A 72,089-nucleotide genomic window follows, 5' to 3' on the forward strand; every position below is an offset into this window, starting at 1 on the left:
AAAACTTAAAAAAATAAAATAAAATAGCAAAGAGCTAACAAAATAATGAAAAATCACTAGGCCTAAAATGAAAGAACATGCTAAATCAGAAAGGAACTCTAGAACTCAAAGTTGCCTTTGTTTTGGAAGTGTTTTCTAATCTGGAAAAATATATCTACAAAATTAAATTGTGGTTTTGGCTGCCTCATGAAGTTAGATGAAAAATGTAGGGTGTAGAACTCATCAAATTTAGGGAAGTTGATAAACCATTCTTAGTATTAGCTAGATCAAAAAGAGTTATACCCTCAGGATACGGGTGAACCAGTAGGAACTCTGGGCTCTCAGGAGCTTACAACCTGACTTCAAGTCATCGACGTAATCCATGGAGCTTGAAGCAGTAGACTTGAGTTATGATGGTCCTAGACTGATAACACACAATATAGCAAATGCAGGTTCTTTCTGGAAAAGATCACAATATGCTAGGACTCAAATTATTCCTACAAATAAATGTAAATTGTACCAAATGCAATACCTTTATATAGTCAAGATAGCCAGGCAGACAAGAAATTAAGACACCATGAGTAAGAATATGACAAGACAAAAGACAACAAAAACAGAGCCCAAAAGACCGCAAAGAGTGGAATATCAGATAAGCATGCATAGTATTTTCAAAGAAATAAAGTTAAGCTTGAATTCCAAGTCCATTCAATGGCAAAAAGGAACATCTCTTTAATAGATGGTGCTGGCACAGTGGGACATCCACATTCAAAATAAATAAATAGATAAATAAAGTTGGACTCCCTACCTCATACCACACACAAATCAAAATGAACCAAAGGCCTAAATATAAGACCAAACCAAAACACTCTTAGAAGAAAAAAGAGGTATATTTTCGTGACTTTGTTCAGAAATAGATTCTTAGATATGACACTAAGATAACAAGCAACAAAAGAAACAATATACAAAATGGACTTGATTAAAATTAAGAACATTTGTGTAAAGGGCACTATCAAGAAATTGAAAGACTAAATATAGAATGGGAGATATTTTCCAATCATATGTCTGAGAAGAAATCAATATCCAGAATATATAAAGAACTCCTACAACTCAACAACAAAAAGACAAAAACCCAACTTAAAAATGATCACAGGACTTCAAAAGACATCTGTCCAAATAAGATGTACAGATGACCAGTAAGCATATGAAAAGATGCTCAATACTAGTAGTCATTAGTGAAATGTAAATCAAAACCAGAAGATATCACTTCATACCTACTAGGATGACCATATATTTTTTTCAAATAGGCAAAGAACAAGTGTTGATGAGGAGATAGAAAAATTGGAACTCTCATACATTGCTAGTGGGAACTTAAAAAGGTACAGTCACTGTGGAAAATGGCAGGATGGCTCCTCAAAAAACTAAACACCCAGAATTACCATCTGACCCAGCAATTCTACCCTCAGGCATGTGGCCAACAAAATTCAAAGCCAGTACTTGAATAAAGACTTGTATGCCACTGTTCACGGCAGCATTATTCATGACAGCTAAAACACTGAAACAACCCAAGTGTCCATCTTTAGACGAATGGATAAACAAAGTGTTGTATATACCTACAGTGAAGTGTTACTCATCCATAAAAAGGAATGAAGTTCTGATATATGCTGCAACACAGACACACCTTGAAAACATACACTATGTGAAATAAGCCATATATAAAAGGACAAATAGTGTACAATGCTACTTATATGAAATATCTAGAATAGGGGAATTCATAGAGGCAAAAAAAAAAGTACATGGTCATCACCAGGGGCTGAGGGAACAGGGAATGGAGAGTTATTGCCTAATAGTTACAGAGTTTCTGTTTGGGATGACAAAACATTTTGGGAATAGATCATGGTAATAGTTGTAGAGCATATAAATATAATTAATACCACTGACTTGTATACTTAAAATGGTTAAAATGAAAAATTTCATATTATATATATATAAATAACAGTATAAATAACAGAAATAAATATCATTTAATGAATTTTTTCATTTTACCCATTTAAGTATACATATATTTAAGTGTACATATATATCTCTCTCTCCACAATTTTTAAAAATTATATATCTATTTATCTACCTATATATCCACAATGTAAAAAGAAAAAAAGAATCCAGATAGAACCCAGCACCTTTTTCTTATATTCTTCACCATTTGGCAGGGATGAAAACACCCCCACAATGAACCAAGATATATGAGGTGGATTTAAAATTGAAAGGAAAAGTAACCCAGCATACATCTTAGGGGCAATAAAAATTCAGTGCAGGGTCCAGTCTCCACATTTCTGGTGCTTTAAAATTATGATTCAAATTCAAAATGGTGCCCCTGCCATCTTTCTAGATCTTCATCCCATTGGAAGCCCAGAGGGGTGGCGAGTACAAAAAGCATGCATGAGAGCAGGAGACGATGGCAAATGACAGCCATAACTAGTGCATAGAAGCTTCAGGAGTGACAGGGTCACTTTGGAACAGTTTCGTGTGGAACACAAGATTAAGCCAGAGCCAAAGCTCAGGCAGGTAGGGGCAGCTGAAGGTATGAACCAGAGGGTGAGACTGTTCTGGGGCTGGCTATGGTGAACCAAGAAAGGACAGAATCAGAGCAAAACCAGAGCAGGGCACAGGATCTGAAGACAAAGGAAGGTAAAAACAGGATCAGAATCCAGGAAAAGGTGTCAGGGCAGAGTGGTCAGGAATCTACCATGACAGCTGCTTACATGTCAACCTGTGAGACACACTCTCAGAGGATCCATTGCCCCATGCTTCAGATCTCTACCAAGATCATTAAAAATTCAGGTAGCAGGGCCCAATTCCAACTCAGTGAATCAGCATCTCTGGGGGGTAGACCCAAGTAAATGCATTTTAACATACTCTCAGATAGGTCTTAGGCCATCTAAAGTATGAGAACCCAGATCAGGGGACACACGTGCAGCTCCTGAGGTAGACCAGAAGTCTACAAGTTCAACATTCCAGTTCTGCAAGTGCACCATATGTATCCTCAGTGTGGAACTCTGCAGATCCTGCCAGCATCTTCCAGTTAACATAGACTTATAACTCTACACTGACTAGGGCTGTGGACCTGAGCTAACAACAGTGCCTTCTAGTCATAGAGTTGTACCAAGCACTGGGCCAACTGCTTTTCTGGTATTGCTATGTAAGGACACTCCCATGACTATCCCATATTTACAAATGATCAAGCTGAGGCTGAGAGATGGCAAGCAACTTGTCCTGGGCCACCCGCTGGGCAAGAGCAGCTTTGGGCTCTAGCCCATTTAACTCCAAGACCTGTGCTCTTTCCGCACACCTACACATTGCAAAATTTTCAACAATTCTTTTTAAAAAAAAGCAACGCAAAAAAGCAGGGGGCTGGCGGTGGAGGTTATAGCATTAATTGACGGTGAGTCTTAGGTTAATTAAAAAACTTTTCTCACTACAGCATACCCAGGGCACGGTGGTGAAGCAAGACTCTGCTGTCTTTTCTAATCATCTTGATCCCCAAGCCAGAAGGTATTGTCAGGTAATGTAATCTTGTTCTGGCCTTTTCTTCATCTAAGTGAAGAAGGGGCTGAGATTAAGTTTGGGAAGAGATTGAAAAGCAAAGCTCAGAGGAACAGATTAAAATGATGCTGAGGCATCCTGAAGCAGAAGAAAAAAAAAAAAATGATAGGACTTTATTGATGGAGCTGCTGAAGGGAGATAAGACACATCTCAGAGGAACCAGAGAAGGGAAGGAAAGAAGCTGAGGAGGGAACAGAGATAAACAGGGTAGAGAGAAAAGATAAGAGGCAGCATGAGGGTGAGGCAGGGAAGAGGAAGACAGGATCAGGGGCTCTGCGGGAGAGTGGGACCCAGGCCCTCTGCTTTCTCTTTTCTCAGGTACATTTTTAAAGGGCGAGGGAGCCACACTCATGGAATAAGTTAAGTGCCAGATCCTGATTAATCTCTGAGCCCAAATAGGCCCATTTAAGTAAGGCTAAACTTGAGTCTCTTCAAGAATGTGAGACCCTCTGGCTTTGTGCCCTTCACACTCCCCCATCCATTTCCAGGTTGGCCCAATCAGACAGATTTAGAAAGGGAAGACCCTGAACCTAAGATCCCCAGTGCAATCCTGTCTACCTCACAAGGGAGTAGAGTCATGAAGAGCTCACTAAGGCCCTTCATACACCTGGAAGGTCCAGAGTGCCGGGGTCGAGGACGTGGGCTTTGAAGGGTTTGCTCCAGGGTTTGAACCCCAGTGCAGCAGCGGACTACCTACTTTATGAATCTGAACTTCCATTTCCTCAGCCGTCAAACAAGGATAAAACTGGCAACCCCCTCATAGAGAGATTCTTACGATTCTATAAAAATCATGCCTGTAAAGGGCTTAGGGTAGAGTCTGACATCCAGAAAGGGCTCAAGTAATATTAGGGATGACTTCTAGTGCTGTTATTAGGCTCAGGCACAAAACTACATACACACAGTGGGCACCCCATGAAAATACCTCATTGGATTGAGGGGAAATCAGGACATTTGCTTTTAGTCCTGTCTCACTCACCATGGTGGGAACACAGGCTGTGAATTTACTTCTCTGAGCTTCCATTTTTCTCCCCTATCAAATAGGGATGTGCTCTTGCTCTGACAGTATTGTGGGTTTGGAAACTTTTAGAAAAGTAGGAAAGCACGTAGAAATACAGCAGAGGTTATTTCCCTTACTCTATCATTGCACTTTTACTCCTAGCTGCCTACTCTCTGACAGACTTACAAAGTTTCACCATAGCTAAGAATTTTTGTCACAATTTTCTTCACTGACCTGGGATGAATATATCTGCCTCACTCTTCTACTGATGCCTGACATCTGCATGAGAGGTTCAGTTTCCCGGCTTCAAGAAGGTGTGTGTGTGGAATTTCTAAGCTTTTTATCCTGTTTATATCCCTCCATTCTTTTTGCTACTCAGGTACATTAAAAATGATCCAAACATTTGGAATCACCAAATGCATATTACAGATGGAAGTGGTTCCGTAGATTGTAAGCCGTCAGAGAAGAGGGACTAGGTCTGTCCCGATCATTTATCTGCCCCAGCACCCAACAGGGCCCTTTGGCACACAGGAGACACCCAGGATACTTCCATTGGATGAATGTGTCAGAAATCAAGGTCCTTGACCCAACAACCATTCCCAGTTTCTCCCTTGCTGATTGATTGTAAGTTTTGGCTAAATGGCTATGTGTACATCCTGGGGCTGAGTCATGATTCGTGTAAATTAGGCCCAGATATCTCATTCGCCTTGGCCAAAGGGTAGGCATGTGGTCCAGTGAAGTATATGGCCGATGAAACATACGAGAGGGTTTTCTGGTAACTTCTACAGCAGATTTCCAATTTTGATAAAGGGTAAGAGTCATATTAGGGGAAAAGTCCTATTCCTTTCCATATCCTTCCTTCCTGTTTGGGATCCTTTTGTGTGAGGGCACATCAGAGTTGTGACAGCCATCTTGCAACCACGGGGAAGGAGCCAAAAGAAGTCACAGAGACTCTTAATATCTCATTTCCATGAAGCTGCTGAGCCAACCCTCAAACCGACTATATCCAGATTTCTAGTTAGATGAAATAATTAAGTCTTTAAGTCACCACTTTTTAGTATTCTCTTACTTGCGGCTGAATACAATCTTTCTAAGACAAGGAATAACTGTGCCCTGAGAGGGGTCTCCCATTATTTTTAGATATAAGAGGGCAGAGAGTTGCCTATTTCCAAGTTCTTTACTCTGCAACGAAGGTTTCCACTTAACCAGTCTTCCATGTTTCTCTTATAATCTTAGCATCATCCCATTACCCCTCTGATGTCTCTGAAAGATTAATAGCACCACCTTGACCCCCAGACATTCTCTCTCCGTTTATCTTTTCTGTTTTCTCATTATCACTTTCCACAAACCAAATATTATATCTTGGTTTTTAATACTTTAATGGGCCTCATCCATAGTAATTGGGACATTTAGGTCATTATCATGTCTCCTCAGATCTTCTTGAACAATTTTATTGATCATCTCTTTGAGCAAAATCATGTGAGGGTACTAGACCCACATAAATTTGTAACTTAGGCCAAAAGTTATCCTGATTAATTAGCAACATTTCCTTCTGGCGCAAAGCTGCCCTCCCTTTAGAATCGTGGTTCACAGTCATTGCTGCGTATTGAGGTGACCTAAAAACTCCCCTGATAGCCAGGTCTCCCCCATGCCCATTAAAATCAGGATCTCAGAGGGGAGTCAAACATCATTATATTTTGTTACTGAAATCCCCATATGATTTCCATGTACAGTTGACTTTGAAAATCAATCAATGCTTTAGGCCAGTTCTCAGTCTTTAATGCTCATACGAATAACATGGAAACCTCGTTAAAATGCAGATTCTAACTCCAGTCTCTAGGGTGGAGACTGACACTCTGCACTGCTAACAAGCTCACAGGTGATGACCATGATATGGTCTGAACCCCATGTTTTGATTAACAAGGGTCTAGCATCTAGATTTAATAGTCTATTTTAAGACTGGACCATAGCAGAGAAAAAATGATCACCGCAAGAGAGTCAGGAACTCAGGGTGGTTGTTTCCATGTCTGGTTTAGTTACAGACTTCAGTGGACAAATCATCCCAGTTTGCCTGGATTTGTAAACATGCTATAGTCATTAGGGGTTCCTGAAGGGGTTCCCAGCAGGTGGGACTTGAGTTTTAAAATGAGAGAAGTGGGGCACCTGGGTGGCTCAGTCGTTGGGCATCTGTGTTCGGCTTGGGTCATGATCCTGGGGTCCTGGGATCAGGCCCCACATCAGGCTCCCTTCTTGGTGGTAGGCCTTCTTCTCCCTCTCCCACTCCCCCTGCTTGTGTTCCCTCTCTTGCTGTGTCTCTCTCTGTCAGGAGTATGGATGGAATCTTTAAAAAAAAGGGGGGGGACAAGTTGGTCACCCTCATTACAGGGTGTTCTTCAAAAAGGAACAGAACAGCCAACCTTCACAGTTACACATTCTCCTTCCTCTTTCTGGGTACGGCAGTCCACCACAGGGTCAAGGGTGTTCTGGGAAAGATGGTTCAAGGGAAAGAAACACTGAGTTGGCATGCACCAGGAACTTAATGTGACCTCAAAAGGGTAAACAATCAGGTAGATCCAGGTTGACCTAGAAAAATCCAAGAACAGTTTTATGACATGGCCACACAGAGAAGTCCAGGAGTCGTGGTTTAGGTCTGCCCTCTGGCTCTGTGTAGCCTGGGGTAACTCAGTCCCCTCATCTGGGCCTCAGTTTCATCAGGTAAAACATGAGAGTTGAATTGCTGGATGTGTCGGGATCTTTCCTGGACACACTCCCAGCCCCCAATCCCCACGCAGCACCGATAAAGCACACAACTGCAGAACAGCACCTTTCCAACTCAGATGGAAAATAAACGCATCTTCTGTTTCACAAGCAGCTAGCTCCAGCACGCCCCGAGACCCTCATAACAATACCAGCATTCATCCTACTCCAGCATCCTTCTCTTTGCTGTCCTTTGATGTTCAGAGAGCTGAGAAATTCACGATGCCTTTTTTTTTTTTTTTAATGGTGATAACATGTTGACAAATCCAAATGAAATTCTATTTTGAGACCCAGCCTTTTGGTTACAAGTGGCTTCCTCCTTCTGATCTTGCCTTCACCCAGGGAGCTCACTTCTCAACTTTTTGTTTTCTTTGGAGAGACAAAGAGTCTCCCCAGCCACCCATTGCTGGATTCCTGTTAACCTTTCATTAAGCCCCTGACAGCTGGCTCCAACTCTTCATGAGTTAGTTCAACACATTCCCATTTAAATGTGTCCCACCTGGCTTCATTAAGGTTCCTGCCAGGTTCTCCACTTGCGGCTTCCTCTGCAAATGCAAATAAGATTCTGAGTAAATAATATGGAGACAAGGGAAGATTGAGCTATAAAGGGGTTAGGATGGGGTTGGGATAGGAGAACCATCAAAACACTCAGGTCGCCCTGGATTTGAGCAAACTGAAATCCATTTGGGACCCACGCAGGCCAATACTGCAGTTCTGTATGCACTGAATGTTAAACTAAGGCCCCAGTTGTGAAGTACAGGATAGTGGTTAAGAGCGTGGGGTCCTTCCAGCCTGGTTCAAGGCTCTGCTCTGTCATAGGGGGTTGGTCCATGCGACCTTAGGCAAGTTCCTTCACCTCTCTCTGCTTTTGTTTTCTCAACTCCAAAAGCAGGAGTAATATATCTTTTTGCTGGGTTGCTGTGAGGATTCAGTGAGAAATGGCCTTGAAACAGTCAAGTACCTAGACCATAGCAAATGCTGCTTAAGGATTGGATATTATCTCTGATTTAACCTAGAAAGACCAAGGTCAAGGTTGCAGAATTAGTTTGTCATAAATCCTCAAGGTTGGATTGTGGACCCACCATGTAAAAATCAACTATAAGAACCACATCTCCATCAAAGTCCTTCCTTGTGCAAAAGGCAAATCAACACTGATTCCATTCTGTTGCATTTCCCATGTATGTTTTATCTCATTTAAATGTTTAAGCTCTTTAAGGGAAGCGATCCTCTCTCCTGGGCCCTAGATACTAGGAAGTTATTGTAGGTGGCTACCAATTCATCCTGATTGCATGGAGAGGGAAAGAGGAACTACTAGACCAACAGTCTCCTCTGACCAGGGAGTCTCAGCTTAAAGATTTATGTATCTTAATTCTTCATTTGGTAAAACCCACACCCTGCCTCCTAGACTTTGGAGTCTCAGACTAGTTTCCTTGTTCTAGCCTGTCATCCTGGGTTGCCCAGGACATTACTCTGACTAAGTTGGAGTGGTAAGTCCGTCCAATGGACACAGACGCTTTCCACTCTGAACAGCACCGGCACTTCCCTAGCCTCACTCATCTGTAGTAGCTGCTTGGCCTCAGGCAGAGCCCAGGGGCTTCTTCCACACCATGGCTAGAAGTCAGGAGATAGGACTCTCTGATCTGCATTTAGAAAAGGAGATTTCTGCCATGGCATGGAGAACAAATTGGAGGGGGGAGGACTGAAGACAGAAAGTCCAACCACGCCAGCTTAAATGAGGGCTCTGACACCCACTTCCACCTGGACCTTTACCTCCTGCTGTAGGAAACTCTTGACTCTGTGCCACCACACCTGTCCCCAGAGAGCCCTGGTTAAGGGAGAACCTTTTCTCAAAAAAGAAAATGTGAGCCGAAATGATGGTGAAGTTCTATATTGCTTCTGGCATTACTGATGAGACCCAGACCCAGGGTTGCTCCGACCATCCCTGGAGGGGGGCATGCACTCCAAAAGTTGGGCATAAACAGAGAGATACAAATGCATAGGAGGCAAGGGCAACTAGGGTTAAAAAGGAACCCAAAATTGTGTCCCAGACGCAAGGCAATTTGGAGAGACATGAGGTCCTTCTTCCTATATCCGGATAGCTGCCAGAGAGAAGAGAGATTACACATGTTCTGTGTAAACACAATGAATCTAGCTATGACCCATAAGCAGATGTTATCTGGAGACAGACTTTGTTTTAAATATTTCTAAGTCTCAGAACTGTCCTGAGATGGGATGATCTCCTTTAGATGTGGTAGTGAGCTCACCATCACCAAAGCTAATCAAGCACAGTCTGGACGATCACTTAGCATGATGCTACCTGGGAGATTAAAACACCTGGGAGAGAAGGTGCTAAAGGTCTCTAAAGTACTTCCATTTGTGAAATTAAAGCAAGACTGGACCATGACACCAGTGGAATCAACAGGGCTTTAAAAACAAAACAACACATTCTAAGACTTCTTTTGAAGATTCCCACATCATGTCCCCGTTCTCCATCCTGAGAAAAGGTGGCGTATTAGAGCGTGAAAAGACCGTCTTCATCTTCTCTTCCATGCCGCATGTCACCAAAGTTGTTCTTACATTCTCCAACATTGTCTAGCCTGCAAGGAGAAAGGGGAGTGTGAGAATGGAAAACGCAATGACTGGAAAGAAATGGCCGTTGCTCACCCACAACATAACTAACCACGGTTGTCAGAGTTTTGAAAAGGGCTCAGACTCCTCCCATCTAAGCCTCTTCACTCACACATGGGAAAACCCATACTGTAGGAGATAAAGGGCTTTTCCCAGTCTATTCCAATAAGGGAATTAAACGTTTCTATATTAACAGAATATAAAATCAATATCACAATGTGTGTATGACTTTGGAAAGCTGCCTTGTTGAGTCTCAGTTTCCCTACTTGTTAATATTTATTTGGTAACAGATAATTTAGTATTGATGCAATTAAGGGAAGGCTACGGTCTTCAAGAGTTTACACCGCTTCTTTTCATTTCTTTCCCCAAAAGCTATAGAACAGGACAGATGTCCAAAAATCTCTTTCCAGAGATGCTTCAAACTATTTAAAACAAAACAAAACTGTTCTGATGGTCTAATATTGGGCAGAGGAACCAAACCCCAAGAATGATATTCTTTTCACTTTCCACAGTGCCAACTCTCTTTCCCCATAAACTCCTGTTTAATAATGTCCTTTTAAAAATGAATTGCCCAGAGTGGAACAATTCTGAGCACAGAGGACAGAGGCATATCACTTTCTTTCTTTTGCATGCCGTGCTTCTATTAATGCAACCTGCCTTTGTTTTTATATTTAAGAGAAATATAACAGTGTTAATCAAGGCAAAGGTTAATGTGAGTTAAATCCCACATCTTTTTCACCTCTAATACCACACTTCTTTAACCCTTAATTTAAACAGAACACAAGCACAAGTCATTAAACCACTGAGTAGTATCTAATCATTTGTAACAGCTTGTGCAGTCATTACAACAATCAGTCATGCAAGATGAATTACCTTGTGTGTTTCGAGAAACAACTGGCTTTCATGACTTTCCCTGAAAAGACAAGGCCATGGGTAAGCAGGGTAGCCGTGCTAGAACATGTGAAATTCTGGGAAAGCCCAAAGCTGCCTTACCAAGAGCAGAGTTGGGCCAAAGGTGAGAATTTAGGGGCTGGTTTTGGCAGACGAAGCCATTCCTTTTACTTCTTCGGGCCCCAAGGCAGTGCCCATCGGTTACGCATCTGTTCCCGTATTGTTGGCAATAAAGTTAAGCTGCTTCATTCTTACATCTTTGGCCACGCAGAGCTGAAGCACTCACTTGAGTTTTAAAACACTTCCTTAGGAGACATACTCACAAATTCCAAAACTGTATGAGGACCAGTGGCCTCTGCCTTTACGAAGGGCTTTGCAGGAAGGCTAATGGCAGGCTTCCTACTGAGATCAGAATTTCCTTTGTCCGTGTTCACGGAACAGGTATTGAAACATGCAAGTTTCACTACTGTTGCGTGAAAGGGCCAAGATGGTTAGCAGTTCTATTTCCTCATTTACCACCTCAAAACAGTTTCTGTTAATGACTACAGAACAATTTCCCCCCATTTTACAACAGAACCAGATGTCACATACCTCTACTTTGCATGACAACTATAAACCCTGTTCCATGACTCCTTTTTACAGTGTGTTAAAACTATTTTTTTGAAGAGGTGTGTGGTGGGGTGGGGAGGTGTAAGGTCACAGACAGGTGGGGAATCTAATATGACTGTGGGTCCCACCCCCTGAGAAGTGCAGATCGGAGCATGCAAGTACCTTTGCACGGGATTCCAAGGGAATCCTTTTCCGCTGAGGTCTGTCTGTGGAGCCCAGGTTAACAAAGCTTGCTTTAAGGCAAGAAGAAGCCCGAGGTCATTCATGGCTTTCTTCCTGGGGCAGTCCTAGCCAGAGCAGCAGGCTGGACCAGGGTTTCCTCTACCCTAAGACTATGATAATAATAGCATTTTTCACTTAAGGCAGTCATGAGGAGGAAAGGAGTTAGACACATCAGGAAAATAACAGCAGGACTGTCAGTGATTGAGTTTCCAGAAAAGTTCTTGCTTTTCTTTTCCAAAATATAAACTTCATCAGGAAGATGATACATGAAGGCTTTAGCATCCGAGGGAGAATAAGTTTCCCTGTTACGGCCCTGAACAGGATGGAGTCAGTGATGGAAATGGGACTCTGGGGGAAGGACACAGGGACAGGAAGTGGAATGAGGCCACGCCCACATCCTCCTGGATGCTCCCCAGTTCCCAAGGGCACCGTCCCACCTGGGCCTGCCCTCCTTACCTTGAAGGAAAAGTGCCACAAGCAATGCCAACAGTACGAATCCCAGGGAGGGAGCAATGATCATCAGCCAGTCGGAGTTGATCATTTTTACCTGGTGAGACACAGGGATGGCGATTGGGCTAGTCCTTTCTGAACATTCCCCCCCCATGATTTTCCTGTTCCAATCACACCCTCCACTCGCCAGCAGCTTCACTGCTTCCCCCCCCACCCCCAACTTTGCCCGATAGGGCTCAAGATCGAGGCAAAGCACCCTTGCAAATCCAAATTTTTTAAGAAATCTTTGCAAATCTGGAATATTTACCCAGACCACCCAATTCTCCCCTCTATGACATCAGGCATATGGGCTGTGGGGTTCAGGGTTCTGAAGGTAGGAAATCTTCTGCCCAGTCCTGGGCAGCTCTCCTCACAGCTGATTTAGACCTCCGGAGGCAATAAGATTCAAGAAAAAAAGGAACTCATTTCTAATTTTCTACAGCACTGGTTCTCAAAGTGCAGCCAGGGGACCCATGAGATCAAAATGATTTTCACGAACATTATTTGCCATTTTCACTGTCATTCTCATAAGATGGACAGTGAGGTCTTCCCCGGGGTGGCTTGACCAGTGATGTGCTGAGGTCATCCTTCCAATACTAGAATATGTAAGCAGATGCGACATTCTTTCTGCTTCCCATGCAGCCAGAAAGTCGAGAGTTTTGCAGAAACGTAAAACAATGCCACTAAGGCCATTTTTCTAATATGGTTCATTGGGGAAAATATAGTTGTATTTCATGTTATTCATGTTCACATGTCATGGATTTGTTTTGTTATTCTTGCTTTTAAATGAATTCATCAACATCATTTTCAATTTCCGTTTTAATGTTTGTAAGTCTAAAGGGGTCCTGACACCAAATCGTTTGAAAAGGGCTGTTCTTCAGGCAGCTCGTAGTTCTGGGGGGGGCCATGTCACCCCTGCTGCCTAGCCACATCCATTTCCTCACCTGCCTGGCCCTTTCTCGGACACAGCAGCAAGGAGAGCCAGCAATCTCCCTCTCAGGAGGGAGAAGGGAAGGAAGAAAGAAGGAATGCGGGGGGCCTTCCCTTTTTGCTTGTAGGTGTCAATTCTGCCTGCCGTTTTTACTTACAGCAGCTTGAATCACTTTGGTGACAATAAAAATTAATGAAGGGTACACTCAGCGACTAAGAAGGATGCTGGTGGCAAGTGTCGGTCCTGCAGGATGTCACTAATCCTGGGCCACACACAAGGCACACAGGATGATTTTTCTATGTTTTTGTATTTTTTATTTCTTTTTGTTTTTCAAAACATCTGCACGTAGAGAGGTAACGATAGGAACATGATTTCTTCCAGGAACACAAGGCATCAGCCTACAAATTGCTTAACTATTTCCCCTACCTACAGTTGCTGCTCAGATGTATCTGCCTCCCCAGTTCATTTCTGCAAACCTCTATTGTGGCTAAAAATCAAAGTCCTATGCTTCCAATACTTCTCAAAAATTTTACCTGTTCTGATTCAACTCCATTTTGCACAGGCATTTCTGTCTCCATTGCTGGGAAGGAAGAAGATTGGGGGAGAAATGTTTATATTTCCTCTGGGAGAATAAAATACCACATCCTGCAACAGGCATTTCAAAGCTCTTCTGGAATTTCAGTTGACATGTTTAATCTTTTAATCCCATCTTTCCTTTTTCATATAATTTATTTACAACACATTTGTTTTAAGATGGTTTTATCTGAAGCTCACCAACTATTCAACATTATCCTCCAGGAATATCTCCATTTTATAGATGGGTAGGACGGGGCATTGGGCCAGTAGACGACTAGGGTCTAAATTTTCAGCTGGTGCCAGCAATGTGTCTGGGGTTTTTAATCCAGCAAGAAAATGGTCCGTCTATCAGTTAACAAATACTTATTAAGCATTTATCTGCTAGCTATACTATCACCCTTATTGACAAAACTTACAAGTTAATGCAGAAAACCAAATTTAAGCAAATAAGGTGAATAGCTGAAAAAATGTTATAATTGTGCAACGTTCTGGGAATAAAGAGTACAACGGTGCAATGTTCTAGGAATCAATAGTACAATAATAGTACAATAAATAGATATGTTTAGGGACATACCACAAGGATGGCTGAATGGCTGACCTGTTCTGGAGGAACAAAGGTAAATGTCCTTGAGAATGTAAATTTTAAGCTGAGACATAGACTCATTTATTTATAACTGATAGCTGAGTTTAAGCAAAACATACTCTGCTAAGCACTGTTCCAGGCACTAAGAATACTAAGATGAATTCAGCCCCTCCCCCCAACCATGAAATTCACAGTACTTTAGAGAAGGCAGACCAGAAGGTCATTGCAGCCTCACAGGCCACTGGTGGTGATGGGGTATGCAAGGTTGCCAGGGAGCACAGGAGGAGGGAGAGGCACATAGCCCAACATCGTAGCTCAGTGAGAGCTGTTAGAATCAAACTCCTTGAGGACAATGTCCCTCTCTGCTTCCTCAACAGAGGGACCCTAACACTGCCTGGCACACACTCGGTGCTCAATAAGTGTTTGCTGAATGACTACCATCTGAGCTGAATTAAGATTGTGTTAGAATTAGCAAAGAAAGATGGTAAAGGCCTTTTAGGTAGGGCAGCATCAGCAAAGCCATGGAAGTGTGAACCAGAGTGGTTCCGTGTGGAATGGCAGGCAGCTGTGAAGGCAGAAGATGAGTGGGAGGGGGAATGGCCAGGATGACCACAGAGATGGGCAGGAACCAGTCAGGGAAGGCCTTTGTTTCATGCTGGTAAGTCTCCGTTTAATTCTGTAAGCAGTGGGAAACCGCAAAAAAACATTTTAAGCGTGCTATGGTCCAGTTAAGAGGATAAGGAAATAGCCAAGATGAGAAGATCAATTATCCTCTGATGCCAGGTCTGAAATTCAGAGTTGACAGAAATGAAGGGAGAGAGGAGGATTCTAGAAATGCTTGGAAGGGAGATCAAGAGGATATGGACACTGAACATGGGGGTGAGGAAGAACCAAGTCTTAGATAACTCACAGATTCTTGCTTGAGACTCTGGACCATCGCCCCACTGTCCACCAAGACTGGCACAGCAGAAGCAGAAGGGTCCGTCCCGGGGAGACAGACGCCAAGCTCAAATTCACAGTCATGGCATAAGGTGCCTGAGAGACACACACAAACGCCAGTCGCCTCACTCGCAGTTGATGGATTTGAATTTGAATCAAACTCTAGGGAAGGTTGCAGTTGCAGATACTGATTCGGGAGTCATCAGTCTCCAGGGAGCAGTTAAAATCTTCTGAATGTATAAGAAATCCAAGGGTCACGTGTTCAGAGAAAGAAGAGCGGGGATCCTAAGAAACCCCAGCTCCTGAAAGGTAGACAGAGAAGGCGGGGAAAAGAGAGAAACAAACAGCAGAGAGCAGCAAGTAAAACCAGGGTCACATAAGCCAGGACAGGAGAAAATGCCTAGAAAGGACACGGAATCATATGGACAAGAAAACCTGCCTAAAGAAACAGAACCTAAAGCCACACGTATTCGAGGCCTGAGTAAAATAAAAATCAAGGTGAATAATTACTGAAATTGATCATTGTTTCTCTCAAGCTTCTTTGCACTCCAGGTGTAAGAAAAATGTGATGGGTTTTCTAAAGCTCATAATTTGGTACAAGAGAGCTTATTTGTTCGACAGGGAAAGTGACTTGTTGAATGCCTATGAGCCTAAAACTCTGAGGGGAAAATTCAGCGTGTTTTCATATCCTACAACTCAGTTATTGTTGTTTTTCTCTCCGCTATTATTCCCTAGAGCTGGAAATTACAGGTAAGAATTCAAAACTCCTACCTCTGTTCTGTCAAAATCCTGTAGTATTACAATCATTTGTGATAGATAAGACCGAAATTGAAACCATCAAAGAGAAAAGCCAGCCTAGGTCAGTTTTGTCAGAGCTAATCTGTATTTTAAATTGGAATTGTCTAGTAGGAGAGACATTTTGCAAACACAAACACTGCCAAGGAATACCGAACACTATTTCCTCTCCCTGCTCCCTTCCTCCTCCTCTTTCCTCTTCCTCCTCTTCCTCCTCCTCCTCTTCCTCTTCTTCTGAAAATGCCAAAAGCCCGAGTGGGAGGCGCTCCACAGCGATAGTGTTAGACACAGAAGAGCAGCAAGGAACACGAGTGGATGGTGATGTTTGATCCTTGGGAAACAGCAATGCTAGCAGCTGGGGGGTGGGGTAGACAAGCGAAGACTACTCGTTTCCTGGTCTTCTGTGCTATCTTGGCCCTGACATTCTTAAGACCCTGAACCCTTAAAAAAGCACATCCAGGCAAAGGCAGGACTTCCCCATACCCCAAACTTGCACAAAAAGCAGTTCTGGGAGAGGGGGACTATGGTAGGTTGAATAGTGTCCTCCTCAAATGTATGAGCACTCAGAAGCCCCGACTGCGGACTTTTAGAAATAGGGCATCTTTGCAGCTGTAATTAGTTTGAGGATATTGAGATGAAACCATCCTAGATTTAGGATAGGTCCTAAATCCAATGGCAGGTGTCCTTATAAGGTGAGAAGACGCAGAGAGACACACACACAAAGAAGGCCACAGAAAGACGGGCAGAGATCGAAGGGACATGGCCTCAAGGCAGGGAATTCTGGGGGCACTAGAATCTGGAAGAGGCAAGAAAGTCTCTTCCCTTAGAGCCTTTAGAGAGAACATGGGCCCCCTGACACCTCAACTTTAGGGTTTCTGACCTCCAAAATTGTGAGATAATACATTTGCGTTGTTTTGCACCACTACATTCTGGTAAATATTTACAGCATCCCTGGGAACGTCATACAGAGACACAGACCCTGTACAGGCTCATGGTCATTAAAATCTTCCATGGGACCCTCAGCCTTGGGGATGGGCACATGAGGGGAAGTTTGACCTTTCATTTAAATGTTTTTTTGTACACTTTGTACCTTCACCATATATATGTCTTCTATCTAAAAGAAATTAATTAACATTAATAACAATAAATAATCTTCAACTTAATTATACTTTTCCCAGGTCTATGGACTCACCAATACTTCTGATTAATATCAGATTTGCCTACAGGGTGAGAACGTATTTACATTTAAAAAATTACCCAAATATGGACTCTCTAGGTAGAGTTCTCATTGTAAATTAGTAAATTGGCTTTCTGGTTTAATTTTAGGTTCTTGATTGAATTCTTGATAGGCATGGGTACTCCAGCAAAATGGAATTCCTACAAAACTTAACCCCAGACCTTGAGCACTATGAGGCTGCCCCTGGGCCTCCCCTACCCTTCACTGTCACTGAGTATCTGTATGCTCCACATTCTCGGCTGGGTGACCTCGGGCATGACATTTCCTCTCTCTGAGCCACAGTTTATTCATCTGAAAATGATGGTATTGCACAACTGATCTCCTATGTCCCTTTTATCCTTTATATTTATGGATGCCTTTTTACAAAAAATTTGAATGACCCAAGAAAATGATCATTTCACAGTAATTTTTTTAAAAGGATTTGAAGCTATACTTAGTATAGGAAATGAATATGTAAATATTTAAGAAACACATGCATCCCTCTTCTTCCACAAAGAAAATTTAAAATACTGAAAGACTAAATATATCTGACTTTGAGTGGAAATATTATAGGCAATTAAAATTTTTATCAGTACTCCTGTATACTTTCTAAATCTTCTCAAATGAGAAAACTTTAACTGTAGAATATATACCACGTGTTTAATCACTGAAACTTGGCAAGATGCCTGAGTCAAGAGCCAACTCATGTAGCATTTCTCTGAAACAACTCCACAGTGACCGTCTAAGTGAAACTTTGAAGACTGCTGTTAGAAACCCATTAACTCACAACTAAAGAAGAGCTAGGTGATGCTATTGGTAAAAGATATACCCCTAGGTATAAGAGTCTGGCATACAAAGATGTTCACGATATGTATATACTTTTTTAAAGATTATTTATTTAGTTAGTTGACAGAGAGAGATATCACAAGTAGGCAGAGAGGCAGCCCAGGGGTGGTGGGGGGAGCAGGCCCCCTGTTGAGCAGAGAGCCCGATGCCAGGACCCTGAGATCATGACCTGAGCTGAAGGCAGAGGCTTAACCCACTGAGCCACACAGGTGCTCCTGTATATATTTTTTTTACTTTTTTATTTGGTTGGTTTTAAAGAATGAATGCATGTAAAAACTGGGGAAATCCAAGTAGAGTTTGTAGATTTGTTAATTGTATGGTGCCAATGTCAATTTCCTACTTTAACCATGTGCTATAGTTAGGTAAGATGTTGGGGGGAAGCTGGAGGAATGTAAAGATTTCTCTGTACTATTTTTGCAAGTTTGCGTTGAGTCTAAAATTGTCTCAAAACAAAAAGCTTTTAAAAAGTGGTTTAAATACCCACATTTCATATGGTTCAATCTAATATATGCATGACACACAGTGCTTTACAATAAAGATTTGTTAAACAAAAATTGGTGAATAAATGTTAAAGCAAATTTCAAAATGATTTTGTAAAAAATTTTTAAATTTTTGTAAAAAATAATGATAGATGTTACTATGTTATTAGAAAAAGAAAATGATCCAGAGCTCCTGGGTGGCTCAGTCGGTTAAGCATCAGGCTCTTGGTTTCAGCTCAGGTCATGATCTCAGGGTCCTGGAATTCAGCCTCACATTGGACTCTAAGCTATGCCTGGAGCCTGCTTTGGATTCTCTCTCTCCCTCTGCACCTCCCTCGCTCTCTCTCTCTCTCTAAAAATAAATATTTTTTAAAAAAAGAAAAAGAAAATTATCTGAAAGGATATAGACCATACTGTTAGAGCAATTATTTCTTCTTCTGGGTCATTTGGGGTGAGTAGTTGGGGAGAATGTTTGCAATGCAAGGAAATTCACTTTCTACTGTTTTGCTGTTTTCTTTTACAAGAGCATGTACTTATTTTATAATATAAAAAAATTAAGGGTAAATATGAAAACAATAACATAAAAACACTCGCTTTACCTTTAAAGAACTTACAATCCAGTAGGGTAGGAAGCAGTTTTCAGTGCCTGTGCTAGATGAGCCCGTTGAAATAGACTCAATACTGCCCTTTCTAAAGAATGTTTCATATGTCTGGGTGGTGTAGATCAAGGGTTGGCAAACTATGGCCTGAAGGTCAAATCCACTCTGATGCCCATTTTTGTACAGCCTGAGAGCTAAGAATCATTTCTATATTTTTTAGTGATTGAGAATAAAACAAAATACGACTAACTCCTAACACATGTAAACTACAGGCAATTCATATTTCCACACCCATCAATGAAGTTTTGTTGGAGCAAGGCAGTATCCATCTGTTTACTTTACCTTGGGCTGGTTTTGCACAAAAGGGCCATTCTGAATAGTTAAGACCAACAGCATGGCTTGTAAGGCCTAAAACAGGTACCATCTCACCCTTTATAGGAAAAGTTTGCTGAGTTCTGGTGTAGTTATCAGAGCATAATTTTAATCTTAAAACCTTCAGACCCTCAGGCCCTAAGATCATGAGACTTCCCCTTCAAGGTGATTATGCCTAAGTTAGGAGACCTGAACCTACCCACTGAAATAAAACTATGTGCTCTGTGCAGATCTGGAATGGCACTGAATTTTTAGATAAGAGAATCTTTTAAAATCCACTTTGAATATCACCACTGTTCCATCCACTGGGCAGAAATTGGTTTCAAAATTACTTGGTACTCCCTTCAACATCAATTTATTGAGCCTTTATTAAGTCAGTGTGCCTGACATAGTGATAAGCACTTTAGGTAAATGATCTCATTTTATGCTTATACTATCCATTCTGCAGATGTATAAACTGAGGCTGAAAGAGTTTAAATCACTCACTTAAAGTAACACACACAATAAAAGGAAATTTGAACCCAACTCTGAATGACTCAAAAAATCATGATGATAGCCACTCCGAGAGAAAAGGTAAAGAGCATATTAAAATCCTGTTTGAAAATACAGACTCTCTGGCCTGTGCCAGAAATCAACTGGAAATAAAAGCACTCTATCTTCTTTGTGGGTACATTTATTACATATTTTGATTCATCATTAAATTAATAGACACAAGGACTTTACTTGTGTCTCTCTACTTTTAAACAAATTTAGTTTTGATATAAGTCAATCCAATGATACAATCTTAACATAATCATGGAATTTTTAAAAGTGACAACCTGAGGCCTTCAGTTCTTTCATCTCAGGATCTGGCTTATGCTGCTCCTCTCTGGACAACTGGTGGTATGGTCTTAAATAATCCAAAGGAAAGAAAAAAGATGCCCAAATCTGTTGGAGTATTTTAGACTTGAAAAGAATTAGAAATTATCTCCTCTGATACCCCCCCCCCTTTTTTATCATCACCAAGAGAAAAATTAAAATCTAGAGACAGTTTCATTTACTCAAGATTTCACACCAATGAGTAACAAAGGAAATGACTAGAACCCATATTTTCTGAACTTGCCTGGCAGCACTCACACAGATCTGAAATTTCCAAATGTCTTTTGAAAATAGAAACACACATTTATTGACTTCACAAACTTCCCTTAAATTTCAGAGACCACTGAATGTTTTTAATATGAGCAATGATCAAAAAGAGTACTATGTACTTAAATAGATCAATCATTAGCTCTGAGAGTCAGATGTTCTTTAGCACCAGGGGCAAAATTGAGTGAGGACCTTTTTTTTTTTTTCCAATTCTGGAAGGGAACAGAGACCAAAATGTTTTGGCACCCAATGTAGTTCCCAAAGCAGAAGGAATGGTAAGATGACTTCACTTTTTATGCTGATGAGATAATAGAAGGAAACCAGGGACTGTAGAACACCATTATCTAAGACTCACTGATCCTGGGTGGCTCAGTGGGTTGGGCCTCTGCCTTAGGCTGGGGTCATGGTCCCAGGGTCCTGGGATCCTGGGATCAAGGCCCACATTGGGCTTTCTGCTCTCTGCCTGCCTCTCTGCCTCCTTGTGATCTCTTTCTTTCTGTTGAGTGAATAGATTAAAAAAAAAAAAAAAAAAAAGACAGAGTTTCAAACTTGGCCTCAAGATTCCACTGCCTCTAAGGATTCCCCACCAACAAAAACATCATCATTGTGAGAACCTAGAGCTCTCACCTCAGACTTCTGCTCTTACGTGCCAATATCTGAGGGTCTCACTGAGGCATAGATAAGACCCCATCCCTAATCCTTCCCCCACAGAATCCTCTCTGAAGGGCAATGTCTGTAAGGCTCTTCCTACACCCAGATGATCAATAAATCTTGACTGAGGGAGATCTCAAAGTCCTCATTTTACCAAGAAACCTCAAAAGTATTAACAACAACAAGAACAATAATAATAAACAGACACCATATACCAAGCACTAAACCATACTACATGCCAGGCATAATGAGAAGGACTTCCATGTTTGATCTCAAAAAATGCTCTGCAGGAAATTCCATTATTGTGCTTACTGCACAGTGAGAATCCTGTGGCCTAGAGATGTCAGGTGACTTGCTCAAGTCACATAGCTAGGAAAGGAAAGAGCAAATCTCAGAGCCAAGGTTATCTACCTGCAGAGCCCAAGCTCTTATCCTCTGAGCTTTACAGCCTTTGGAAAACATGGCAAGCGCTCACACACACGTGCTATGGAAAGATCAGTACTGGAGAGTGAATATCTTGCTACTTGGTAGCAATCCATTTGGAACAGAAACCTCATCTTTGGCTGCTTTGGTGGGTGCAGTTTCTGGAAAGGAGATTCTAACTATTATTATTGGTGGTGATGATAATGAGCACGAGGTAAGCGTCTCGAAGTACACAAAACACTTTCATGCTTATTATTACTTTTGAACTTCAAAATAATCTACTGATGCTGCCCTCGGGTGGTTCAGTGGGTTAAGCCTCTGCCTTCAGCTCAGGTCATTATCTCAGGGTCCTGGAATCGAGCCCCGCATCGGGCTCCCTGCTCAGTGGGGAACCTGCTTCCCCCTCTCTCTGCTATTCCTCCTGTTCATGCTTTCTCTCTCTTTCTCTCTCTCAAATAAATAAATGAAGTCTTTTTTAAAAGTATTTTTTAAAAAATAAATCTGCAGAGGTAAGTAAATTTGGACAGAATTATTGTAAGGGGAGGAACCTGAAACTCAGGTCCCACATCTTGCCCAAGCCTGCATAGCTAGTAACAATTGCTAATAAATGGTAAAGCTCTGTTGAGTGGTCGCGTCATAACCAGCCAGGTTTACCTGAGGCATGGTTATTGTTGATTGAAAACTTTTCCCAGTTATATCTGCTTCCACACTCCACATCTGCCCCCTCGCACCTCCCCCGCCCCCCCACCCCACACCCCGCCTGCGCTGTGCTTCTGAGCATCCCAGGGTTCAAGAGGCTGCCAGGGCTGGGACTCTTGTCAAGCCAATGACTTGATCACAGTGGGAGAACAGATGCTTCACCTCCTCCTAGAACTTGCCAAGGTGCGTCGTTTATCCTCCCCACTGGGAGACCAGAGATCTCTCCGGTGCCTAGCTCCATGTCAGAGGAACATTCTGGTCTGCAGAGTGTCATCCAGCTCACTTGGTTTTCCAGTAACGAGGACCCATCTTAGGGCCGACTCCGGGTTCTGTTTCAGTGGCTGGCACCTTCTTTCTATTTCACTCTGTTTGCTTTCCACGGCCATACCTCTCTTAAACCTTGGCAACCCTCTTTGTTCTTATTTGGTTGACCTTTCTGAAGGTGAGCAGTTAGATGTTAGAATTACACAGATTCAATCCCAACTTTATTAATGAAAAAATATCATTTGTACAGCTGGTAGAATAGAAATACTATTGCGAGAAGAACCATGAGAACCCACTCTTTGTCCTTTGCCTTTATCCCCAGACCACCCGCCTACCAGCTGATTCGAGCCTGTGAACAGCGTGGCCGTGAGAGATAAAACAAACCGGCTAATGCCTCGCAAAAAATGTTGACTTTGAAATCAACTGCATCCAATTTCTTTGCTCCTAACAACGGCATTTGTGAGTGAAAATGAGCTTTGCTTCACTCCCCTGCCTTCCTCTGTGCCTTCTGCTGAACTTGGACTGAAAATGGTAATCCCCCTACAATTTCTTTGTGTCCTTGACCAATTGAGGACCCAGAAAAATGTCAAGTTTTGACACGGTTCGATTTTGTCTTTAATAAAATAGCACAGTGTTGGGGAAAGAGCTCTGCTTTGAGAGCCAGAAAAGAGTCCTACCTGAGGCCTCGTTCCCACTTCTCTTTGAACTTTTTTCAATGCCTTTCTGCCTCAGTTTCCTTCTATGTAGAACAAGGAGTATGCACTACACCAGCAAATCCTGAATGCCTTCTTGGGGCCAGGGATGGGCTGGCTTCAAAACAGTCTCCTGAAGAAGTTTGTTAAGCAAACAATTTCTTGGATTCACACCCAGAGGTCCTAATTCTGCAAGTCTTGGGTAGACTAGAGCAATCCATATTTTTACTAAGCACCCTGTGTTTCCAGGCCAAGGCCAAGTCTAGTAAACATGGACTGGATGACCAAAAGAGTTGAAGGTCTCGGTTCCTCAGTGTTCTCCTGTTCCCCTGGGAAGTCAACACGAGATCAGATGGTTCCATACCTTCATTTATTCTAGCCTCATTCCCTTTTCTCTTCCCTCCATTTCTAGACCAAACCCTACCTCCCTCATGTTTGACTGATCCCCTTCTCCTACACCAGGACCACCCTTGCTCTATTCACTCTCCCCTTTTCTAAATTATTCATCCTCAGACCCCTTGAGAGAACACCTAACACTCATTTCTTAACAGTGTGGACTTATTCTTTAACATCTTGGACTTTAGTAACTCTACCCATAGAGCTAAGGCTGTTCTCTTAACGGTCCCCCTGTCACAGTTCACAGCCACCTACGTGCTCATCCTATTGGACTGCCATTCTGAATTTCCTAACATTGGACTACTCCCTCCATTACCTTTGTCAGCCCAGCCCTCTCTGCACTCCTGCTCTCCTGGATCCTTTCCTGGTTTTGTTGTCTCCCTCTCCACCTCCTCTCCCAGGGTGGTTCTTCGTCTCCCTCTTCATCTCACACAGTATCTTTAGGTGATTTCACAGGAGCTTTAGTTACTCCTGTGCTAATGAGACAATATAATAAAGTGCTTAAGAGCTCAGTTTCAAGAACCAAGAGACCCAGGTTCAAATTCTGGAAAAAAATTTTTAAAGCTTATTTTATTTATTTGGGGGATTAGAAGAGGGACAGAGGGCAAGGGAGAGAACCAGACTCCCCAATGAGCGAGCGTGGAGCCTGACCAGGGTTTGATTCCAGGACCCTGAGATCAGGACCTGAGAGGAAATCAAGAGTCGGACACTTAACTGACTGAGCCACCCGGGCTCCCCCTGGCAAATTTCTTAACGTCTCCGAACTTGAGTCACTTTCCTTTATAATGGACATAATAATAGAATTTTTCTCACAGATCCAGACAATGCCTCACAATAAGACAATGTACTCAGGCTTGGTATATAATGAGCACTCAGTAAGTATCATTTACTATCAATGTTTCCCCAAATTATATCTATAGCCCTGAACTGTCCCTTATGAGATAATGTGTATTAAAGTATTGGTTAAGTAGCAAGTTCCTGTTCAGCAATTATGTGAATCACGGGAATTATTATTTGATCAGAGGTAAGTGCCAATCATCAAAGACCCCCATCCCCACCCCATCTGTAAGTCAACCCAGCCCCACATTTCCAAGGGGCCTTTGAACTCCAGCTCTCCCAAACAGATTTCACTCTTCCTCCTGGAGTTCCTTACTAGTTAACCTGTCACATCGATCTAATCTCCCAGGTACAGAGAATCCATCATCCTTCATTCTTACTTTGGTGATCAAAACCTCTTGATCTCAACTCCGAAGTGGCTCTGACTCTGTCACCTCTCGTAGTTACTGCTGCCATCATTCTAGTCTAGACACTCATCCCTGGACTGAATTATTGCAGGAGCCTCCTGAGTAGCCTCTCTGCCCCCAGGATGGCTCTCACTCATACAACTTCCACACTCCAACTAGAGCAATGTCTCCTAAAACAGAACTGAAAATGTCATTCCCTACCCAGAAAGCATGAATTGTTCCTTATCATCCTGGAATAAAAATCTAAATTCTTCAGCCTATCAATCAAGTCCTTTAAAAACCTAGACCATACCTTGCTTCCTGTCTCCACTAGATTAAACTAAACTATTAGACAATCTCTAAAGATTTCCTACTCTCAACAAGTCCCCGTCTCTTTGCTCATGCCATTCTACCTGCCTGTTCACCCTTCCCTGCACTAAGAAATGTTCTCATCCAAGGAGGAAAACTTTCCATACTTCTATCCCCAAACAAAACCCACTGGGTGATTGTTTGCTATGCACAGCCTGTCCCTCCCACTAAAGTGTGACCCCTATGGAGCAGATGTCACAACTCTTTTATTCCTGTGCCATGTATAGAGAGGCCGCTCAGTCAGCCATGCTTCATTAGTGACAGATTTGAAAGGCTTTTACCAAAAATCACGTTACCTATTTCCATGTATCCAAACCAAATGCCAAGATAAAGACAGAAAATCTCATGTCCAACCACTTTGTCCTCTGAGAACCCTCTGACTCCATGGAAAGGTCAGTTTGCCCTGGAGCATGAAGCTTGGGATGACTTTGTAAAATGGAAAGGTACAGTAATAGAACAGATCTTTCTAAAAGCATTGTTTCCCCATTGTCTCACCATCCTACCCTGGGACAAAAAAAAAAAAAAAAAACTACTATAAAACTCTTAAGAGGGGGAAAATATTATCACCAAAGCATGTTCATGGGGTGCCTGGGTGGCTCAGTTGTTAAGCATCTGCCTTCAGCTCAGGTCATGATCCCAGGGTCCTGGGATCAAGCCACACATCAGGCTCCTTGCTCAGTGGGAAGCCTGCTTCTCCCTCCCCCACTCCCCCTGCTTGCATCCCCTACCTCCCTCTTTCTCTGTCAAATACATTTTAAAAATCTTTAAAAAAAAAAAAAAAGCATGTTCTTTTATTTTCTAATTTTATTGGATTGATAGCAAAGTCCTCATGCATATATAGGTGCCTTACATTTGAAACCTTTCTGCAGCTTTGACTTCATGCTGGTGATAGGTAAAATGCTCCATCTAGGGGCTGAGAGGAAGTGAATCCTAATACTTTAGGAGCAAAAATGAAATCTCCTTTTGGGAAAGCTTCATTGAGAGACAGTGGCTGCTAATCCTCGAACAAAGGCCAATTATTCATGGAATCAGGAGAACTGGCCTCTGGTCTCATCTCTCTTCCCAAGTCACTGCACAGCCTCTCAACTCACAAGCCTTTCCTAGGTCTTCGTTTCCCATCTTCTCAGTTTTCGGTTTTCCACAGAAAACACCCCTCCCCCAGGAATTCATGAACACAAGTTTAAAGCTCCTGAAACCTGGGTGTGAGCCTCAGCTCTTCCCCTGTCTAGCTGTGTGATCTTGGGCAAGTCATTCCACATCTCTGAGCATCATTTCTAGGCAGCCTTAGAGTGGACATGAGGATTTGCCAGCCTGGGTAGGGCCTCTTCTAATGATGTCTGCAGTGAATGCCTTAAAAGTGGAGGGGGCACTGAAGCAGGAGTTACATCCCTGTAGTTGTCTTATAAATGGTATAACATGAATCTGGATACTCTCCTATGACTCACTCAACTACAGCTCTTTTTCCAGCATGACTCGGTTTTCAAGCCTACATTATAGAGTGGAACCTCTCTAGAATGAGCAATGTGAGATGGACAAAAGTCAAGGGGCAGAAGATGAACAGTGTCCAGAAGCAGGAATGAAACCAATAATTGGGAAATCTGAGGGCCCATGTAAAGGGACTCAGTGAAGAGCTTTCAGAATCTCAGATTTCCTCCATCCATGAGTAGAGAATGACTACTTTTCTAACTTCCCCAAGTTTGTAATTTTGTCACTCATTGGCTGTTTCCCTGGTATGGTTAGCATTTAAAAAAAAAAAAAAAAAATCCTTAAACCAAAAAGTGTCTGTGTACTTACAAGGAACAGCAAGCCAGCTGGGAGCTGGTGGCAGCGGCCTCTTGTCACCTGCTGGAGTGGCCTACAGATGAAGGTGTGTGAGTAGGAAAAGCAGAAGAGGTGGAGAGAAAAGAGGAAATAGGTGTCTGGCAGGATGACTGTCATTTACCAGCCACTAGTCTGTCTCATGCATTTCTTCATTGCACATTCCTATGAATTAAGCATTCCTATTATCTTCACTATACATTTTGAGGAAACTGCGATTTAGGTAAAGATAAAACAAGTAATTCACCTGAGGTTCTGGAAAACAAAAACAAAAACAAACCAAAACCCCCAAACAGCACCTCCATACACACACAAAATGGTAGAGCTGAGATAGAAGCCTGAGACTTGAGACCCTGTGGTGAGCTCTCAGTTCCCACTCAGTGCTACCTGGGAGACAGTGAGGGGGAAAGACTAGGAAGAAAGGATCAGAAATGTTACTGAGGCAGTAGAAGGACCAGAGGCATAATCAGCGGAAGACTTGATCCCAGGCTAATTGATGACAGCTTCAGGGTCCCTCCCTAGTTAGAGACTAGATCCTAATGGAACAATCTGGGACCATTTCACACATTCCTGCTGCCAAGAAACAATGAAATTAACCCTCAGGCTGGACAGAATGATTTGAGTTCCTAAGCACATGAAGGGGTCAGAGCTTATATTCCTCGAACAGATTCTCTTTAGCTGAGGGGAGACACCTATGAGTCTTTTTATTGTTGTTGTTTGTGTTTGAATTATGGCTCCAAACCATCTGGAGTTTTGCAGCATTCCTGGAGTATCTCAAGAAATGTCCTAGACTTTTCCCTCTGAAAAAAAAATGTGTGTGCAGATATACACACAGAATGATGTATATAATTTCATGGGGTTCATACCCTCTAGCCTATCCATAGACACTCCACCCAGGAGCCCATGGACATAGTTTAAAATCCCTGAGGTCTAGGTGTGATTCCCAACTCTCCCTCTCCCATCTGTGTGATCGTGGGCAAGTCACTCCACATCTCTGAACTCCATTCTAGGGAGCCCTGGAATGAGAATGAAGAATTGTTACGCTGGGCAATGTTAATTTTAGGGAATAATAATTTTGACCAGATCTTCTTGAAGGGTTTAAACCAGCCCACATTTATGGAAGGCTTGCCATCCAAAATTACATGAAGGAATGAGGAGGGGGTCAGGGATATTTAGCCAAGGGAAAAAACCCACAGAAACATGCGGGCTCCGAAATGAGTTGAAACAATTTTCATGGGGATGAAGAAGTAGGATTCATTCTGAATTATTCTGTAAGTGGCTCCAGAGGAGCAGGAAGCCTCTCAACATGGCATCAGAGTGGCATCACAGTTGAACAGACACAGGTTACACGGAGGCTGTCATTTATCATAAGTTAATAACCGTCACGGGCTCTGAAACAGAGGTGACAATGGTACCCATCTCCTAGGATTTTTGAAAAGTCAACTGAAGTAATGTGCTTAACACGCACAGTGTTAAAACAGAGACTTCAGTGGATGGCAACTTCTCTAATAATGTCTCTGACCCTCCATTTCTTTGCCTGTAAAAGGGGGATATTCTCTGTACCCGATAAGAAGGTCACTGTGAGATTTAAATCAGAAAATGCACACAAAAATACCCTACCTACAGCACCTGATACATAATTGAGTCCTCAGCAGGTGGGAAGTGCAATGATGATTATTACAAAGTTTTCGTGACAAAAATCAATGGGAAGAGAGGACGGTAACGGAAATGAATATAACCTTTTATTTCAAAATGGAAGGGGAGGCATAAATAAATAAATAAATAAATGTGTATATATATGCATGTATGTGTATATATATGTATATGTATTTATGTATGTGTGTGTGTGTGTGTGTGTGTGTATATATATACACATATATATGTATGTATGTATATGCACAGACTCAGAGCTAGACTTCCTGCATCTGCACTTCAGAGCAGTGTGGCTTGGGAAATTTGCACAAAACAGGGATATAAGCATCAGCTAAAAAGGAATTGAATGAAGTGACCCATGAGAAGAGCTTGGCTCCACACCAGCATGTAACATGCGTTCAATAAATCCTGGTCTCTTCCATAACAACTAACGGTAACACAGAGATAGACCTTCTTATAACAAGCTCCTCTTCAGCGGTGTAGGCAAGTGTTCTCTCTCCTCTGGGATTTATCAAGGAAGAGAGAAATGAAATTACCAGGGACATTACAGAAGAGTGTAAAGCATCAAGATGACCTCTTGTTCCCTTGCAATTCAGTGCAAGATAAGTCTGAGTTTAAGTGGAATGAATGGTAACATTTTGAAAAGTCCTTGCCTACCCTCCATGATTTTTCTAGTGGCTACCTTCCCTTCTGCCAGAAAATAGCCCCCCACCTTTATCCCACACCACAGAAAAAGAAGGTTTGGAACTTGGGCATCTAGCTTCTCTTCGATTCCCAACAACTAGTCCAGATTTTCTGTTTTGCTGCTGGAAAAGGTAGCACATGCCAAAGCTTTTCAACATGAGATCAGCCTTGCATTTCATCTTGACTTGTAGTCTTCCTTCAAAACGTATCCCCCCTCCACTCACTCTTGTCTGTCCCCTCTGATTGTGTCTTCTGAGCCTTTGCAAGTGATGTCCCATTGCCTCCTTCACAGAGCTAAAGAACTATCATTTTCTGGCTAGTAAGCATATAGAAAGATGCTCAAACTCTTTGTTAATCAGAACAGCAAAAGCATAAGATGACATTTTTTCCTTGGGAGATTAAAAAAAAAATTTAAAAATGGTCATATCAAGTGTAGGAAGGATGTAGGAGGGCAGACCCTCTCTGGATGGGAAAATAAATTGGCAAGGTCTTTCTGGAAGACAATTTTGCAATAGCTATTGAATTTAAAAGTGGACACTTCTTTCAGTCCAGCATTTCTCCTTCTAGTCATCACCCTAGTGATAGAAACACCAGCATAGACACTTAAGGCAACTGTCACATACAAGGATGACCCCTGCTAACTACTTATGGTAATGAGCTATTTGAACAACCTCAATGTCCCTTAGTGGGCAATGATACTATAAGTATCCATAGTATAAAATACCATACAGCAATTTAACACAATGAAGCAAATCTACATGGACTGGAAAAGAAAGTGGTCCAATATATAACGTCAAATGAATAAAACAAAATGAAGAAGGCTATGTACGCTAGGACAGAATTTTTTTTAAAAATCCACACACAAAACAAAGCTGAATTTTTTCTATATCTATACACACACATAAACAAGTAGAAAAAGATCTGAAGAATGCTCCTTTTCAACTAATAGCAATGATTATCTCAGAGTAAGTGCTGGGATTCAAGACAGGGAGTCAAAGAGAATTCTTTGCTACTCTTTTTATGTCTCCCTAACAAAAATACATTAGTGCAGTATTTGGGCAATCTACCATAAACTACTAAGTTTTTTTTTAATGAATGAATGATTTTCTGGCACTTCTACCTTCAAGACAGAAGCAGCTAAGGAAGAAGGGGAATCCCAGCAGAGGGGTTTCAGAAATAAGGCAGAGGAGGGGACGCCTGGGTGGCTCAGTGGATTAAGCCGCTGCCTTCGGCTCAGGTCATGATCTCAGGGTCCTGGGATCGAGTCCCGCATCGGTCTCTCTGCTTGGCGGGGAGCCTGCTTCCCTCTCTCTCTCTCTCTCTGCCTGCCTCTCCATCTACTTGTGATTTCTCGCTGTCAAATAAATAAATAAAATCTTTAAAAAAAAAAAAAAAAAGAAATAAGGCAGAGGAGGGAAGAAGCCAGCTCAGAAGATGTTAGCACATTTCACTTTTATCCTAGCTTGTGGGAAGACAGAGGATGTGACCACAATGGAACCAAAAGAGCTGAATCCCAAGAAAAGCAGGCATATGACAGATCAGATTGTTCCCACGGCCAAAGACAAAACCACGAAGGAGCACATCCCCTTACCTCCTGTCTGAGGAAAAGTCACTGGGTCACTCATTTCCCACATGGAGACCTGGGATGTTGACTGGAGAAACCAGGCTTCAGACTCTGAAGGAAAAAAAAAAAAAGAGAAAACAAGCTTAGTAAATACCTATCTTTTTTTATTTTTGGTGCCTCACTGTCCCCTAAACTAACTTCTGTCATAAAAAATAAAAGAAAGCCAATGTTTACTGAGCATGTAGTACATGTCAGACAGTGTTCTAAGTGATCTCCATGCATGCTCTCATTTAATCCTCAGAAAGAGACAAGGATGGGTGTTATTAGTTCCATTTTACCAATGTGGAAGCCAAGGCCCAGAGAGACAAAATAACTTTCCCAGAGTCACACAACAGATAAGAAGCAGGACTTATGCCCAGGCACTGTGACTCCAGAGTTGTGTGCTCTGTGACCGCCCCCCCCATCATACTACCTCCCTATGCTGTACTAATGTAAGAACGGATTGCTTTTTTTTTTTTTACACTCCATAGAGGTCTGCTTCCTTCCTCTTGAATATAACCCCATAAGTAATATCTTCCACTTGAGGCACTCAGCCGTGACCATTAGATGCATGAAGTTATACAACTCTCCAACTCACCTGGGAAGAAACCGAGGCCAGAGACCCCTGGCAAAAAGGAGTAAAAGAGGGAGCCAAGGCTGGGCAGTTCTCTCAGGCAGCCCCATGGATGTGAATCATGCCTTATCTTTAGGGTTGTCTCTGCCCTTGGGCCCTAGTAAATACCTAAAGAAGGCTTGAGGGATGGATGAAAGGTCACATGTATGAAAGAATTCTCCCTCTACTACCGAAAGCCAGTGAGACAAGTGAGGATATCCCTCAAAGGGATCTACAGAGATCCTTGTGCTTGGAATTAGGATGAGACAGCTAAGCACTACCTCGCCTAAACCGGAAAGGCAAATATTCCAGAGAGTGCTACCATGAAGAATTGCTGAAAAACAAATCAAAGTCGGTCCCAATCTCTCTCCCTCTCTTTATCTCTCTCTCCCTAGCCCCCTTTCTCTCAAAGCCACAAGAGTGAATGAGCCACAAATATTGTCCAGTTTGCCCTAGGTGGGGTTCATGGCAAAGTCATCTCTAATCATCTGATTCAACAATATTTTACTCTCCTCAGTGTAAGAAATGAGGAAAAGAAAAAGAAATTGTCCACGTACCTTTGGATGTCAGCAAGGCAGTGCTTCCAGAAGTCACCTCAGTGCTTCTCTCAGGGTCTTTGGAGAGAAAGGAAGTTTCTGACTCTGGAAGAGAAAAAAGTTTAGTAAAAGGGAGCAAAAAATAAGTGTTTGTGCCGAGTGCTGGGATTTGGGCCTATTTTTATAGTTGTCTTTCGTGCTTTTTTATGTATTTCAGGTTTTCTTCAAGGATTCCAAGTAATTTTTAGGATCAAGGGGAGAAAACTATAAACTTATATTTTAAGATGATTATTTTAAAGTCCAAAAGAATAAAAAATACATACAAAAGTTGACTGGTTTATGGTTCATGACTAGTAGCTAGTAGTACTTGCTACTAGTACTACTACTACTACTACTAGTGTTACTAGCTACTAGTACTAGTACTACTAGTAGTACTAGTACTAGCTAGTAGCTAGTACCTAGTTTATTTACTAGGTACAAGGACTAGTAAATTCAATGTCGTCAAGCTATTTAAACTATTTAGGCCTTACTGAGGCAGCTGGGACACCTGAGAAAGCCTTCACACTATCTCTTAATGGTTTTCTAATATTCTTACATCAGAATCAAAGGTTGAAACATGGTAGGACCTTTGATAGGCCCTGTAAGAAATGGAGCTAGTAACTCAACTCAACAAGGGTCCAAGACGCAGGATCAAAAAGGATTGGGCGGAGGAAAGGGGGGGAAAAAAGGAACAGAACAGAAGGGAAGGAGGAAAGAAAAAAGGAAGAAAAAAAAAATAAGGGAAGTTGGAGTGCCTGGGTGACTCAGTCGTTAACATTCTTCCTTCGGCTCCGGTCATGATCCCGGGGTCCTAGGATCGAGCCCCACATCGGACTCCCTAATCAGCGGGAAGCCTGTTTCTCCCTCTCCCACTCCCCCTGCTTATAATAAATAAATAAATAAATAAATAAATAAATAAATAAGCGTAGAACTTGTTCATCATCAAAGGGTATTTTAGGCGTCTGGAGACTTTTCCTCAGTCTCTACTGGCCAGGCAGAGACTTAGCCCCTGGCAAACTGAAGCCAGATTCTGACCCTGGGTGACATTTCCTGATTCTTCAGTAAATATCTCTGAGATTCCTGGAAGGTCAACTGGAGAACAAAACAAAACAAAACAAAAAACAACAAAAAAACTGACTTTCCAAAAAAAGCGGGGGGTGGGGGGGAATAGAGTGAAAAAAGGAAACCATAAAACAAAGAAAAGGAACAGGTAGTGAAACCACATCCTCACTGAGACCCACACACATGAACACACACACACATACACTGCTATAAGCTGAATTATATTCCCCAAAATTCATATTTTGAAATCCTAACCCCCAAAACCTGAGAATGTGGCCATATTTGGAGAAAGAGGTAACCAAGGTGCAATGAGGTCATATGGAAAGGCCCGAATTCAATATGAGCGGTGTCCTTATAAGAAGATAACTTTAGGCCACACACTCACAGAGGGAAGACCATGTAAAAACACAGGGAGAAGGTGACCATCTTAAGCCAAAGAAAGAGGCCCCAGAAGAAATCAATCCTACTGAGACCTTTATCTCAGACTTCTAGCATCCAGACTGTGAGAAAATAAATTTCTGTTGCTTAAGTCTCTCAGTGTGCAGTATTCGTTATGACCTAGCAAACCAGTACACACACACACACACACACACATTCAAGAGCAAGTCTCTGGATTGCCCCATTCAGTAAAAAGAACCCTGTTTCAAGGGACCAAGATACATGTGACCAGCAGAAGGGGAAGAATGGCCAAATGTACCACGTACCTGCAGTGAGGATGGTCCCCTCCGTGGAAAGCTCAGTGGTTGGAAGAACTGTGGTGGTTTCAGAAAGAAATGTTGATGTGGCTGGAGGGCATGTCGTTGCCACTGTTGTGAGGGCAGTGGTGGTTCTTGTCTGAAGTGGCGTTCTGGTTGTGAGCTCAGGTGTAATCATAGCTGTTGTTGGAAGCACAGCTGTGGTTGTTGTCAGAGCAGTGGTGGTGGTTGGGAGACGTGTTGTGGAGCGCCTGGTTGATGGGGCTGTAACCAGTAGAAGATATGTCTGGTACCAATCAGAGACAGAGGAGAAGGGAAACCATAGAAATATATGGGGGATCTGTCTATTTCTCTTCATTTCTGCTGCCCTTACCTGGTCTCCTGAGTTGAACCACTGTCTGCCCATGAAAGTTGGGTTTCTTACCTCTACTCTTGGCCTTTCCAATCTGCTCTTCATAGATTGGTTAAAATAATCTTTTTAGATGACAAATAATTATGTCAGTCCCCTGTTTGAAACTTTTTACTGGGTCCTCCATGCCCCTGAGATAAAGGACCCAATCCCCAAACTTGACCCACAAAACTCCACCTGATCCTGCCCTTTCTTTACAATCTCAAGTCTCCACTCTACTCTTCTTGCTTTCCCCAGCCCGCTGACCTTTCTCCATCTCTCTGAACAGTGATCTCACCTTGGAGGGACTTTGTACCTGTTACTCCCTAGCCTCTCCTTTTATTAGGCTGACTCCTACTGAACCCTCTTGTAGCAGCTAAAAGGACACTGCTGCACGGAGGTCATCCATATTCTGCCATAGTGATTAGGTTTCTTGGTTTTGCATTGCCATACTTTGCCTTCGCAGCATTTATTGCATTCCTAACTGCACATTTTATCTGATAATTATGGTTTAACACCTTTCTCTCCCTCTTGACTGCAAGCTTCATGAGGGGAAATCTGGTATTTTCTTTGTTCTCTGCCACAAATCTAATACCTACCCCAGTGTTGGACACATAGGAGGTGTTCCAAAAACATTGCATCAGTGAGCAAACGAACAATTGCCTCAAAAGTGAGCCCAAACAGGGGCTCCTGGGTGGCCCAGTAGGTTAAAGTCTCTCCCTTCAGCTCAGGTCATGATCTCAGAGTCCTGGGATCGAGCCCCACATCGGGATCTCTGCTCAGCAGGGAGCCCGCTTCCTCCTCTCTCTCTGCCTGCCTCTCTGCCTACTTGTGATCTCCATCCGTCAAACAAATAAATAAAATCGTAAAAAAAAAAAAAAAAAAAGTGAAACCAAACAAAATTTCAGTCAAATAAGATGAAGAAGCTCTAGAGTTGTGCTGTACAAAATAGCACCTGTAATTAACAATAATATTTTATACACTTGAAAATTTGCTGAGTAGAACTCATCTTAGGTGTTCTTTCCATAATAAGATAAAATTAAAATCTAAAAAAAGTGAGCCCAAAGTATGCCACATGGGTTGAAAAAATAGTCTCTTTCTGATATTATAGGTAAACTTACACCAACTCCACTGACCCCTAATATTTGAATTTGGGCCCATCAGCCACAATTATTCTATATGTGCTACCCTCTCTTAAATATGACAAATTTCAATTAACTCTAACAGATTCCAGAGAGCTTAGAAATGACCCATGGACATTGAGTTCAACAAGTATTTTATAAAATAATACCTAGTTATACCAGGCTTGAAAAGAGAATGCTTGGATTAGCATCATTTAACTTCAATAAATCAGAAAAAATAACTTCTTTATCACAAAGCACTTTCAGAGAAAAATATACTAATGTGTATGAATGTTCTCGAGGGAGAAGCATCCATATAAGTTGTTCTCAAATTCTAGACTGCACTGAAGTCCCCTGAGAATCCTGTTAACTGTCTGGCTATAAGCATATGACCCTGCCTCCCAAAATGCCTACCCAGTTAGGAACAGAGCACAAGAATCTTCCATCTTTGATGTAGGTTGAACACAGAGCTTACTCTGAAAGGCTCCATTCCAAGCAAGCAGGAAAGCTGATTACTGTTAGCATAATTCAACCTTAGGCTGTTTTCCATGCATCTCAAATCTTTAAGAGTTCCACCATATTCCAGTTTCTTCAAAAGCAAGTAATATTAACAGAAGGAAAGGCCACCTGAAAACTGTTACGATGGTCTCCAAATCTCATGCCCTCTCCCCTCTGCTGGAAGTCACAAACTATTGGCTGATGGGCTGAAGCTGATCCATGGACACATTTTATTTAGTTTACATGGTAATTCTTTTTTTAATCTTAGGCAGCATGCAAAAATCAATGCCATGCACATAAAAATTGGGAGATCTGAAAACACTGCACACAAATTTCTGCAAAGTGACAATCTCCTAGGTAAGAAGCAGATGCTTTCTGCACATTGATCCTGAAATTCACTGGTAGTCTTCTCCATGTACCCTCCACTCACTCATTTCTAAGGTCTTCTTGGCCCCCATGCCATTTGCTTCCTACTGTGGCTCCTCTAGCCATAGAGACACATCTTAGATTTCATCTCCTTCTGCAGATACAAGCCCCTTTGTGCACGTACCTCTCATCAACCGCAGGCGAATGTTCTTCTTCACGTCATTGAACCAGCCAGGGACCTCTATGCGGCAGCAGTACACACTGCTGTCATCTTCATTGGTGTTGAAGATGGTCAAGGAGACATGGCCTCTCCGGATAATGCCCAGAAGTTCGTATTTTGGTGACTTCTTGGACAGCACCCGCCTCCCATCGGTGTGGAGAAGCTCATTATTGCATTTGGATTTGGGACACTCACCCTTCCCCCAGCACATGCTGTTCCTGTTGTGAGACCAGGATGAGTATATACAGGGCAAAGTCACCGTCTGACCCAAATACGCTGTCACAGTCTCTTCTGCAGCTGAACCTGTGAGGAAAGATGAGAAAAATAGGCTATGTGGTTCTAAAATCTCTCAAATATGCTACATGGCATTTGTGTAGATAGCCGCTTCCAGGATGATGAAAAGAGTTGTAGTGTATATCTTTTTAGCTTAAATTCTGGCATTTCCTTAGCTGCCGCTGAGTCCCTAACTCCATACCCTTTTGTCCCCTAACTGGAGACAGTTGACCCATGTGAGTATCCAGACTTGTCTCCACAACAAGACGTTTTGGCTGATCTTGGGACACCTGGGTGGCTCGGTTGGTTAAGCATCTCCTTTTGGTTAGGTCACGATCCCAGCCTGCATCAGGCTCTCTGCTCAGCAGGGAACCTGCTTCTCCCTCTCCCTCTGCCTCTCTCTCTGTCAAATAAATAAATAAAATATTTTTAAGTAAATAAATAAATAAAAACACCATTCAAAAAATGATCTTGAGTACCATTCCATAAACAAAAAAAATTCTCTCATGAAAAGGCCATCACTTTAATCCAATTCCACTAACTTATTGAGCAGATCCAAAACCAACACTCTACCCACTGTATCTCAATAAGCAGTGAGCATGTACTACAGACCCAAATGCTTCAAATGGGACTTGCTCCACCCTCCAATCCAGAGAATGCCATAGCAGTAACATGGGCTTTTGAACTACATTCTATTTTCCTTCTCCTGTTTCAGTACTGGATACAGAAATTAATTGTTCTTGACCATCTATTCATTGTTAGAGAATATGAAGTTAGGTGGAGTTTGAAAACATTTTTAATGTTAGAACTGAAAAAGACCACAGAAATTAGATACAATGGCAGCTGTGACATACAGAAATGCAGGAAGGTTAGTCCTACCAGATAAGCTGTGTAAGATGGAAGGCATCACTATTTCTAAGATGAAGTAGTCATCTTTGCCAGCTTTGGCTGCTCATCAGCATGACCTGGGGAGCTTGTTAAAAATGTAAATTTTATTGTCCAACCCTGAATCAGAACCTCTGAGGCCATGGAAATACACCTAACCAAATTCTCCAAGTCATTGCTTGTTTGTTTGTTTTTTTAAGATTTTATTTGTTTATTTGACAGAGATTACAGTTGTTGGAGAGACAGGCAAAGAGAGAGAGGAGGAAGCAAGCTCCCCGCTGAGCAGAGAGCCCGATGCAGGGCTCAATCCCAGGACCCTGGGATCATGAACTGAGCCAAAGGCAGAGGCTTTAACCCACTGAGACACCCAGGTGCCCCTCTCCAAGTCATTCTGATGGCAGCTGTGACATACAGAAATGCAGGAAGGTTAGTCCTACCAGATAAGCTGTGTAAGATGGAAGGCATCTTACATGGAAGGCTTGCTTCTCACCCACTGTTTGAGGACCAAGAGACAAGCTCTTCTACGATTACTTCCATCTCTGAGAATCTATTAAATATTTTCACTGCTGCAAATATCAAGCCCAGTAGTTTAAGAGAGCATCAGCAATTATTCTAATACCCTCACCCCACAAAAAATTCTCTTAAAGATAGGCTGAAGCTCCAGACCATCAGAACTTCATCCTGGACCTGCTGGGGTCTATAGATCCTGCTTATTGTTTTCTCCAGCATAACTTCCTGTGAGACTCTCCATTCACTAACTTTGTGGACCTATACGGCTATGCTGTATAAGACAAGGCCAGCATTACCAGGTTCCTCTCTGACTCAAGTGTCAGGAATGTCCACATATCCCTCTCTAGAAAAAGGTGAGCACAAACTTTAAGAGTCCGCAAATTCAGAGCAGCCTAGAGCCTTCCCTGAAATCACAGTTTCTTCATTTCATCCTAGTAGAAATGTTTCAATGATTGTAAATGCTCTGGAAGTCCCTTTGGCCCACCACAAAACAAGGAAAAATAAATAAATAAGAAATTCATTGTCATCACTTTCACCTATATTAACAACACAGAACATATGCTCCTAAAACTAGTAACTCCTACAATGTGAACTTATTCTTATATTTGGAAAATTAATAACAAATATGTGCAGGAATTATTTCTGCTGGAAACTGGACAGTTTATTTTCTTAGTATCATAGTATGGAAGGAGGCATCCTATTACTCAGTAAGAAAAGACCAGATACAGCAGACAAAACAGGCATAGATAAGGAAATGTAAGCAGCCAGTCAATTTCACCTGTGAAACTGGCAAAAATTTAGAATGTCATTGATATTAAGGTTGGCCAGACAGGGACCTAGGAAATTATTTAGACTACTGGAATATACTGAAATAAAATGGGAAGTTAATTGATAGAGCCAAACTATGGGGCAATCTGGCAGTTTCCATTAATACCAAACATGCGTATATCCTAGCTAAGCCTCAGCAATTTTATGTTTTGTTATGCACACTAGAAAAACACATATCCGCAAAGAATCCTATTTGCAAATGTTTGCTACAGCTTTCATGTATATATGAGTGAAACGAACAATGCGTGCATGGGGAATGGCAAAACATATGCATATGCATTCCAAGGAATCATGAATGAATCATTCATTCCCTGTAACCATTCCAAGGCTAGTAAAAGTAGAGAGAGCTATATCAGTGGACATGAAAACTTCTTATTAATATATGAAAAGGACAAATTCATAACAATACATAAAATATAAAAGTATCTGTTAACATAAATAAGACAATTTGCTTTTTTTTTTTTTTTTTTTTTTTTGGTTGGCACAGATGAATGAAGGCAAATGCATAGAAAAATGTCTGGTGAGATACACACCTAACTCTGTACCAGTCACCTCTGTGATCAGAGAAAAGGAACTGGGGCTGGAAGTAGTAGTCAAAGGGATTTTAGCTTTATAATGGCTTCTGTTTTTTCACCAAGAGTGTTTCTATATCACCAATCTGATTAAAAATTAATATTAAAAAAAGAAAGCAGGCAATTTGGTGTGGCAGAAAAACATTCATTAGGCTTACATTGTAAACCTCATTCTGCCAGTTACTGCTTTTGTGTTCTTGGAGGAAATCCACAACAATCCTGACTTCATTACCATCAAAAGACAAAGGGGATATATAATACTTGCTTCAGAAATAGTTCAGAGTTTCACATGCCATGAAGTATCAAATGACACATGAAAGTAATAAAGTATTGGTACAAGTAACCAAGAATTTCAGAATTTATAAATAGGATGGGAATCTGTTCTTGCCATTATAAAAGTATCTTGGAGTATAGGAATCATTGGCATCAAATCAATTCCCCTCTTCAGAAATGGTAGGTGCAATGAAGGTTCTGGTGCCAGCTGGTTTCGTTCTCCAGTTGGTGACCTCAGAAAAGGTCCTTTACCAACCTGGGTTTCAGCTTCACCATTTAGAGAATAAAGGGTTTCATTCCACATCTTTTTCTTTTTTGGGGGGAGGGGAGGTTATTTACTATTTATTTGAAAGAGCAAGAGAGCGCAACAGAGGCAGGGGGAGGAGGAGCAGAGGGAAAGAGACAAGCAGGATCCTCCTGACATGAGGCTAGATCCCATGACTCTGGGATCATGACCTGAGCCGAAGTCAGACACAACCTAGTGAGACACCCAAGCTGCCCTTCATTCTGCATCTTTCAAGAGCATCTCCAGTCCTGACTGATTCTTTGTGATTCTGAGCAGTCGCTCTCCTCTAAATTAGTCATTTCGGAAAAGGTACAAATGAAAAACAAGCAACAGACCATTCTCCAGGTACAGCTTCCTACATGTAAGGTTGGAGAAGCCCACACAACCAGCATCCAGCCAGTAGCAGGAAATGTGGACCTAGACTCCAGCAACCTTCAGCACAATGAAACCTCCACACCTCAACTTACTCAGGACAAGATAAAGACGAGTGAAAACACTGATAAAGTGACAGGGACTGCGTTCTTTCGGTGAACTCCTACAGAGTACCAGGGGAGGGAGGCAATTAAATGATCAGTTACCTCAGGGTAATAAATTTTCTAATGAATGACTCCATGGGAGATAAGAACTCAGAGCAGAAGCACCTAAACCGCTCCAGAGGCTGGGGGTGCTCCAGAAAAGCCTCACTTGGGTGGAGACCACGTAGTTTCAGAGGAAAGAAAGTCAGACAAAAATCAGCATGACAAAGGTTCAAAGGGTAGAGAGAATACATTTGTTTTCCTTGGAATGCAGGTGTTTTCTCACGCAGCCTATTTGAAAGATCATGTGCAAATAACTATGAACTTTAGAAAGTGCTAGGGACATTAGATACTGCCTAGTTCCAGAATCATGGATTGTTCAAATTGGTCTTACCAAAGCCCCTCATTTTATACATAGAAAAGTCACCAATTTTCGAAAGGTTCCCAATGTTAATGGTTAGTGACCAAGACACAAGGGCAGCTCAGTGCAGAGCATTTTGCCCAATGCTGCCAGGATGCAGAAGTCTAAGCTTGCCCAAACTGAGCGTATACATCTGCAGCATCCAAAACCTGGAAACAATGCACAGAAAAGAAGCCTCGCCTTGAAGCCTCATCCTCAGCAAAATAAAACAAACAAAAAGCAAACTATAACTCCTAAAAATCAAGAGGGAAAGTAAGAATTATAATAGGAGCTCTTGTAGAACAAATTCCCCAGACTCCAACTGTGCTAATAGTACCTGCAGAAGAAATTTCTTTTTCCCATCTCATCTGACCCTTTATTTTGTGTTTCTTCTTAAATGGTCCTTTCTGATATGAACACAAATTGTCCCACCCTAAAACTCCAAAACCAGTTGCAGGATAAAAATCCTGTGTTAACAAGAAAGGGGAGAGACCCTCAAAGAAGGAAGCCTGGAGGGAAGGAGGGATGAAGCAGGCTTCTGCTCTATGGAGGCCTGATCAGCCATGAGAATCCAACACAGGATGCCAAGCTATCCAGAGACTCCTGCATGGAAGGATTCAGAACACTTACTCAGAGAGAGCCGCCCAAGCTCAACCAGCAGCCAGAGAATAAGAGGCCCTTTGGACATTTTGATGGTTGGCAGGCCCCAGGAGTCTGTCTGTCTGTCCAAAGCCCATTTCTTATACTCCAGTGAATGCTGACAGGGCAGGACATTTTAGTTTCATTTCTCTTTCTGCTTCATAATCTTCCCTTTCCCCCCTCCTGAATGGCTTCCCTCAATCTGGGATGTACGATAAAATGTGCTGAGCACTTTTCTCCCAGCCACTAGTGTATGCCAAATGTGTGCACAGATCGTGAGGTTGCATGTGTATTCCTTTGTCCACATGTATCGAGGGATTTCCTACCTGTGTGTTAGCATCCATGCATGTGCTGATGTGTATGTGCGTGTGAGAGCTGTGCTCAAGCTACAGTCTTCCTGGCTACTGTGCAGCTCAGAATAAAATGCCATGAACTCTCCTCACTGGCAGCTGTTTACAAATGGACTCCTCTTATGGGCCAAAGGAAAGTTAGCCTAGAATTTGCCTCTGCTCCCTTTGCCTGATTCACCTGTTTCTCCTTCACTCAGATCTTTGGTTCCTTTACCCCAATAATGAAAAAAGAAAAGCAGGGCTGCAATCAACAATCACATAATGGTGATTAGAGTCTACTAGACAAGGAAAGAATAATTCAATAGAAAAAGTATACTGTGGCCATTACTGGATGGGCTCAGATAATAAAGAAACCCAAGGTCCAGACCCAATTCTACTGCTTTTTAAGTGAAGCCACTTGATAAAACATAATTCACAAGCCAGATTACATGGTTTGACTCTATAAATTCAATGATCTATACAAGAACCACAGAACCAGTTATAGAAAGAACCAAATTAGTCAGTTGTGTTTTCTAAAAGAGACTTAGGGGCACCTGGGGTAGTCAGTCAGTTAGGCGACCAACTCTTGATCTCAACTCAGTTCTTGATCTCAAGGTTGTGAGTTCAAGCCTCATGCTGGGCCTACAGCCTACTTTAAATTTAATTAATTAATTAGATTTAGATCATCATCATTGGTTATTGAATCCTTAGTTATATACCAGGTACTCTGCTACATGATACAGAAGTATTATTTAATTCTCACAATCCTAAGAAATAGATATATTTTTTCTCATTTAACACATGAGGAAACTGAGGCTTAAGGGAGCTACATAAATGACATTGACAGCTAAGAAGGTGTGAAAACAAGGCTCAAGCCCAAGTCTCCCTGATCCCAAAGCCCATGCCCCTAACTACTGCACCCTCCTTTGACCTGTGATACTTAGGGTAACAGAGCCATGGGAACGCCCACACCAGTGGCCATCAGATCCCACCCAGCCCCAGAGAAGGAGTTTAAGGATTCACAAATGTTTTAGATTTAAAAACAAACAAACAAACAAACAAATACCTCATTTGATTGTAACCAGTCAAATGAGCCTCAGACATTTAGCATAGCTCACAGTAAAAGTATTGGTGAAAATACAAATATTGGATGGGGCTCTGGACTCAGAGAAGCCAGAAAAATCGGAAGAAATGAAAATGAGGGACTCAGGGAAACCCTCCCATTGAATACCCATTGAATTATGGAATCCTCTCCCTAGGGAACTGAGGGGTTTATTCTCTGGATAAACTGAACAGCCCTAATAAAACACTTACAGATATTGATATTTAGGTTTTTCCCAATAATATTAACACAATTGCCCTTCAATAAAGTCACCAGTGTATGAGCCTCAGTCTTGTGTGTAGCACTCCAAATTAGTGTCATTTTAAGTAAAAACAGATAACCAAGGATCTGAGACATGTGGGGAAAGTCTTTACTATGAAAAAGATGACAAAATCCAAGATGACTTTTTCCCCTCACTTATATAGCAAATTGATAGGATGACTAGAAGACCTAAGAGTTGGATAGGCAACCCTTTCTCTCCACATGGCCTTTCCTCAAGGCATCTTGGGCTTCCTTACAGTATGGCAGTCTCAGAACAAATAAATTTCTTACATAGTATCTGGCTTTCTCAAAAATGAGTGTTCCAACAAGCTCAGGAAGAATCTGCAAAGGTTGTGACCTAAACCTACACATGATTCAGTGTCATTTCTACTGCATTCTGTTGGTCAAAAAGTAAGTTATAAGACCATCCCAGATTCAAGTAGAGGGAACAATATGAGAGTGTGAATATCAGAAAGTTCACTGGAAGTAAAGGGGAAGCATCTTTGCGGACTAGTTACCACAATGAGCAAACCAGGCTGGAGCAGAAGGGCAGAGAGATAAGGTCTGCGGTGGTGGTGGTAAGTGTAACTGGTAGATCATCTCATGCATTTAGGTATTTTGAAAACAGATTCAATAGATCTTTGACCAAAAAAGGGTAGAATGGGAAATTGGAAGGGGAGGTGAACCATGAGAGACTATGGACACTGAAAAACAATCTGAGGGGGTGGGAGCTTGGGGTACCAGGTGGTGGGTATTATAGAGGGCACGGATTGCATGGAGCACTGGGTGTGGTGCAAAAATAATGAATACTGTTATACTGAAAATAAATAAAAAATAAATTTAAAAAAACTAAAAAAAAGAGTAGAATGGTTTGGGATGAATTTTGATAAACACTTGGAAAATTAAGAAAAGGAAAATGTGAGACAATTATTACAATCAGGAAAGATAAAATATTATACAAGAAAGAATATGTAATTATAGTATATTTGCTCAATGTGAAACACAGTTATATGGTCATGATAATGTAAACTCTGGCTACTAGTTTAACACAAAATTATAATATGAATACATCGGGAAGATAGGCAGAGAGGAAGTGGGGGGGGGCCAAGAAAGCCAAACCCTACTCACCCTTAGAGTAATCAGTCAAACAATACCAGTATAAGTACATTATTTGTAATATGGAAGGAGAAAAAAAAAAGAAGAAACAACTCAAAAGAGCTTACATTTTATGGGAAGGAGTAGGAAAGGAACTGACTATTTTTTTAGTTACACCTTTTAAGATAATTTTACTTTAAAAAATGTACATATTGAGCACACCTGGCACCCAGATATTAGTTTCTAAATACCACTCTCCAATAGAAGGAACCAGGGATCTTTGGAGAAATGGCTCATTCTAGGACTAGGGCAACAAGTACTTCAGATGAATCTGGAACATCTTGTACTAGAAAGTATGAAAATGCTGAATAAACAAATAGAGGTTCTATAGATAGATAGATCGATAGATCAATAGATAGATAAATGATAGATAGAACCCACAATGGTGCAATTGTTAGTGGAATACAGGAGACAACTGAAAGAGTTCTCAATGACCAAAGCTGGAACAACCTGACCAACAAAATAAACTAGTACTGGATTATAGCACAAAGTATAAAATAGAAGTCTATACTGATATAATGACTGAATCAATAAATAAGTGAGGGAGAAGAGACAAATCTTCCATTCAAAAGAATTCCAAATAATTTATGTAGAGACTTCACCCTTAAAGGGAAGGTGGAGCATAACTCCCACTCCTTGAGTGTGGTCTGGACACAGTGACTTTCTTCCAAAACATCCAGCCAAGACAGTGAGAACAAAGATTACCTTTAGAGTGAAGAAATCTAGCAAATGTTACCTCAGGCATATGTTTAAAGTCAGCATCAACAGAGATAAGTCATGTTGATGGTTTGCACCCTTGATAGATGTGGTGTGAATGGCGATTTACCTCTGTGATCAAGTCTTTCTCCCAAGAATATAATCCTAGTATAATCATGAGAAAAAACATTTAACATCAACCAAACTGGGGCACATTCTACAAAATTATTTGACAAATACTTCTCAAAACCATTGTGATCATATAAAACAAGGAAAGTCTGAAAAAATGTGAACAGCCCAGAGAAACCTAAGGAGATGTGACAACCAAATGTAATGTGGCATCCTAGATAGGTTCCTGGAAGGGGAAACGGCCAGGAGGTGAAAACAAAGGAAATTTTGGATTTTGGCTAATAATAATGTGTTAATATTGGTTTACTAATTATTACTATACACCATTTCCACAGTGTAAGATGTTAACAATAGGGGAAATTGGGTGTAGGGTATTTGGGAACTCTCTATTCTATCTTCATCATTTTTCTGTAAACCTAAAACTATTCTAAAACAAAGATTTTCTTAATATACATATTCTTTTATTTTAAGAAATACAAATGTTAATTTAATATCTGGAAGGGGTTACACACTGGAAAGAGACTGAGACCAATCTTGGTTATCTTCTCTTCCTAAATAAGGATCCCTGGACAGTCTTTAGGGAATTCACAAACATCCTAATATTGGATGCTCGATTTGTATTGCTGTATTGAAGCATATTATTCTTGAGAAAGGGCCATAGCAGTTTTTGGTAATTCATGTCCTTGCCACCTTCCTCTGCATATGGAGATTTTTGTCTGGAGAGCCAGTCCTTCCTCATTCTCAGTCAGTGCAGTTTAGACAGCATTGATTTTCATTCATGGCCATGGTGTTTGGATCAGGATGAACAATTGATCCAAATAAAGTCAAGGATACATAACCTTGACACTTTTCTTGGAACTTTAGAGAGACAGGAACACTCCCTACTTTCCACAGATTTTTCAGCTATGAGGATATGAGCCTGAATCCAAAGATATTCATTATGTCACCAATGGGTAAAGACTGCCTGAATAGAAAACCAATCAGGCAGAAGGTACATGGAGAAATAGAGAATCCTAGGTCCTTGACAAAGTTTGAACCCCTGAAATAAGACACATCAATGTGCCAATAAATTTCCTTTTGAGCATAAGCCAATTTACATGGGGTCTTCAGTCATTTGGAATCAAAATGCCCCACGTTCTTAAACCTAGAAGGACTCCTATATAGTGGTAATTCAGCAGATGACTAAAGTTTTTCCAATATTAAGAGTTTATACAATTATCTGGCCCAAGTACTGATTCACCAAACACCTGCTTCATGCTAATCTTTTAATCATTCAGCAAGTGGCTCGTCAACCTATTATACTTTAGGCCAATGGGAATTCTGCTAGGCTCTGGGGATAAAGACAAAAAACCATAGATCCTACTTACCAGGACCTGACAATTCCAAATTTTAAGCAAAAGAGGTATTATATAAATTACTATTTAAAGATAAAGCTATTGGAGGCCAGAGAAGATAAAAGACTTTTAAGTAATATGAAAGAAATAGAATCCAGGTTTTTAAATAAAGAGTTCTTTATGATAAACAATACTTCTGTTCTGGCAAATGAGGTTAAATATAACCCCACTCATTCATTTTTATTCATTCATTTCTTCATCAGTTATAGCAGAGATCAGCAAACAGTGGCTCATGGACCAGATCCAGCCCATCATCCATCTTTGTAAATAAAGTATTAATGCAACCCATATGTTTACATAATATCTATAGCTGCTTTCACACTACAATGGTAGAATTGAGTAAATGCGACAGATACTGCATGGTCCACAAAGCCAGAGATACTTACATCTGGTCTTAAGAGAAAGAGTTTACCAACCTTTGAACTATATATTGAGCTCATGCTATGTGCCATGTACTGTGTTAAACACTAAGACGGGAATATTAGACCTGTCATTCTTATCCTCAATAAGCTCACAGGCTAGTGCCTACTAGTGGGAGACAAGCAAGTTAGCAGACAATATAGCATGTTGTGATAGGAAAAGGACAGAATAGTATGGGAGTGTTGAGAGAAGATTCCCAGCCAGTCTTGAAGGTGGAAGAAGAAAATCAAGGACACTTTTTAAATATAGACCTCAAGGACATTGGAGGGGGTTGGGATGTCATGGAAAGAATTTCAGGCAGAGGAAAGAGAATATAAAAGCTCAGTGATGATAACAGTGAGGTATTTTAGACTAACCAAAGAATTTCAGCTTCACACGTCTTTATTATAGTATTTAAAAATAAATGTAGAACTGAGGCACCTGGGTGGCTCAGTCAGTTAAGCATCCAACTCTAAATTTCAGCTCAGGTCACTATCTCAGAGTTGTGAGATTAAGACCCACAGAGGGCCCTGTGCTGGGCATGGAGCCTGATTAAGATTCTCTATCTCCCCCTCCTTCCCTTCTCCTTCCCTCTCTCCCTCTTAAAAAAAAAGGTAAATGTAGAACTTAAATGTTCACACACACACACACACACACACACACACACACACCCCAAATGAAGAAACAGAATAAAACCATGCTGTATGGGGTGCCTGGGTGCCTCAGTCCGTTAATCGGCTGCCTTTGGATTAGGTCATGATCCCATGGTCCTGGGATGGAGTCCCACATCAGGCTCCTGGCTCAGTGGGGAGTCTGTTTATCCCTCTGCCCTTCCCCCCACTCATGCTTCCTTGTGTGCGCGCTCTCTCGCTCGCTCTCTCTCTCTCTCTCTCTCTCTCTTTGGCATAAATAAGTAAATAAACAAAATCTTTTTTTAAAAAAAGAAAGGAAAACAGGGCTATGTGTAGTCCAACACTGAAACAACGTAGTGATCTGAGGATTATGATCAGTGTGTGTGTGTGTGTGTGTGTGTGTGTGCGCGCGCGCGCTTGTGTGTGTAAATTTCTCCATGGCTGGATCTCAGATCAGGAGGGAAGAAATAGAAGTGCTAAGTGAGAAGGCTGGAACACAGGCCAGGGCAGATCATGAAGGACCTGATAAGCCAGAAGGTGGGCACTGTCTGAGAGTAAAAAGGAATCCATGTTTTTGGAATGATTACTGAGCTTGAGAGCAAAACCCAAAAAGAAAGAAGTCTATAACTGAGAGCATTTTCATCAGAATGTGCCTAGAACTAACTAGTTGTAAGATCTTTAAATCTCTTCCAGCTTTGGCAGGTTATGACTGTATTTCTGAGGTCAGGAAATGACTTCAACCTGGGATTGGAGCTATTTTCTGAGTTTTTTTTTTTTTTTAACTGAGGGGTAGAAGGGTACTCTTTCTTGCTTATTAGCAACCTTGGGAGTCTATTTGGCAAGCTTCCTCTCACTCAGTGACCCCAGCATCAGCTTCTCTATTTTTTGTGATTTCCTGTGGGGTGAGAAATCACAGTACCTGGGTTCCATCTTGACCACATACCAGTTGTGGGGCTATAAGCAAATTACTCAATGTCTTCATGCTTAATTACCCTTTATAAAATGGAGATAGTAGTTCCTACATCTTGGGTTGCTGTGAGCACTAAGTGAGATGGTCTATGGAAAGCATTTAGCAGAGTGCCATGCAAATAGTGAACCCCCAACAAATAGTTATTATTCAAGTAGCTATTACCCAGGGAAAGTGAGAAGAACACAAAAGAAAGAATGACCTATTATAGTGGACATATCTTGTCATAACCTACTCTGAATCCCTTCCTCTGTGGAACCAACCCTCTTTCAGTCTATGTGGATCCAGTCTGTCATATAGTAGAGTAGGCATATGCCTTAGATATAACCTATTCCCTTGTGGGGATTGATACAAGGCAAAGAAAGTAGACTGGTTGACTTGGAAAAGTTCGTTCAATCACATACATGGAGAACCATGGACTCTTGGAATCTTGGGGGAAAAAGACAAAGGATCACTAATTTACCCATCAATCTGAAACTTGATATATGTGGTCACACTTCTGCCTGCTTACTTCCTTCCAAGCAGTCCATTCTACTTCTATGTAGCCTTACTTGTTAGGTAAAATAGAAAGGAATTAATAGTCACAAAATTGTGGCTATGTGCTAAGCACTGTGCTTAGGTGTTGTTCACATATAATCCCAACATGTATGTTAAAAAAATTATCATTTGCACTACACATACAATCAAAGAGGGATTATAATATGTTTAAAATTTAACTTAAAATATAGCTGTTATACTCTAGTATGTTAGAGCTTTTTTGAGGACAAGAACAAAGGTTCACTAATATTGCCTGAAGAAAGAACTGACTTATAACATGGGCACACATGGTCTGGAATAAGTACCCCATCAGGAATCTCCAAGTTCTTGCTCTACTCTTGTGTTGGGTATCTCTGCCTCTGTCTGAACCTCTCCCCTTGACAGGCTCCTCATGATTTCAACTCGGTCATGGTCTCTGTCATACTCTCCATCCCCAAATCCTTTCTGTGACCCTCAAATCAGCTCTCTGAGCCCATTGACTCATTCTCTTAATTCTAAATTCCAGATTTCTGAAAGAGAACTCCACCCCCTCCATTTCTCATCTTCCATGGTAGACCCCAAGCTATAGTTCACTGGCAGATCAGTAGTTAGCTACCCTAGGATCACCCTTGTCCACGGGGAGAAAGATCCTGTGCAGAACTGAATCATTCTATTTGCAATTTGGGAAATGGGTGCTACGAATGAGGTACAGTTCCTCAGAAGTTGCTGGGGTAGACAGGCAATAAATAAGAACTCTAATACAAATAAGAATAAGAATGTGCATATAAGTTGGTCACCAAAATAATCCACTGAATCACTTGCGAATCCATTCAACTGTAGCAGAAAATCCAATTCATAGAAGCCTAAGCATTTAAGTTTTTGTTGTTGTTGTTTTGTTTTTCCCTTTCATAATAAGAAGTCTGGATGTAGGTAACCCAGGGACTCAAAAATATTATCAAGGACTCAGGCTCATGTTGGTGTGTCATAACATGATCACAGGAGGGCTGATATACTTCTGAACAACAAATCCATTTTGGGAAGGGGAAAGAAGAGTCATAGAGGCTTTCACATCTTTATTCCTTAACTTTTATTTGGGAAAGGAAACCTTCTAAGAAAATTTCCCTTAATAATTTATTATCTAGAGTGAGGCTACAAGCCAACTCTCAAATCTATCCTATGACATATTTATGACTAGTTTAGAAGAATTAGGTCCATCTGATGAAGCTGGGGTAGGGACCTGGAGGTCTTTGAGTTCAGGAGATGGAATATGTTGGTTTCCTGAAAAAAATTAAAGAAAGATATTAAGAGAAGGAAAGGCTGTTGGTTGAGCAACAGAAAATATCTTCTTTAACAGAGCACCCTCCAGGACAAGGGACCATGAATACACACACCCTGCAGCTGGCCCCATGCCAGGCAACTGACAGATAATTAGTTCTTGTTGAGTGAATGAATGAGTGAATGAATGAATATTTTGATTCATTAAAGGGATAAACTAATAACAAAGAAGGAAGGAATAAGACTAGGGTGGCTGTCAGGAGAGGCAAATGTTTCAGAAATATCCCTGAGACCTTGTGTCACCTCTCTGAGCCTCAGTTTCTTCATCCATAAAATAGCACTGAATAATTTCTTCATAATAAAGTTGATTTGGGGATTAAATAAGACCACTTTATGGGCAGTACTTTGGAATCATAAAAAATTAGGAAGATATTTTTTTTATTTATAAGCTGTAGAAACAAAGAGCTTCCTCCTGGAAGCTGGTGTGAGTCAATTGGCCTTTGAAGTCATCCTCATAAATAGAAAAGGAGAAATGGTGCCTGGGTGGATACATGTTCTGACTGGTTCAAGAAGTCACTGTTACATAGATCTTACCCTCTAAGGACAAAAGAGAATTTCCATCTGAATAATATGGAAAGTGCTGAAATCTTGGAAACTCAACTCTTACTTTTCTGATAAAACCAAAACTTGGATTAAGAAATTGAAAGTGGAAGAATTAGCAGTAAAAAATGAAAAAGTACATCATTCAACTTCCCTGAGGACATCCTAGTTGGCTCAAATATAAAGAAATCACTATTTCCAGGTCCCATTGTATTGTGGAACCTCAGGTGAATATAACTGGTGGCTTTGGGCAGTTGAGTTCAATTTGATTTCATATAGCTTAGTGATAGTTATTGCTACAGATATTCCAGTTATATTCCAGGCCTACCATGGAGTAGCATGCCCACCCTCGCGATGTTAGATAACGTCACATGACTTGATTCAGCCAGTGCCTGTGGGTAGAAGTGTCATGGGTCATTTGTAGGTGAGAGTCTATATGAATTTTGTATACAATTTACTATTTTTCCTTACCCCTGACAGAACAGCTGGCTCTAAATAGTGAAAGCTTCACAATCCTGGGTTCCTGAGTGAGAATGACAGCAAGGAGGAACTCCTCCCCCAATTACATTAATTGAAAGCCAACAAAAACAAAAACAAAATTTTATTGTTCTAAACCACTAAATTGTTTAACTGCAGCATCGTGTAACATATCCTAATATCACCTGGGCCCTATGGAAGCAGCAATGAGGAGTGGTTAAGAAGATTCAAGTGATATATATATACAATGGAATATTATGCAGCCATCAAAAGAAATGAAATCCTGCCATTTGCGACAATGTGGATGGAACTAAAAGGTATTATGCTTAGCGAAATAAGTGAATCAGAGAAAGACAGCTATCATATGATCTCCCTGATATGAGGAAGTGGAGATGCAACATGGGGGGCTTGGGGGTAGGAAAAGAATAAATGTGACAAGATGGGATTGGGAGGGAGACAAACCATCAGAGACTCTTAATCTCACAAAACAAACTGAGGGTTGCTGGGGGGAGGGGGGTCGGGAGAGGGGGTTGGGGTTATGGACATTGGGGAGGGTATGTGCTATGGTGAGTGTTGTGAAGTGTATAAACCTGGCAATTCACAGACCTGTACCCCTGGGGCTAATAATACATTATATGTTTATACAAAAAATTAAAAATTAAAAATTAAAAATTAAAAAAAAAGAAGATTCAAGTGAGACAGTCCACAATCAGAATCTCTGACATTTACTAGCTGCATGGCTACCATTTAATCCTCTGTGGCCTTGTTCTTGCTCCTGTATCAGTCTAGATCTGTGGTTCTCAGATTTGGCTGCACTTAAAATCACAAGAGAAACTTTTCTTTAAAAAAAAAAAAAGTATATATATATATATATATATATATATATATATATATACATACATATATATATAACTTATTTATTGAGAAAGTGAGAGCGAGAGAGCATGAGCAGGGGAGGGGGAGGAATAAGGGGAGAGGGAGAAGCAGTGTCCCCACTGAGCAGGGAGCCCAACATGGGACTCGATCTCAGGAACCTGGGATCATGCCCTGAGCCATAGGCAGACACTTAACTGACTGAGCCACCCAGGTGCCCCCACAAGAGAAACTTCTGAAAAATATGTCCAAGTTCTACTGCAAATATTGTGATTTTTTTTTTTGTCTTGGGTGGGACCTAGACATTAATATTTTCTAAGTTCAAATGTGCAGCTAGGTTTGAGAACCACTTGTCTAGGATTCCTTAATTTTACTTAACTGGTTCATCTTTCAACAGTCAGGCTGAGTCTTCTACAAAAAGTCTTCCTGAATTCAAAGATTTCACTTGAACTTTGGTAGCAAGTTAGGCACAACTTATCTCTGTAATCAGAACATCTCAGTGAAGTTATCCATTTCCAGATGCACTTTGTAAATAGAGTGTTAAATCTTGTAGGACACAGGGACCGTACTAGAATCTTCTTGTGCTGTCACCTCATGTCCTACTATGTTTCAAAGTATATACCCAGTAGGGGGAGGAGTCAAGATGGTGGAGAAGTAGCAGGCTGAGAGTACTTCAGCTAGCAGGAGATCAGCTAGATAGCTTATCTAAAGATTGCAAAGACCTACAAATCCATCAGCAGATCGAAGAGAAGAAGAACAGCAATTCTAGAAACAGAAAACCAATCACTTTCTGAAAGGTAGGACTGGTGGAGAAGTGAATCCAAAGAGACGGGAAGATAGACCCCAGGGGGAGGGGCCAGCTCCCGGCAAGCGGCGGAGCAATGGAGCACAAAATCAGGACTTTTAAAAGTCTGTTCCACTGAGGGACATCGCTCCAGAGGGTAAACCGGGGTGAAGCCCACGCGGGGTCAGCGTGGCCTCAGGTCCTGCAGGGTCACAGAAGGATCGGGGGTGTCTGAGTGTCATAGAGCTTACAGGTATTAGAACAGGGAAGCCAGCTTTAGAGACAGAGTCGACAGTAAGCTCACAGCTCGGGGTTACCTTGAACCGGTCGCAGGCTCAGTGAGCTCGGAGCGCAGCCGGAAGTCAGGCAGATGGGAGTTACTGAGCGCTGATCTCTGAGGGCACACTGAGGAGTGGGGCCCTGGGCTCTCAGCTCCTCCGGGCCAGAGACCAGGAGGCAGCCATTTCTATTCCCGTCCTCTGGAACTCTACGGAAAGCGCTCAGGGAACAAAAGCTCCAGAAAGCAAACACGAGCGGATTACTCAGCCTGGCCCCTGGTAAGGGGAGTGCAATTTCACCTGGGGCAAAGACACTTGAGAATCACTACAACAGGTTCCTCCCCCAGAATATCAACAAGAAATCCAGCCAAGACCAAGTTCACCTACCAAGGAGTGCAGTTTCAATACCAAGGAGAACAGCAGAATTCCAGAGGAGGAGAAAGCAAAGCACGGAACTCATGGCTTTCTCCCTATGATTCTTTAGTCTTGCAGTTAATTTAATTTTTTTCTTTTTCACTTTTCTTTCTCTTCTTCTGCTAAAATTTTTTAACTTTTACCCTTTTCTAATGTTTTTTAACTACTTTATCTAATATATATATATTTTTTTCTTTTTTATACTTTTCTTTATTCATTTTCTTTTTTAATTCTTTTCTTTCTTTCCTTTTTTTTTTTCTTTCTTTCTTTCTGAACCTCTTTTTATCCCCTTTCTCCCCCCTCACGATTTGGGATCCCTTCTGATTTGGTTAAAGCATATTTTCCTGGGGTTGTTGCCACCCTTTTAGTATTTTACTTGCCCCTTCATATACTCTTATCTGGACAAAATGACAAGGCGAAAAAATTCACCACAAAAAAAAAAAAAACAAGAGACAGTACCGAAGGCTAGGGACCTAATCAATACAGACATTGGTAATATGTCAGATCTAGAGTTCAGAATGACAATTCTCAAGGTTCTAGCCAGGCTCAAAAAAGGCATGGAAGATATTAGAGAAACCCTCTCAGGAGATATAAAAGCCCTTTCTGGAGAAATAAAAGAACTAAAATCTAACCAAGTTGAAATCAAAAAAGCTATTAATGAGGTGCAATCAAAAATGGAGGCTCTCACTATGGATAAATGAGGCAGAAGAAAGAATTAGCAATATAGAAGACCAAATGTCAGAGAATAAAGAAGCTGAGTAAAAGAGGGACAAAGAGCTACTGGACCATGAGGGGAGAATTTGAGAGATAAGTAACAACATAAGACGAAACAACATTAGAATAATTGGGATTCCAGAAGAAGAAGAAAGAGAGAAGGGAGCAGAAGGTATACTGGAGAGAATTATTGGGGAGAATTTCCCCAATATGGCAAAGGAAACAAGCATCAATATTCAGGAGGTTCAGAGAACGCCCCTCAAAATCAATAAGAATAGGCCCACACCCCATCACCTAATTGTAAAATTTACAAGCCTTAGTGACAAAGAGAAAATCCTGAAAGCAGCCTGGGAAAAGAAGTCTGTAACATATAATGGTAAAAATATTAGATTGGCAGCAGATTATCCACAGAGACCTGGCAGGCCAGAAGGAGCTGGCATGATATATTCAGAGCACTAAATGAGAAAAACATGCAGCCAAGAATACTATATCCAGCTAGGCTATCATTGAAAATAGAAGGAGAGATTAAAAGCTTCCAGGACAAACAAAAATTGAAAGAATTTGCAAACACCAAACCAGCTCTACAGGAAATATTGAAAGGGGTCCTCTAAGCAAAGAGAGCCTACAAGTGGTAGATCAGAAAGGAACAGAGACAATATACAGTAACAGTCACCTTATAGGCAATACAATGGCACTAAATTCATATCTCTCAATAGTTACCCTGAATGTTAATGGGCTAAATGCCCCAATGAAAAGACACAGGGTATCAGAATGGATAAAAAAACAAAACCCATCTATATGTTGCCTACAAGAAACACATTTTAAGCCTGAAGACACCTCCATATTTAAATTGAGGGGGTAGAAAAGAATTTATAATGCCAATGGACATCAGAAGAAAGCAGGAGCAGCAATCCTTACATCAGATCAATTAGATTTTAAGCCAAAGACTATAATAAGAGATGAGGAAGTACACTATATCATACTCAAAGGGTCTGTACAACAAGAAGATCTAACAATTTTAAATGTCTATGCCCTCAAAGTGGGAGCAGCCAACTATATAAACCAATTAATAACAAAATCAAAGAAACACATCAACAATAATACAATAATACTAGGGGACTTTAACACTCCCCTCATTGAAATGGACAGATCATCCAAGCAAAAGATCAACAAGGAAATAAAGGCCTTAAATGACACACTGGACCAGATGGACATCACAGATCTATTCAGAACATTTCATCCCAAAGCAACAGAATACACATTCTTCTCTAGTACACATGGAACATTCTCCAGAATAGATCACATCCTCGGTCCTAAATCAGGACTCAACTGGTATCAAAAGATTGGGATCATTCCCTGCATATTTTCAGACAACATGCTCTGAAGCTAGAACTCAAACACAAGAGGAAGTTTGGAAAGAACCCAAATACATGGAGACTAAACAGCATTCTTCTAAAGAATGAATGGGTCAACCGGGAAATTAAAGAAGAATTGAAAAAATCATGGAAACAAATGATAATGAAAACACAACGGTTCAAAATCTGTGGGACACAACAAAGGCAGTCCTGAGAGGAAAATATATAGTAGTACAAGCCTTTCTCAAGAAACAAGAAAGGTCTCAGGTACACAACTTAACCCTACACCTAAAGGATCTGGAGAAAGAACAAGAAAGAAACCCTAAGCCCAGCAGGAGAAGAGAAATCATAAAGATCAGAGCAGAAATCAATGGAATAGAAACCAAAAAAACACAGTAGAACAAATCAACAAAACTAGGAGCTGGTTCTTGGAAAGAATTAATAAAATTGATAAGCTCCTGGCCAGACTTATCAAGAAGAAAAGAGAAAGGACCCAAATAAATAAAATCATGAATGAAAGAGGAGAGATCACAACTAACACCAAAGAAATACAAACAATTTTAAGAACATACTATGAGCAACTCTATGTCAACAAATTTGACAATCTGGAAGAAATGGATGCATTCCTAGAAACATATAAACTACCACAACTGAACCAGGAAGAAATAGAAAGCCTGAACAGACACATAACCAGTAAGGAGATTAAAACAGTCATTAAAAATCTCCAAACAAACAAAAACCCAGGGCCAGACGGCTTCCTGGGGGAATTCTACCAAACATGTAAAGAAGAACTAATTCCTATTCTCCTGAAACTGTTCCAAAAAATAGAAATGGAAGGAAAATTCCAAACTCATTTTATGAGGCCAGCATCACCTTGATCCCAAAACCAGACAAGGATCCAATCAAAAAAGAGAGCTATAGACCAATATCCTTGATGAACACAGATGCAAAAATTCTTACCAAAATACTAGCCAATAGGATTCAACAGTACATTAAAAGGATTATTCACCACGACCAAGTGGGATTTATTCCAGGGCTGCAAGGTTGGTTCAACATCCACAAATCAATCAATGTGTTACAACACATCAATAAAAGAAAAAACAAGAATCATATGATACTCACAATAGATGCTTAAAAAGCATTTGATAAAGTACAGCATCCCTTCCTGATCAAAAGTGTAGGGATAGAGGGCACATACCTCAATATTATCAAAGCCATTTATGAAAAACCCACCGCAAATATAATTCTCAATGGAGAAAAACTGAAAGCTTTTCCGCTAAGGTCAGGAACATGGGAGGGATGTCCTTTATCACCACTGCTATTCAACATAGTACTAGAATTCCTAGCCTCAGCAATCAGACAACAAAAGGAAATTAAAGGCATCCAAATTGGCAAAGAAGAAGTCAAACTATCACTCTTCACAGATGATATGATACTATATGTGGAAAACCCAAAAGACTCCACTCCAAAACTGCTAGAACTTGTATGGGAATTCAGTAAAGTTTCAGGATATAAAATCAATGCACAGAAATCAGTTGCATTTCTCTACACAAACAACAAGACAGAAGAAAGAGAAATTAAGGAGTCAGTCCCATTTACAATTGCACCCAAAACCATAAGATACCTAGGAATAAACCTAACCAAAGAGGCACAGAATCTATACTCAGAAAACTATAAAGTACTCATGAAAGAAATTGAAGAAGACACAAAGAAATGGAAAAATGTTCCATGCTCCTGGATTGGAAGAATAAATATTGTGAAAATGTCTATGCTACCTAAAGCAATCTACACATTTAATGCAATTCCTATCAAAGTACCATCCATCTTTTTCAACGAAATGGAACAAATAATCCTAAAATTTATATGGAACCAGAAAAGACCTCGAATAGCCAAAGGGATATTGAAAAAGAAAGCCAAAGTTGGTGGAATCACAATTCAGGACTTCAAGCTGTATTATAAAGCTGTCATCATCAAGACAGCATGGTACTGGCACAAAAACAGACACATAGATCAATGGAACAGAATAGAAAGCCCAGAAATAGACCCTCAACTCTATGGTCAACTAATCTTCGACAAAGCAGGAAAGAATGTCCAATGGAAAAAAGACAGCCTCTTCAATAAATGGTGTTGGGAAAATTGGATAGCCACATGCAGAAAAATGAAATTGGACCATTTTCTTATACCACACACGAAAATAGACTCAAAATGGATGAAGGACCTCAATGTGAGAAAGGACTCCATCAAAATCCTTGAGGAGAACACAGGCAGCAACTTCTTCGACCTCAACCGCAGCAACATCTTCCTAGGAACATTGCCAAATGCAAGGGAGGCAAGGGCAAAAATGAACTATTGGGATTTCATCAAGATCAAAAGCTTTTGCACAGCAAAGGAAACAGTTAACAAAACCAAAAGACAACTGACAGAATGGGAGAAGATATTTGCAAACGACATATCAGATAAAGGACTAGTGTCCAAAATCTATAAAGAATTTTGCAAACTCAACATCCAAAGAACAAATAATCCAATCAAGAAATGGACAGAAGACATGAACAGACATTTCTGCAAAGAAGACATCCAGATGGCCAAGAGACACATGAAAAAGTGCTCCATATCATTCTGCATCAGGGAAATACAAATCAAAACCACAATGAGATATCACCTCACACCAGTCAGAATGGCTAAAATTAACAAGTCAGGAAATGACAGATGTTGGCGAGGATGCGGAGAAAGGGGAACCCTCCTACACTGTTAGTGGGAACGCAAGCTGGTGCAACCTCTCTGGAAAACAACATGGAGGTTCCTCAAAATGTTGAAAATAGAACTACCCTATGACCCAGCAATAGCACTACTGGGTATTTACCCTAAAAACACAAACGTAGTGATCCAAAGGGGCACGTGCACCCGAATGTTTATAGCAGCAATGTCCACAATAGCCAAACTATGGAAAGAACCTAGATGCCCATCAACAGATGAATGGATCAAGAAGAGGTGGTATATATACACAATGGAATACTATGCAGCCATCAAAAGAAATGAAATCTTGCCATTTAGACAACGTGGATGGAACTAGAGCGTGTCATGCTTAGCAAAATAAGTCAATCAGAGAAAGACAACTATCATATGATCTCCCTGATATGAGGAAGTGGTGATGCAACATGGGGGCTTGATGGGGTAGGAGAAAAATAAATGAAACGAGATGTGATTGGGAAGGAGACAAACCATGGGTGACTCTTAGTCTCGCAAAACAAACCGAGGGTTGCTGGGGTGAGGGCGGTTGGGAGAAGGGGAGTGGGATTGTGGACATTGAAGAGGGTGTGTGCTTTGGTGAGTTCTGTGAAGTGTGTGAACCAGGCGATTCGCAGACCTGTACCCCTGGGGATAGGAATATATTATATGTTTATAAAAAATTAAAAAAATAATTTAAAAAAAGTATATACCCAATAAATGTTTATTTATTTAAGCAGAGAAAAGACCACTTGGTGAAAATTAGGAATCCACCAGTTACCCTTAAGAAAACAGATATAAGAGAAGGATGGGAGATATAAGTAATCATTCTACATTGAGAAATGAAAGTGAAGTTAAGTTTGGTTATCTATTTGAGGATGTTGTCTTGACACAAGAAGTAGAAAGCCAGATGACGATGGTCAAGAGAATGGGTTATTTTTAGGATGGCCAAAAAAGCAGGTTTTGCAGCATTGGGAATAATATCATTCAAAGGGGGAAATGAGTTTCCGCAAAAAAGTTCAATTTTTGTTAGTCAAAGATTCAGAAATAGAACAAGGAGATAGGGGGAAAAGCACTGGTATACAAAAAAATGGCAAGAGCAGTTATTTCTATATGCTAAGATCTGGGTGCAATGATTTCTTTCATTTCCAGCAGGTGCTCAGTAAGTATTTGTTCAATGAATAAATTCTCTTTGTGTGAGTGAATATGCACATTTCTTCACAGGTGCAGAGTGAAGTTCACCATACAGTTTAAGACAAAACACTTTCATGGTCTATCACACCTCCTCCTATTTTCTCTGATATCTGCATACCTATCCTGGTTTTTCTTTAACATATTAAATAAATGTCACTTGAAAGATGCATAGTATTGCTTTGTATGTTATTTTTTAATTTATAAAATATTTTGCTATAGATTTCATTTTGCTTCTCTTTTTTCACTTAACCCTATGCTCTTAAGATCTGTGTTAGTATATGTACATTAATCTTATAGCTTCTAATTCGGGAATATACCCTTGTAGGCATGTCCCCTATTATATTCATATAATCTCCTAATAATGAATACCTAGTTCACCTCCAACTCTCCACTAACACACAAAAAAGTATTTCAATCAACAATCTCTCACATATCCCTACATGGATCAGAGAAAGGATTTCTTAGGGGTAAATACCCAGAAAAGGGATTACTAAACCATAAGCTAGTCACACGCTTAATTGTCACAAGTACTGCCAAGTCTCTCTCCAAAACACAGGACCAGTTTTACTCCTACGAGCTGTGCATGAGAGTCTTGTTTGTTTCCCCACATCCTTGCTCACAAATATCCCTCCTTTTTTTTTTTTTTTTTTTTTAAAGCAGGTCACAGATCCACACTAGAGAGTCATTTACTAATGGGCTAGCCAGAAAAAATAAAATGGAGATCTGGAGAAAAACAAAGGTACCAACAAGGAAGACTTTTTCTCTTCCACAACAGAAAGAAATTCTCAACCTCCCATAACCTGGGCTAAAGAACCAGCATTTGCAAATCCAGGTAAACACCTGGGTGGCTCTGGCCCCAGCTCAGAACAGCTGGCTTCAGCGAGGGACCATATCCCTCTATAATTTTTGCCAAGCTGATGAATGTAATGTGCTGTTTTGTTCTCTTTAGATTTCTTTCACTACTATGAGTTTAGTCATCTCTTCATCTACTGGTTAACTGTTTATGTTTCTCCTTTAGTGAATGGACTTCTCTTATCTTTGCCCATTTTTCTATTGTGTGTGTGTATGTGTGTGGGTGTGTAATGTCATCTCTAAACATTAAAAGTAATTTTTTCTGCTCCATCATCCCTCTACCAAATTTGTCCATTGAATACTCCACTGAGCTGAAATCCTTAATAATGATTTCCTGAAATATCAAGCTTTATCTTTATGCATTCTACTTAAGGGGACTCTTATTTGAGGGGTTCCCCCCCACACACTCCAAGATTAACTACAATATTTGCCTATAGCTTTTCCACTAATTTTATAGTTTGGTTTTGCAGTTGGTCGCTAATTGGGCTCCCTCTGGAACTCACCATTATATATGATATGAGGTAAAAATATAACTTTATTTTTTCTATATAATAAGCTAGTTTTCTCATTACTTTCTCCTTAAACTCCACCCTTTCTTCATTGGTTGGTTATGCTATCTCTATTGTATGCTATGTAGAATATTAGACAAGTAAATATATATCTGTGAACATGTGTGTGTTCTGTGTTACCTGTTCTGTTGCATTTGGGCTTTTTGTTGGTGTTCTTATTCTTGTGCCCTTATCACATTATTTAATATGATGGCTTGGTAATAGGCTTTAATATTAAGAAGAGTGCTTTTGAATACTCTCACTACCTTTGGTTTTATTTTTATTTATTTATTATTATTTGTTATCTTTTATTTTATACTTCTATGAATATTCTAGAATCAGTTATTGAGTGCTTAAAAAGATCCCATTAAGAGGATGGGGAGGGTGCAGTGAAGGTAGTCAGAAGGCACAAACTTCCAGTTTTAAGATAAATAAGTTCTGGTATTTTGTGTACAACATGGCCACTGAAGCTAATAATACTATATTGTATATTTGAAAATTGCTGAAAGAGTAGATCTTAAAAGTTCTCAACAAAGGAAAAAACTATACATGAGGTGATGAATGTTGACAAAACTTACTATGGTCATCATTTTGCAATATGTACACATACCAAGTTATCACACTGTAAACCTAAAACTAATATAATCTTATAGGTCAGCTATATCTCAGTTAAACTGGAAAAAAAGACCCTGTTAAATGACCTGATTTATTAAGAAAGAATTGATATCTCTACAAACATCAAATCATTCAATTCATTAACTTGGCACATTGGGTTCTCCTTCATTCTTTAATAGAGTTTCAAATTTTTTTCATAAAGGTCTTGTGCATCTTTAATTAATTATACTATGCTACATGCTTTTTCTTGCTAATGTGATTTATGTCTTATTTTTATATTTTCTGGACAAATATTGCTGAGTTAGAGATTGCTGTTGACAGCTACTTTCTACTTCGTATTCAATTAACATAGATGACCTTAAAAAAACTTTATGAAACAAAAGAGGAAAAAAGAGTAATATGAGAAGTTTGCCATGTAGGAAAAAGGCTTCCTCTAAAGCAGAAAGGAAAGAATCAAGAACGTTTAAAGAGAAAAATGTAGTGGATTAAGTGAAGGAAGTTGAATAGATTATTTCTTGAAATGAAATAGTCCTGAGAGGTTTAAACCACATCCCCTGAAGAAAGAAAATATTTTTCTGTTAGAAAACCCAGTCCAGTCATGGTGCTCAAAATGTTTGTAGGGAAATCACTCTTCTCAAAAAGAGTTAGAGAGGGGTATATGGGTGGCTCAGTCATAAGGCTTCTGCCTTTGGCTCAGGTCACGATCCCAGGGTCCTGGGATGGAGCCCCGCATTGGGCTTCCTGATCCACGGGAAGCCTGCTTCTCCCTCTTTTACTCCCTCTTCTTGTGATCCCTCTCTCGCTGTGTCTCTCTCTGCCAAATAAATAAATTTAAAAATCTTTTTTAAAAATAAATAAAAATTAAAAAATAAAATAAAAGTGTTTATAACGTTAAAAAAAAAAGTTACAGAAGCCTAGAATTGAAGAGCTAGAGTTGAAGAATTGAAGAACTAGACCTTCAGAAGAAAAGAAAACAAGATCAGAATGAAATCTAAACATTATATTCTCCACCTACTTCCCCATCTATAAAACGAGGAGACCAAACTAAATGATACCTAAACTTCCTTCTACTTCAAGTCTCTGAAAATATTCTTTTTAGAAAATGAAGCAGCAAGAGTGGAAAAAAAAATTTAAGTGTGAATTCATCTCCTGTACTGCCTCTCCTCTTGTACTGTTCTCTGTGGCAATGAGAATTTTGAGAAGAGTTTTTCTCTATGGGAACTCGAGGGGAATGAGTTCAGTTGATGTGACTGTCCGGAGACAATTTGGGAATGGCCACTTTTAGAGAGAAACTGGATTATTTTTGTCACTGGCATTTTGGCGGTTTACTGAATCGGCTCTTCCCTGCCATCAGCTACCCCCACTCTAGTACTGAAGCTCTTCTCAACTGGCTCCATGCATTTTAAAGGTTTTTTTCTCACTTGGGCAGAGAAGAGGAAGAGGGAGAAGTGAAACTTCTGGAGTTGCAGTGTTAAAGAAAACTTGTCCTTCTCAGACTCTTTGCTGCCAAACTTTTACTCCAAGTTCCTCTTTTGTGAAGTAGGAAGTTTTTTTTTTTTTATATTAAAAAAGACAAAGTACAAAACCTACCACCTGAGTGTCTTACGTAATAGCTATTTCTTCACTCAGCTGCCTTCTATTTCTCATCTCTACAGCGAGCCCAGTCCCCTCACCAACAGCGCTAGGGGAACTTGGAAAGAAATTAAAGTCATGCTTTTGAAGAATGGTGAATCTGAAAATCGAACAATTCATCTCAAAATGCGAAAGTACATTTGCAAATAGGTGGAGATAGAAATTAATTATTAAAGATGGATACAAGATGATTGATAATAATAGCACCAGACTGAATATAAGCAATTGTCATATGCCACCAATACAAAAATTCATACCACATCATCAACATAAAGATTCAGCAACCTCTGACAAGCATGTTGTAGGTGTATATTTATTGCTGTGAAAAGATCTTCAGGATAGAAGTGAGGAAAATGATCTTCATGATTGAATGTGGCAATCAAGACACAAAAGATCACATACAATCTTAATTGTCTTTGTAGGAAAAAGAACACACACACAGACACAAGCCTGCACGATGATATAAAAGTCATGAATGATGGTCCCCTCTGAGCAGAGGAAACAGGTAATTTGGGGTTCCTTTTTCTTTATATATCTATATTTTTAAATTTTTATAACAATGAATTTACATTCTCACATTAAAAGATCCAAAGAGAAAGGAAACATAAATAATAAAAATGGAATGAACGCCAGATATCTATGTCTTCGTGTTAGCTCATGCAAAGTTTAACCGCAGAAAAGTTTGAGTAAAGCACCAAACTTGCCTTGTGCCTTAGTTTCCTTATCTGTAAAGTAGGAAGAGCTGCCTTCCTCTGGCACAGTTTTTGTGATGAGTCAAAACATATTCCCTCAAACAATTAGCACTAAGTTAAAAGTATGCTTGCCAAGGGCACAGCAATTCCACTCTTAGATATTTGCCCAAGAGAAATAAAAACCTGTTCACACAAGTACATAAATGTCTGTCATATTCCCAGTAATCAAAAACTGGAATGCTCACAAAACAAAATGCTAGTCGGCAATAAAAAAGAGGACACTACTGATACATACAGCACTGACGAATCTCAAACACATGAGGTCAGGTAAAACATCTAGACACAAAGATTATATACTATACTATGTCATCTATAGGAGATTCTAAAACAAGGCAAAACTGTAGAGATAAAGCAGATCAGTAGTTGCTTGTAGCAGGAGAGGAAGGGAGGGATTGCCTGCCAAGAGGTTCACGGGAACTCGTGATGGAAAGGTCTGTGTCTTGAATGTGGTGATGGTGGTGGTTACATAAACACACATATTTGCCAATTCGATATATACTTAAAACAACTGAACTTTATTATATGTAAGGTATAATTTAACATAGTTTCTTTTGAAAGCACACAGCAGAACTTAGGAGAAAAAAACACATGATCCAGCAAAGTATGTAAAAATACATTGTAAAATGTAAAGCCCTCTGGAAATGCAAGGAATTTTTCTTAAGTGAATTTCTTTTAAAATTAAACAAAGTACAAAGAAACAACCTTGGAATATATTCAGCTAATGACAATTTCCCTTTGATAAATGGGGGAAGTGGGTGTAAGCAAAGAGGAAAAAGAATAATTGTTATCTGTTCCTTTTTCTTTCCAGCTGTGTTAAATTTTATATAGTAGTTAGCTCATGCAAAGGGGGAAAATATATATCCTTTAAATTATTTTAATTCTTTTCTCTGCTAAATACTTAGTTGGAAAGTAGAGGGGAGAAAATAGAGGAGAAAAAACTTGTTTAGTTTCAACTCCAAAACCTGCCATTGGAAACCTAGCAAAAACTGCCATTGGATGTCAAATATTTGGAAAACCTTCAAGCTCACATTCTGTGTTTCTAATGATGCTTTAGAGAAATGGACTCAGAGTTGTGAATTCCTTGCCTGAAGATTCATGCTGGCAAGTCGGAGAGCCAGACGCTTCCACAAACTCAGAGCCTGGACACCCGGCCACCACCCTACTCTGCCTCAAAGAGAAGCTTTCTGCAGAATACATATACAGTAAGAACAACTGCACATATACAGGAAGAACCCCCCTCCCAGAGGGGGTCTTAGAAGAAGAAGGTTTTTGGAAATAAGAAGTGTGGAAGGTGAGGGTACATAAAAGAAGAAGGAGCCCAAAGAGGAAATGATGAGGCCTCTGAAGTCAGGTCCTTCTTTCACAGTTGTGGCCTGGCTGGCCTCTGGTGCCCCTTACTGTGGGCATTGGGGAGGGCTGCCCACATGACATAGCCTGGACTGTGCCTAGGGTGACTGCCCAGTGTGCCTCGGTCATGGGATGGGGTTTTCATGTGCTGAGGGCTTCCTGAATCTCTGGGTTGAAAAGGAGCAGCTAACAACCCAACTTGTTTAACGGGAGGACATTTACATTTTGTTTCTAATGTGTCTTGTCTGCCTTCTTTCCGAGGTTCTGGGCTTTTGAGGTATGAGGATACAAGCATGTGTTGTCTGGCTTCACTCTGTATTTCCTCTTTAAAGAAGGTGGTTTGAGGGCACTGGGAGACCTGCAGGAAGCCACAGAGGTTTACACCCTCTTTATAGCATTTTATTTCCGGGGTGTAAATTTAAATTATTTAAGTTTTTAATTTAAAAAATTATATTTTTTATTTTTATTTTTATTATTTAAAGTATTTATTATAAGATGATATCCATTGGTTTTATATTAGTATTATCACAAAGTAATGAATGGTCATTATGTATCTCTCTTTTCTTTGTTTCCTACAAAGGAAAAACAGGACAAATAGCTTATTGATCCCACAACTAATCAGTAGTGCTATGATGTATATCCGGGCCATTCATAATCATACAGGGCATATCTTAGTTTTGGTGATCAGCTTTTTTCATTTCTTGTGACATGAACATGCTCCACATTCTCAAATTTTATTTAAATGCTCTTTTTGCTGCATATTTTTAAGTGTCTTCAAGTATCAGTCATGTCATAATTTATTTAAATAATTCCCCTTTACTAGATGGTTAAGTTCTTCCCCTCAATGTTTTACTGTTAGAAAGAACACTTTCGTAACACTTCTTATGAAGTGTTTTCCACAAAAATATTGAAATTGGATCTAATCAAGCACTTAGCTGTAACTTCGAGTTCATAAGAAATGAAACAATTTGAAAAGTCCACAAGGTGGGACATTTCAAAGAACAATTCCTCTAGTTTTTCAACAAGTCAATGGCATGGACAAAAGAGAGGAGCCACTATTCAAGATGAGAAGAAACTGAAAGACAAAACAACAAAATGCACAGTAGTCAACAAAACGAAGAGGCAACCCACGGAATGGGAGGAGATATTTGCAAATGACAGTACAGACAAAAGGTTGATATCCAGGAATCTATACAGAACTTCTCAAACTCAACATACACAAAACAGACAATCATATCAAAAAATGGGCAGAAGATATGAACAAACACTTCTCCATGAAGACATACAAATGGCTAACAGACACATGAAAAAATGTTCATCATCACTAGTCATCAGGGAGATTCAAATTAAAACCACATTGAGATACCACATTACACCAGTTAGAATGGTCAAAATTAGCAAGACGGGAAACAACGTGTGTTGGAGAGGATGTGGAGAAAGGGGAACCCTCTTACACTGTTGGTGGGAATGAAAGTTGGTGCAGCCACTTTGGAGAACAGTGTGGAGATTCCTTAAGAAATTAAAAATAGAGCTTCCCTATGACCCTGCCACTGCACTACTGGGTATTTACCCTGAAGATACAGATATAATGAAAAGAAGGGCCATCTGTACTTCAATGTTTATAGCAGCAATGGCCACAGTCACCAAACTGTGGAAAGAATCAAGATGCCCTTCAATAGACGAATGGATAAGGAAGATGTGGTCTATATACACTATGGAGTATTATGCCTCCATCAGAAAGGATGAAAACCCAACTTTGTAGCAACATGGACAGGACTGGAAGAGATTATGCTGAGTGAAATAAGTCAATCAGAGAGAGTCAATTATCATATGGTTTCACTTATTTGTGGAGCATAACAAATAACATGGAGGACAAGGGGAGATGGAGAGGAGAAGGGAGTTGGGGGAAATTGGAAGGGGAGGTGAACCATGAAAGATTATGGACTCTGAAAAACAACCTGAGGGTTTTGAAGGGGTGGAGAGGTGGGAGGTTGGGGAAGCCAAGTGGTGGGCATTGAGGAGGGCACGTATTGCATGGAGCACTGGGTGTGGTACAAAAACAATGAATACTGTTACGCTGAGAAGAAATTTAAAACAAAAACAAAACAACAACAAAATGCAGTCTACCAGACTTGTTGGATACTGATCTGGATGTATCAATTATAAACAAACACCAGGGCGGAGTGGGGGAGGGGGATCAGGGAAATCCAAATAACTGGTATTCAATAATGATCTCTGGTTTTTATAGGTGCTATAATGGAGATGACATAAAAATTTTATTTCATATTTTAGAGATGTATACTGAAATATTTAAATAGATAGCTATCACTTTAAAATGTATGCTTGTTCCTAAAAATGTTGAAGACTGTGAACAAAGAAACAATAATTATAAAGATGAAGCAAATGGCAATCATGGAACTGAAAAATATAATTAATAAAATAAACAAAATGAGAGCTTGACAGAATGACTCAATACTAGAATGGTGATAATAGAGAAGAAAAGCAAAGAACTTGAGGACAGATTAATAAAATTTACCCTATCTGAGTGACAGAGAAAAAAGATGAAAACAACAACAACAACAACAAACCCAGAGTCTTAGCCACCTGAACCACTACTAAAACAAAAGAGTTCACATTCACATCATTGAATTTCCAGAAGGAGAGGCTAGAAAGAGTGAAAGTGAATTAATGGGAAGAAATAATGGCTAGAATCTTTTCAACTAGGCAGAAATAAAAGTATATTCAAGGAGCTGAGAAAACCTCAAATGAGAGAAATCAAAAAAACATTCCAAACCAAGAAAAAAGTCGCATAGTCACATTTCTGAAGTTAAAGACAATGGGGAAAAGGTCTTAAAAAGTAGAAGAGAGGAAAAAAAAAAAGTAGAAGAGAGGAATGACTCATTGTTTGGGGGGAAAACACTAATTTGAGTGACAGTGGATTCCGCATCTAAAACCCTAGAGGTCAAAGGAAGTGACACATTTTTAAGTCATAAAGAAAAGAGCTGTCAAACATGAATCCTGTATCTGGCAAAAATACCTTCAGGAACAAAGGGGAAATAAAGACATTCTCAGATGAAGGAAATTCTTAATTAAAGTGGAGGAACCATTTAACACAATTATGAGTGGGAGGAGGTGAAGGGAATTAAGTTTCTATACTTCATTCAAACTGGTAAAATATTGACACTAGTAGACTGACAAGTTTTGCATGTACTATGCAATATATAGAGAAACCACTAAAAATCTATACAAAGAGACACACTCAAAAACATAACAGATCAATCAAAATGAAACTCTAAAAAACAGTTAAGTAACCCACAAGAAGTCAAGAAATAGAAAATAGAAAGGAAAACTGAATAGATTAAAAAATGAAATAAAAAATGGGAGACTTAGCTCTTAATGTATCAATAATTTCATTAAATGGAAATGATCTAAATACTAAAGTTAAAAAGGAGAGATTGGGAGAGTAGATTAAAAAGCATGATCAGTTTATAAACACAATCAGCTGTCTATACTTCAAATATACACAGATAAGCAGGTTGAAAATAAAAGATATTATTTGAAATAAATATATATGAAATATATTTGAAATATATATATGAAAATAAAATATACTATTATGAATTATATTGCCCCTAAATTCATGTTCATGTTCTAACTTCCAGCATCAAAAAGGTAACAGTATTTAGCAATAGGGCCTTTAAAGAGGTAACTAAGTTAAAAGGGTCATGGGATTGGTTCTAATCCAATATGGCTAGTGTCCCTATAAGAAGAGGGAATAGGACACAAAAAGAGGGTAACAAAGCAAAGACACAGTAAGACTTAGCAGCCATCTGCAAGCCAAAGAGACCTCAGAAGAAACCAAATCTGCTGACACCTTGATCTTGGAGTTCTACCTTCCAGAATTGTAAGAAAATATACATGTATGTTTTTAAAGATTTTATTTATTTGAGATGTAGAGAAAGAGAACATGCACTTTCAGGGGCAGTGACAGAGGGAGAGGGAGAAGCAGACACCAAACTGAGCAGAGAGCCTGATGCGGGCTCAATCCCAGGACCCCAGGATCATGACCTTAGCCATGAAGGCAGGTACTTAACTGACTGAACCACCTGGGTGCCCCAAAAATATATTTTTTAAACCACCCAGTCTATTGTATTTTGTTACGGAGTTTCTAGCAAACTGATACAGATACTACCATGCAAACATTAATGTAAACATTAATCTCAGAAAGCACGAGTGGTTATATTACCATCATATAAAGTATAATTCAGTCCAAAAAATATTACCAGAGGCAGAAATGAGCAATGGCCCATCTAGCCAGATGTAACAATCCTAATTTATACGCATGAAACAGCTCCAAAAAAAAAAAAAAAAATATCTAAAGCAAAACTGACAGAACAAATGGAAGCAGAAAAATTCACAATTATAGTTGAAGACCTCGAGACTCCTCTCTCAACAACTCAAAGAATGACTGGACATAAAATCAGCCAGGATACAGAAGAATTCCACAGCACTACAGCCAGCAGGATCTAATCAACATTTATAAATACCCATCAATAACAGAATACACATTTTCTTCAAATTATCACAGAACATATACCAAGACAGACAATATCTTGGGTCATTAAACAAATTTTAACAAATGTTTAAAAATTGAAATCATCTGGGGTATGTTCTCTATCCACAGTGAAATCAAACTAGAAATCAGCAACAGAAAGCTACCGGGAAAATCTCCAAACACTTGGGAACTAAACAACACACTTCTAAATAGTCCATGAATCAGAGGCGCCTGGGTGGCTCAGTGGGTTAAAGCCTCTACCTTCAGCTCAGGTCCAAATCCCAGGGTCCTGGGATTGAACCCACATCGGGCTCTCTGCTCAGCAGGGAGCCTGCTTCTCCTCCTGTCTCTCTGCCTGCCTTTCTGCCTACTTGTGATCTGTCAAATAAACAAATAAATAAAATCTTAAAAAAAAAATAGTCCATGAATCAAAGAGGATTTCTTGAAGGAGTGAAAAATATGATGAGCTGAATAAAAATCATGCTGGAACTTGTGGGACACAGCTAAAGCAATACGGAGTGGAAAATTTATAGCACTAAGGCATACATTAGGAAAGAAGAAAAATCTCAGTCAGTAATCTGACCTCCTACACCAGGAACCTGCAAAAAGATGAGAAAAAGAAACCTAAGCCAAAAAAAAAAAAAAAAAAAAAAAAAGAAAGAAAGAAGAAAGGAGCAAAAATCCATGAAATTTAGAACAGAAGAACAATAATAGAAATCAATGAAACGAAGAGCTTATTCTTTGAAAGAACAGTAAAATTGGCAAAACTCTCACCAGAATAACAAAAAAAAAAAAGTAAAAGGAAAAAAAAAAACAGAGAAGACAAACTACCAATACCACAAATGAAAAAGGATACCACTGAAGGGCCTGCCAACATGAAAATAATAATAATAATAAGGAAATACTAAGAGCAACTCTACCCAGATAAATTTGACAACTTATTTAAAATGGACCAATTCCTTGGTAAACACCAATTTCACAAGTCGCCCAATATAAATAGATAATTTGAATAGCTCTCTAAGTATTAAACCAAACTGAATTCATAACTTACAACTTTCCACAAAACAAATCTCAGGGCACCTGGGTGGTTCAGTCAATTAAGTGTCTGACTCTTGGTTTCAGCTCAGGTCATGATCTCAGGGTCCTGGGATTGAGCCCCAAATCAGTCTCCACACTCAGTGGGGCATCAGCTTGGGATTCTCTCTTTCCTTCTCACTCCGACCCTTCCTCCATGTTCTCTCTCTCTCTCTCTCTCTCTCACACACACACACATAGGTAAATCTTTATTTTATTTTATTTTATTTTATTTTATTTTATTTATTTGACAGAGAGAGAGATCACAAGTAGGCAGAGAGACAGGCAGGGAGAGAGGGAGAAGCAGGCTCCCTGCCGAGCAGAGAACCCGATGTGGGGCTTTATCCCAGGACCCTGAGATCATGATCCAAGCTGAAGGCAGAAGTTTAACCCACTGAGCCATCCAGGCACCCCTAGGTAAATCTTTAAAAAGAGAGAGAAAGAGAGAGAGAGAGAGAGAGAGGAAATCTTCAGGTCTGCTGGCTTCATTGGAGAATTTCACCATTTAAAGAAGAATTAGTATCAATTCTACACAATATCCTCAAGAAAACGGAAGGGGAGAAAACTCCCAATTCATTTCATGAAGCCAGTATTACCCTGACACCAAAACCAAACAAAG

General features: G+C 40.4%; 1 protein-coding gene across 2 annotated transcripts; it reads right to left on the reverse strand.

The window, feature by feature from the left end:
• Positions 1-9,739: 9,739 nt before the first annotated feature.
• TIMD4 (T cell immunoglobulin and mucin domain containing 4) lies at positions 9,740-41,916 on the reverse strand. Of its 2 annotated transcripts, XR_009407410.1 has the most exons (10): positions 41,819-41,916; positions 36,611-36,949; positions 34,063-34,317; positions 32,279-32,362; positions 31,097-31,180; positions 13,637-13,683; positions 12,140-12,230; positions 10,955-12,031; positions 10,835-10,874; positions 9,883-9,930 (listed from the first exon to the last, which is right to left on the reverse strand). XR_009407410.1 is itself a non-coding variant. In XM_059417235.1 (9 exons), exons 1-9 carry the CDS (start codon positions 41,874-41,876, stop codon positions 9,846-9,848), a joined length of 1,083 nt encoding a protein of 360 aa, XP_059273218.1. In that variant the 5' UTR covers positions 41,877-41,916; the 3' UTR covers positions 9,740-9,845. The 2 variants fall into 2 exon arrangements, 1 of the variants encoding a protein (XP_059273218.1); XM_059417235.1 differs by lacking the exon at positions 10,955-12,031 and having other exon boundaries at positions 9,740-9,930.
• Between the last annotated feature and the right edge of the window lie 30,173 nt (positions 41,917-72,089).

Source organism: Mustela nigripes, chromosome 12 (genome assembly GCF_022355385.1).
Source record: "Mustela nigripes isolate SB6536 chromosome 12, MUSNIG.SB6536, whole genome shotgun sequence".
NCBI lineage: Eukaryota > Metazoa > Chordata > Mammalia > Carnivora > Mustelidae > Mustela > Mustela nigripes.

Bases quoted from the DNA above. Each gene is read 5' to 3' on its own strand.
- TIMD4 (XM_059417235.1), bottom strand. From the start codon at position 41,876: ATGTCCAAAGGGCCTCTTATTCTCTGGCTGCTGGTTGAGCTTGGGCGG. The intron at 36,950-41,818 runs GTAAGTGTTCTG...CTTTCCTCACAG, and splicing joins GCTTGGGCGGCTCTCTCTGA to GTTCAGCTGCAGAAGAGACT. The intron at 31,181-32,278 runs GTACGTGGACAA...TTTTTCCTTCAG, and splicing joins TGCCTTGCTGACATCCAAAG to AGTCTGAAGCCTGGTTTCTC.